Genomic DNA, 72,089 nt, shown 5'->3' on the forward strand with positions numbered 1-72,089 from the left:
AGCGTGTGTGTAGCCCGCACATAGGAGCGTGTGTGTGTGAGGTTCGCTCATAGGAGTGAGCATGTGAATGTGGCTCATAGGAGCGTGGGTGTGTGTGTGAGTTGCTCGTAGAGGCATACCAGGGTTAAGTTTACGTCAAGGAGCTTTGGTCTTATGTTTGAGTGTGGTAGAGTTTGTCTGTTTGAGTTTTGGTTAACATGATTTGTTTAAGAGGGGCTTTGGGGCCCTGGTCACGGCACCTAGCCACAGCCGCGCGCCTAACACAGAGCATGTTTGTCGATTGTCCAAGGTATTAGAGCCTATGTATTTGTCTAAGGTATTAGAGCCTAAATGTATGTCTGTGTTAGAAAGCTGACGTGTTAACCGTGATGGGTTCCCAGAGTCCATGTATGTGTATTCCCAGTATTCCCGTGTGTGTGTTTTGTTTCTAGAACCCTTGTGTGTTACGTTTACTGAGACAGTGTTTTGTTTGTTTAGTTCCACTGTGTTAAGTTGTGTTTTGTAAATAAAAGACTCTTAATTTTGAAAAGACCTCTGCGTTTATGCCCGCCTCTTTAAGCCCATGGCTATACCATCAGCCAGTAGTCCCAGACTCATGACACCTACAGACAGCTTTAGAACAGAACCGATTTTACACGGGTGGGAAACTCATTGCGTGGTTAATACTTCATGGAGGTCCAGGAATTAAAGCCCTTCATTCAGCTTTATATTTGCTGATGTGTGGACAGGAAGGGGAGTTGGACAGGTTTGATTTTCAAGACTTGCCAGATAATGCAGCAGGTATATAATGTACAAATATTTAGCTTGATAAATAACAATACATTTTTATATGAAACAATATTTCCTATTTCCTGCCATGTTTAGATCCATCAGTGCACAAGTGCGAGTGACCTAATTTCACTGAAGGCCAATCTTGGTGATTGGATTGCAGATTGTGGGGTACACTGGATCTACACTGCTGGCCTTTCTGACATGCTTAGAATTTATAGCCTTGTAATTAAACACTTCATTTATCATAGGTAAGCTTGTATGAAAACTTCTCATAAAAACACTTTAATTTATAATGTTGGGAGAACCTCAGCAAATCACTGATAGAACACAGAATAGTAATTATATTTTTTGTTCTATTCTTACCTTCCTGTAATTAGGTATAGTTAGGTTAGGTAGGTTTTGATGTTTTTTTTTTTTTCAATGGTTTGTTTGTTTTCTTTATTTTTCTTTATCATCTTAGGCCTGCCAGCATGATCTCACAGTTCAAAGCAGGAGTCAATTCGTGTGGATTACTTTGGCAGATAGTGGAAAACAACTGGAATGTCTTCAAGCCTCTGTCAAGAAGTGAGTTTAGAGACCTTCTTGTTGTGAACTGGAGTCAAGATGGTAGTAACAGAAGAGATGCTGAAGAAGAGACCATCTTTTCATGGGAATGTTTACTCAACAGCATCCAGGGCAAGTGCTGACATTTTCTTTACATGTACAGCTATTTCTGATTAGCTTTAAGCTTTATGTTTAATGAGCATTATATTTAAAGCATTTTTTTTGTTGTTCTATGTACATAACAACAGAAAGAGCATCTCCTTTGACTTTTGAGGATCTTTTGACATTCCTGTCTGGTGCTGATTGTCTCCCTCCCCTGGGTTTTCATAAGAAAGCAGAGATTGACTTTTATACACAAGACAATACTTGTCGAAGACTTTCTTCTGCATCAACATGTTCAATGGTTTTTTTTCTTACCAAGAGGTGTACAGGATGAAACTGAATTAGAAAATCTACTAACTGAAGCAGTAAAAGGCTCGTTGGGATTTGGAAAAGTTTAAATTTAGTACAATTTTGTTAATATTGCACAATATTGTTATTATCTGATATGTTAATATCTCATGTTCTTGTTCTCGGTTGTATTACCAGAATTTCACAAATGTAGCATTTTCTGATTTTATAAACAAGACTATATATTTCATTAACATAATGACAAATTAACATATTATAAAAATGTAATGTTCAATAATGTTCAAATGACAATTATTGTTATGGAAAGCAAAAAATGCATGTTTTAAAAAGCTACTTTTGGCTTAAAGTACAAAGTGTATTTAAAGTGTAGTTTTTTCAATAATTATTCTTGGTGAATTAAGACACTTAAAACATAAAAGATGCACTGTAAAAACAGATTTATTAACAAGCAGTTCTGTTTTACAAAGTTATTTGTTTGTAAAACTTACAGTTTGTGTATAAAGATAATCTTGAAAATAACAAACGTGTGTCTGGATTCTTTTTATGTGTATTGTGATGACAAATAGTCCAAAACAGCTAAGTAGTGTTGTATACCATTATTCCCATCATCTGATAAGGGATCCAATAATGTTTGAAGGTAATCAGTATCTGCAGTACTTACACTAAAAGTGTTTTCTGGTACAGTGTCATTCTCATTAACAAAGTCAATACTGTAGTCATCTATGTCAGACACATTAAGGACAATATTTGGCTCAATTATCATACCAGAATTCCACAATGGACTCATGCCACCCTCTGTTCTCATATTGTGGTAATTCCATTCTCTGATAAATTCATCACATGACCATTAAATTCTCCTAAGGAAGATGTAGTTGAGGGACCATAAGTGCATCTCATTATCAGGGTGTAGAATGTCCACATATTCCATGTACTGGAAAAGCTGTCTATAAAAGTCTGACAACCCTGTTCACATCCCCCCAGAGACGTTCAATCCTTTGGTTATGCACACTCTTTCCCACAATAAAGCTTCCCTGGTCTGTTCCTCTTCTTTCGATCATGTACTGTGCAACATGTACATTTTCACGGCCCCCGTCTCTCCTTACTCTTAAAGGCAAACCAAATTGGGAGACTCCAATCTGAAAGAAAGACAGTACTGTTGCAGCATGATTGTTTGAGGCACATCTCAAATAAATAACCGTTCTGCTGAATCCATCAATGCAGCCATGAAGAACAAATCTCCATGCAATCAGTTTATGGTAAAGGGCTACTGTATATGCCTAGAGGGGTGAGAAATAGGAGTTTATTAAACAGTGCAAAGGGAAACAATCAAATTAACAGCAACCTCTGACTACTTGATGATAAAATCAAATTTAAAGATGAGTTTATTTTGTATATAAGGATCTGTATTAAGACATTGTTTCTGTAGAGATTAAACTTAGATACTATAAGTGGTTTGATCCTCTGACACTGTACACTCTTCTTCTGATGACACGTCTTTGTCGTATCAGAGTTCCTGCTGGATCAATAATACGCATCCTCTCTCTGACTCTTTGTCTTTGAACTCTGAATCCCCTTCCTCTAATACTACCTTAAAAAGAAACAATGAAAATAAAATAATTAAAAAACATTTCTGCAATGTAATTTATATGTATTTAATAAATGGCTACACATTTTCTTTTTATGTTGCCATTAGGCTAACTTGTCATGACTTCCATAGAGAGGAGACGAACACAGGTTTATTTTTGAAAAAAAAAAACAATGAACACAAAAGCAGAAACTAAAACAGAACCAGGCAAAATGAAATCTAAATGACTCAGCGACCGTGTTCCCAGGCTGGGTCTGCAGGGGGCTGTGTAAAGCGCACTTGAGAATGCGTGTACTCCCTTCTTTTACGGGAGATAAATCTCTACGTGGAATGACTTTCCAAAAACATACGTATAACCTTAATGCAAGTCCTTTCTTTTCAACCGCCACCTCCTGCAGATGCCACTCAATCCTGGAAGAGAGAGAAAAAAAAACACACAAAGTGGTGAGACACAAACATAACGTGCACATCAGTGACCAGACGAGGTGGTATGGGTTCGGCTGGGTTAAATAGAGTGACACAGGAGGTAGACACAGGTGATATTTGTTTAGTGTTTGATTAAATGAATGGGGAAACAGTACCGACACAGATACACTAGGGGGAGACAAAAAGCCACGGCTCAGTAATCCGGTGAGCCCGATCTTACTCCCCAGGGGCCTGATGTATAAACGTTGCGTACGCCCAAAATGGGCATAGAAATATGCGTACGCATTTTTCCACGCACATATTGGGATTTATAAAAAATAAACTTGGCGTAAATAAGTGCGCACCGTAAGGATGCTCTTGACCGTGCGTACGCACTCTTTTAAAAGAGTATGTGTTTTGGCGACACCAACTGGCCCAAATAGCAATAACTATTTAAAATAGTCATCACCCAATTAATCAAATTGCATCAACCTGAATTATCATTATCAGCATTCTTAACCAAGTGCAAATACTTTGAATTTACTTTTTTTTTAATGAATAGGCTATAAAAAGGTATGTGCGTATATAACATATCATCATAATGGATGCTCTAGCGCTGTTAGAAGACCTTGCTAATGACGCTCTATGGAGGGAGCGTGTTTTCAGAGACCGTGAAGATTTCCTTGCTCATGATGATGATTGGCTCATGAGCCGATTTCGATTTCCAAGAACCATTCTCTTGGAATTGTGTTCTGAATTACGGCCAGTATTGCAAAGACCCTCGCGGAGAAACCGCGCTGTGTCTTCAAGTACAAGTGGTGTTGTCTTTTTAAGTTATTTTTTATTTGCATATGAATAAACAGGAAAATCGACTGTTTTAATAAACGTATCTTAAATACAGCTGCATCTATTGCTGTCAAGAGTAGTATTTTAAAATCAATGCGAAATTTCACAGGGAGCCAATGGAGTGAAGATAAGATAGGGGTAATGTGCTCATATCTTCTGGTTCTGGTGAGGACTCTCGCTGCTGCATTCTGGACTAGCTGAAGCTTATTTATGCATCTAGCTGAACAACCAGACAGTAAGGCATTACAATAGTCCAACCTAGAGGTGATAAAAGCATAAACTAGTTTTTCTGCGTCGTTTAGCGACAATAAATTTCTTATTCTGGCAATATTTCTAAGGTGAAAAAAAGCTATCCTGGTAGTATTATCTACATGTGCTTCAAATGAAAGGCTGGAATCAATATTCACACCAAGGTCTTTTACTGTTGCATTTAATGGAACAGAAAGGCCATCTAAAGTTACGGTGTGATCTAAAATTTTACTCCTAGCTGTATGCGGTCCTATGACTAGAACTTCTGTCTTATCCGGATTTAGCAGAAGGAAGTTAATTAGCATCCAATTTCTTATGTCCTGCACACATTGCTCAATTTTAGTAAGCTGTTTTTTCTCGTCAGGTTTTGCTGAGACATATAACTGTGTATCGTCAGCATAACAATGAAAACTAATACCATGCTTACGGATTATGTTGCCCAGAGGAAGCATGTAAAGGGCAAAAAGCAGTGGACCTAAAACTGAACCCTGCGGAACGCCAAACTCCACTAGAGAACATGCAGAATAATCACCATTTAAGTCTACATACTGATAACGATGGGTCAGATAGGATCTGAGCCAGGAGAGGGCTGTACCCTTAATTCCCACTACATTTTCTAATCTGTGAAGAAGAATAGCGTGATCAACGGTGTCAAAAGCTGCACTGAGGTCAAGTAGTACAAGCATAGTTACACAACCCTGATCAGAGGCCAATAGAATGTCATTTACTACTTTAACGAGCGCTGTCTCTGTACTGTGATGAGGCCTAAATCCTGACTGATACAGTTCATGTATGCCATTTCTATGTATATATGAGCATAGCTGCTCCGCTACTATCTTTTCCAGAATCTTAGAGATAAAGGGGAGGTTTGATATTGGTCTGTAACTAGACAGCTGACAGGGGTCGAGGTCAGGTTTCTTAATTATTGGTTTGATAACTGCTAATTTAAAAGATTTTGGAACATATCCAATGCTGAGTGAAGAATTAATTATTCTCAACAGGGGTTCTACTATTGCTGGTACTATCTGTTTAAGAAAATGTGTCGGTACAGGATCTAATATACAGGTTGATGAATTTGAAGAAGAGATGAGTGAAATTAGTTCATTCTCTTCAAGGGGAGTAAAGTATTCTAGGTTCTGATCTGACATGGCTAGATTAACATCTGCATCAATTACATTGTTCGGTTTCAAAACCTCAATTTTATGCCTAATATTTACAATTTTATTATTAAAAAAGTTCATGAAGTCCTCACTATTGCATGATGTTGTTGTGGAGATTTCTGCAGTGGTCTTATTTCTGGTTAATTTGGCTACAGCATTAAATAAGAATCTAGGATTATTTTTGTTATTTTCTATAAGAGTGGAGAGATATGTTGATCTAGCATATGAAGATGATGAAGATGACTGTATTGTAGGTCATTAAAATTTCTGCTTTGAACAGCCCCTTCTGTTGTAAGTAGAAATTCGTGTAATTCCACAAAGTACCGTCAAACACTGCAGTTTCCATCAAGAAAAAAAAACAAATTTAAGAAGCTCAACTTCATAATGTCTGCCAATATTGTTATAACCTAAAGCTTTCACTTTGTGCACTCTAAACTACAGCGGATTGTGGATAAAATGTAATATGATGGTGGGCGGGGCCTATTTCGATCAGAGTCGCGCAGCGCTGCCCAGTGGGTCGCGCAGGTTTGTGATTCGAGCAGCGCTGCTCAAGTTGGTCCGCGCTGCGCGATCCATTGGGCCGCGCAAATAAACCAGATAATCTCTGCGATATTCAGGTTGTCGCGCTGCGCTGTCCACTGGGCCGTGCAGATATTTGGTCCGCCCAGAGCGGCTCAATCGGGTGCCACGGTTTCGTCCCACTTTTGATGTGTTTGGCTTCCCATACCTACGGGTTCCTGAGCTCGTTAAAATAAACCGTGTGATGTTCTGTACAGAACCGTCAGAGCTGACAAAGATGATCTCTCTAAACACACACACACACACACAGGTGGATCTCAATCCATCCGAATATGATAAAAAATGATTGATTTATTTCAGCATTTTATTTAAAAAGTGAAACATATATTATATAGCTTCATTACACACACACACTGATATATTTCGAATGTTCTGGAACATCATCTCAGTTTGAACACTTTTTTAGTGCATTGCAGAACTTGTGTCATCACTGTTAGACCTTAAACTGTATTTAAGTGATATTTATTTTCTTGAAAACATAGATTTTGTCTAATAAAGTGTTTTTGTAACTGTCATATAATTATTTCAAATTCAATGCAACACCTTTTTAATATGATTTAATTAGGATAATTTATATAAAAATGGGCTTCCTCTAAGCCTCTAAGTAATTATAAAAACTCCATCTTCATACTATTTGGTACGTTATAATAAATAATATTCAGCTTGTTTAGTGTGTAGAGTGCAGGATGTTTAGACATTCTTCCTCCATCGTTAGTGGTCATTTTACTTGTGATAGGTTTGTGTTAGTGAGCACTCTGACGGAGAAGATATTAGCGTTAGAGGAGCGCATCCAGACTTAGGGTTAGAGAGTGTGAGAGCTTAGCGTTATTCACGTGGTGGACAGTCTGGGTGCCGCAGGCGGAGATAACCAGCCCCCGACTCCGGCATTAGAGCCCTCACAGCGGGGCGAGTGGGTGACGACTCTGGCTGAACGCATACTCAATCAGCCAAAGCTAACGCTAAGGCTAGCCCACCGGAGCACACCTCTTCTGCGCTTCACGTGTCCAACAGGTTTGCTCTCCTCAGTGATGCACTCGCTGAGAAACCTGAAAGAGCTCTGGTTATAGGAGACTCTATACTGAGACACGTGAAATTAGCCAGGCCTTTAGGGGCGCCAGCGGCAGTGGTTAGGTGTATCCCAGGAGCCAGAGCACCGGACATAGCAGGTAATCTTAGTGCTCTAGGACAGCACAGGTTCTCTAAAATAGATAGATCAAGATGGCGCCGATGAGGTCGGCTGCCGTCACGACTGCTCCGACCACCTTTTCTTTGTTTTTGTTCTTTAAGTTAGTTTACAGCGTTTTAAAACCGGCAAAATTACCACCATGGGGTACATTAGTTATGATAGAGACACTCTTGTTTCTATTGGTATACAATGTACTCACAATTCGACGTTTTTAACTCCGGATCCGAGCTGGCCGAGTGAGATCCTGAGGGACAACAAAGGACGCGACGCGAAGCGGCGGCCCCGAGGGAAACGAGCCGGCGTCAGGAACAGGCTGAGAGCCCGTGCACACTGCACACCTCTGCCTAGCATCCTGCTCGCCAACGTCCAGTCACTGGAAAACAAGCTCGATGACCTTAGGGCCAGGATAAAGTTCCAGAGAGACATTCGGGACTGCAATCTCCTCTGCTTCACCGAGACATGGCTGAACCCAGCGGTGCCGTACCACGCCATCCAGCCGGCCGAGTTCTTCTCAGGTTCACCGCATGGACAGGACGCGGGACTCGGGGAAGTCAAGGGGAGGCGGCGTGTGTTTAATGGTGAACAGCAGCTGGTGCAACAGCGCGAGTGTTGTTCCTCTCACACGCTCCTGCACACCAAATCTGGAACTACTGTCCATCATGTGTCGTCCTTTTTACCTTCCTCTGGTCATAATCAGCGCCGTTTATATTCCACCACAAGCGGACACGGACACTGCCTTATGCGAGCTGCATGAGGCACTCACACAGCACCAGACAGAACACCGGGACGCTGCGCTTATTGTGGCAGGGGACTTTAACAGTGCCAACCTCAAACGCGCAGCGCCGAACTTTTATCAGCACATCACCTGCCCCACCAGGGGCGAAAGGACACTGGACCACTGTTACACTACAGTCAAGGACGGCTACAAGTCACAATCTTGTCCACCGTTTGGTAAATCCGACCACGCCGCCATCTTCCTCATGCCAAAATACAAACAAAGGCTGAAACAGGAAGTTCCAGTTCAGAGGGAGGTCACGCGCTGGACGGACCAATCGGTGGCCGCGTTACAGGACGCACTTGATGACGCAGACTGGGACATGTTCAGAAACAGCTCCGATGGTGACGTCAGCGTGTTTACGGAAGCGGTTGTGGGATTCATCGGGAAACTAGCGGACGATACTGTGGAGAAAAAGACTATTAAAACATTTCCCAACCAGAAGCCGTGGGTGGATAAAACCATCCGCGACGCTCTGAAATCTCGCACCGCTGCCTACAACACGGGACTCGCGTCGGGGGACATGGAACCATACAAGGCTGCGTCATACAGCGTCCAGAAGGCGGTGAAAGAGGCGAAGCAGCGCTACGGGAGGAAACTAGAGTCACAACTCCAACAGAGTGACTCTAGGAGCCTGTGGCAGGGATTAAGGACAATAACGGATTATAAAGCACCAACATCCGGTATGATAAACGCACACGTGTCTCTGGCAGACGAGCTGAACACTTTCTATGCTCGCTTCGAGGCTGCAGCTAAAGACGCTAGCGATGCTAATGCTAGCGGCGCTAACGGCTGCAGACAGGAAGTCACTGCCAGCACCGGAAGCGCGTTCATCATCACCGAGCATGACGTGAGGAGAGCCTTCAAGAGAGTGAACACCAGGAAAGCAGCAGGACCAGACGGCATCTCAGGCTGCATTCTCAGAGCCTGCGCAGACCAGCTAGCACCTGTGTTCACTGAGATATTCAACATATCTTTATCTCAGTCGGTGATCCCCACATGCTTCAAAGAATCCATCATTGTTCCTGTCCCAAAGAAACCTCATCCTGCTTCCCTCAATGACTATCGCCCTGTAGCCCTCACCTCAGTAGTGATGAAGTGCTTTGAACGCCTGGTCAGAGACTTCATCATCTCTTCACTACCAGACACACTCGACCCACTACAGTTCGCTTATCGTCCAAACCGTTCCACGGACGATGCAATCTCTCATCTCCTCCATACATCTCTCACTCACCTGGACTCTCGGAGGGGGAATTATGTGAAAATGCTCTTCATCGACTACAGTTCTGCATTTAATACCATTATTCCCTCCACACTTACCACCAAGCTGGAGCACCTGGGACTCAGCTCATCAATGTGTCAGTGGATCTCCAATTTTCTGACTGGCAGACCACAGGCAGTAAGGATGGGCGGACATGTTTCAGCCTCCCTCACTCCCTCTCAGCCCCCCAGGGTTGTGTTCTGAGCCCCCTGCTGTACTCTCTGTACACCCACGACTGCGTGGCCACTACCAGCTCCACCACCATCATCAAGTTTGCTGACGACACTGTTGTGGTGGGCCTGATCACGAACAACGATGAGACGGCCTACCTGGAGGAGGTTGGAAATCTGGAGAACTGGTGCCAGAGAAACAATCTCCTCCTGAACGCCAGTAAGACAAAGGAGCTGATAGTGGACTTCAGTACAAAGCAGGTGAGGAACTACCAGACCCCCGTCATCAACAGGAGCCCAGTGGAGAGAGTGGACAGCTTCAGATACCTCGGTGTTCACATCACGCAGGACCTGGCATGGTCCTGTCACATCAACACCGTGGTAAAAAAGGCCCGGCAGCGTCTCTACCACCTCAGACGCTTGAGAGACTTTAGACTGCCCTCCAAGGTGCTCAGGAATTTCTACTCCTGCACCATAGAGAGCATCCTGACGGGAAATATCACGACCTGGTTCGGGAACAGCACCATGCAGGACAGACAAGCTCTACAGAGGGTGGTGCGATCAGCTGAGCGCATCATCCGCATCGAGCTCCCTGACCTGCACTCGATCTACAGCAAGCGGTGCTGGACCAAGGCCAGGAAGATCGTGAAGGACCTCAGCCACCCCAATAACGGACTGTTTACTCTGTTGCGGAAGCGATTCCGCTCCTTGAAGGAGAGACTAAGGAGGAGCTTCTTCCCGCAGGCGATAAGGTCTCTCAACCACAACCACGAACTAACACAATCTTTTCATAATTGATCAAATCTATCAATCTTTTTACATCCATGGACACTATGGACAATTACACGCTCACCTTCCTTCATATCTACACTACATTTTGTACATCTACATCCTGGACGATTGTACAAAGACACTTTAATAACTTTGCACACCTACCTTCACAACTACACTACATGTTTACGTTTACATCCTGGACCAGTGCACAAAGACACTTTAATAACCTCTGCACAAAGACACTTTCTTCTATGCATATTTGCACACCAGTACAGTATATTTCAATTGTACAGTATATTTCTATTTTTATGCACATCATATTTCTATGTACAGTATATTTTTATTTTTATGCATATCATATTTCTATTTTTATTTTTAGTTCCATTTTTTTTCTAGCACATTTCTATTTTTATTTTTAGTTCTATTTTTTTCCTAGTTTAATTTAATTTTTTTTATTTAATTTCTATCGTATTCTTTTATTTATATTTATTTCTTATTTGTAAACTTTAATTCTCTTTTAGGGTCAATAGCAGTCGTATAATACATTTCACTACATTTCGTACTGTGTATGTTTGTGTATGTGACAAATAAAATTTGAATTTGAATTTGATTTAGTGGTACATGCTGGAGCTAATGATATACGCCTTCGTCAGTCAGAGGTTAGTAAGAATAACTTTACAGAGGTGTTTAAATTAGCGAAGGCGATGTCCCATGAAGTAATATGCTCTTGACCCACCCCAATGAGATGTGGCGACATAGCTTACAGCAGGTTATGGTCGCTGAACCGCTGGATGTCCAGGTGGTGCTCCAAAAACAACATGGGCTTCATAGATAATTAGAAGACCTTTGAGGGCAAAACTGGCCTGTTAGGGCGGGACGGTGTCCATCCCACTCGGGAAAGTGCTGCTTTCATTTCTTGTAGTATAGCTCATAGTCTTAGAAGAGATAAACTCAGATCACACTAAATGCGCATCCAGCACCTCTGATCTGAAGTAGGACTGTTAAATATTAGATCTCTCGCATCTAAAGCAGTTATAGTTAATGAAATTATCACGGATCAGGAATTTAATATACTCTGTTTAACAGAAACCTGGATTAAACAGGACAAGTATGTAACTCTAAATGAAGCTAGTTCTCCTGGATACAGCTACATACCCCAGCCTCGGGTAACTGGTAGAGGAGGAGGCGTCGCAGTTATTCACAACGATAATTTGACTATTATACAAAAACACGGACACAAATTTAATTAATTTGAAGTTCTCTATAGAAACATTAGTGAATTTGCAGATTTCCTCTCAAACCTAGTCGTTTCTGTAGACAAAGTGTTAATTGCTGGAGATTTTTTATATTCATTTTGAGAATCCAGAAGACCCTGTGCGTAAAGCATTTATGTCCATACTGGACTCAGTAGGAGTAAATCAGTGTGTAGTAGGACCCACTCATAAAGCAGGTCACACTTTAGATTTAATAATATTCTTCGAATTAAGTATAAGAAATTTATTTATTTATTCAGATCACTATCTTCTCAATTCAAGTGTGTCATAGTAATAACGTACGCACAGCCCTGCGCTACCGTAATAAACGTACATTCACATCAACGCATCTACCACACAGAGTTTTATCAGTAATCTCCCAGAGTTACCAACTTTGATTAGATCACTGTCTGACCCAACAGAACTCGATCAGGCGCCTGAATATTTAAAGTCGACGTTCCTTATAGAAAATAACAAAAATAATCCTAGATTTTTATTTAATACCGTAGCCAAATTAACCAGAAATTAGACCACTGCAGAAATCTCCACAACAACATTGTGTAATAGTAAGGACTTCATGAACATTTTTAATAATAAAATTGTAAATATTAGGCATAAAATTGAGGCTTTAAAACCAAACAATGTAAGTTATTCAGATGGTAAACTAGCCATGTCAGATTGGAACCTAGAATACTTTACTCCCCTTAACTAATTTCACTCATCTCTTCTGCAAATTCATTAACCTGTACATTAGATCCTTTACCGACACATTTTCTTAAACAGATAGTACCAGCAATAACAGAACCCCTGTTGAGAATAATTAATTCTTCACTCAGCATTGGGTATGTTCCAAAATCTTTTAAATTAGCAGTTATTAAACCCATTATAAAGAAACCTGTCAGCTGTCCAGTTACAGGCCAATATCAAACCTTCCCTTTATCTCTAAGATTCTGGAAAAGATAGTAGTAGAGCAGCAATGCTCATATCTACATAGAAATGGCATACATGAACTGTATCAGTCAGGATTTAGGCCTCATCACAGCACAGAGACATCACTCGTTAAAGTAGTCAATGACCTCCTATTGGCCTCTGATCAAGGTTTTGTAACCATGCTTGTATTCCTCGACCTCAGTGCAGCTTTTGACACCATTGATCATAGTATTCTTCTTCACAGATTAGAAAATGTAGTAGGAATTAAGGGTACAGCCCTCTCCTGGCTCAGATCCTATCTGATAGATCATTATCAGTATGTAGACTTAAATGGTGATTATTCTGCATATAAGTGGAGTTTGGTGTTCCACAGGGTTTTAGGCCCACTGCTTTTTCCCTTAACATGCTTCCTCTGGGAAACATAATCCGTAAGCATGGTATTAGTTTTTACTGTTATGCTGACAACACACTGTTATATGTCTCAGCAAAACCTGATGAGATAAACCAGCTTACTAAAGTTGAGCAATGTGTGCAGGAATTGGATGCTAATTAACTTCCTTCTGCAAAATCCAGATAAGGACCGCATACAGCTAGAAGTAAGATTCTAGATCACTCTGTAACTTTAGATGGCCTTTCTGTTCCATCAAGTGCAACAGTTAAAGACCTTGGTGTGATTATAGATTCCAGCCTTTCATGTGAAGCTCATGTAGATAATATTACCAGGATAGCATTCTTTCACCTCAGAAATATTGCCAAGATAAGAAATATATTGTCGCTAAATGATGCAGAAAAACTAGTTCATGCTTTTATCACCTCTAGGTTGGACTATTGTAATCCCTTGTATCCCTGGTTGTTCAACTAGGTGCATAAACAAGCTTCAGCTAGTCCAGAATGCAGCAGCGAGAGTCCTCACTAGAACCAGAAGATATGAGCACATCACACCTATCTTATCTTCACTGCATTGGCTCCCTGTGAAATTTCGCATGGATTTTAAAATACTACTTATGACATATAAAGCATTAAATGGTCTCGCGCCGCAGTATCTGAGTGAACTGCTAGTGTCTTACAATCCGCCACGCCTACTTCGATCAAAGGATGCAGGCTGCTTGTCAGTACCGTGTATTATTAAAACTACAGCAGGGGGCAGAGCTTTTTCTTACAAAGCCCCAAAGTTATGGAATAGTCTTCCAAATAGTGTTCAGGACTCAGACACAGTCTCAGTGTTTAAGTCCAAGCTAAAAACCTATTTACCAGTTATGCTGTCATAGTTAGTCCTGCCGGAGTCTCTGCTTGCACTCTACAGTAAATATACATTTCAAATCAAATTCAAATCAAATTCAAATTTTATTTGTCACATACACAGTCATACACAGTACGAAATGTAGTGAAATGCTTACACGACCGCCAGTGACCTTAAAAAGAGAATTAAAACTTATAAGTAATAAATATCAATAGAAGAAATATGATAGAAAATTAAAAAATTTAACTAGAAAAAATAGAACCTGAAAATAGAAATATACTGTACACATAGAACTATAATGGTGTGCAAGTATGCATAGAAAAAGTGACTTTGTGCAATGGTTATTAAAGTGACTTTGTGCAATGGTCCAGAACGTAAACGTGAAGATGTAGTGTAGATGTGATGTGCGTGGAGTTGTCCATAGTGTCCATGGATGTATAAAGATTGATTGATTGATTGTGAGAATTGTGAAAATATTGTGTTAGTTTTGCCTAGTGGTGTGGTTGAGAGACCTTATCGCCTGCGGGAAGAAGCTCCTCCTCAGTCTCTCTGTGTTGGCCCTCAGGGAGCGGAATCGCTTCCCAGACCGCAACAGAGTAAACAGTCCATTGTTGGGATGGCTGATATCTCCGGGCCCTTGGGGCTAGAGAGCTGGGGGAGGGCTCATTGGAAAGGGCCGGGCCAGCCCTAGAAGTCTGTCTAGGGTTGCCGGGCGTATGTTACTCGGTCCGGCCGGTAAGCGGCGCTAAAGTTCCCGAGGTTCAAGCCGGTCTACCTCCGCGGCCCTTGGGGCTAGAGAGCTGGGGGAGGTCTCTTTGGAAAGGTCCCGGCGAGCCCTAGAGGGATGGTGAGTTTGGCGGGGCTGGGTCGCTCGGGGCGCCCGCTAGCGGCCAGCAAGCTCCGGGGCCTTTTCGGGTGTATCTCCCCGGCCCCTAGGGCTAGCGGGATGGGGGAGGGCTCGTTGAAAAGGGCCCGGCGAGCCCTAGAAGGCTGCCGAGTTTAGTGGGGCTGGGACTTAAGGGGAGTCCCATGGGCGTTTAAACCTATTGAGTGTCCAAAATAGTCAAAGTCCCAAAGAGGCTAAGCCCCAGGGGCTGTGGGTAACTAGTGTGGCCGCCCTAGGGGTGCCTGGGGCTGGGGTAAGTCCCAAGCCCCAGGCTGGGGCTGGGGAAGGTCCCAAACCCCAAGCCGACTCAGCTGGGAGCCCTAATATTCTCCAGCCCTAAAATGTTCAAAGTCCCCTGGGGTCGGGTAAAATCCAATTACTCCAGGCGGACTTGGCCTGAGCCTGGGCAAAAAGCCCTAGAGAACTTAATCAATAAAATATTGAAAGTTCCATTTTTCCCCTACCCAAGGGGGTTTTCGGGCATATCTCCGCGGCCCTTGGGGCTAGACAGCTGGGGGGGCTCGTTGGAAAGGTCCCGGCGAGCCCTATAAGACTGGTGAGTTTGGCGGGGCTGGGTCGCTCAGGGCGCCCGCTAGTGGCCGGCAAAGGTCCCCGGGGCCTTTTCGGGTGTATCTCCCCGGCCCTTGGGGCTAGAGAGCTGGGGCCGGTGGCATAGGGTCCGGGCCCTCCCCACGGAGGTCTGTATGAAGTTTGGGGTCGATGGGACCGAGGGCGGCCGAGATACGGGCGAATGAACATCACTGTAAATCCCCCATATTATTCAAAGTGCTGAAAAATTCAAAGTCCCCAAGCCTGACCTCCATGGGTGTTCCCACGGGTGTGGGTGACCCATCTGGCCGGCCTGAGGTGCCTGAGGCCCGGCTGGATCCCCACCCTCCGGGCGGAGTGGGCCTTTACTTGTGCAGACATTACCTGAGTGGAAATTCCCCTATGTCCCAATGGGGCAAAACCCCCTTAGTTTTTTGGGCATATCTCCACGGCTGTTGGGGCTACGAGGCTGGGGGAAGGCTCATCGGATCCGGCTCCAAGCCCCGGTCACTGCTGTCCCGGTCTGGCGGGGCTGGGTCGCTCGGTGCGCCCGCTAGCGGCCGGAAAAGTCCCGGGACTCATTCGGGTATATCTCCCGGGCCCCTAGGGCTAGAGGGCTGGGGCAGGGGTCGTCGGATGCGTCTCAGGCTGCCCTACGTTAGGGTTATGGGCTGCGGGGATGGGGCGCTTTGCCGGGCCGGTAGGTGGCGTAGAATGACTGGGGGTCTGAGCTCCCAGGGTTCTCTGGGCATATCTCCCGGGCTCCTGGGGCTAGAAGGCTGGGGGAGGGCTCGTTGGTTTCCCCCCGGGGAGCACTACGAGGCTGGGCAGGTGGCCGGGAGGGGGAACGCTCTGGCCGGCCGGGAGCGGCGCTATTTCCCGCTTAGGGTTTGAACGACCATATCTCGGCGGGCGTTGGGGCTAGAGAGCTGGAGGAGGAATTGTTGGATGCGGGAGGGCCTGCCCCAGAAGTCTGTGAAGCTTGGCGGGTGTGGGTCGCTCAGGGCCGGCGTGAGCAGCACCCAAAGCCCCGGGGTTGAGCCACTATATCTCCCTGGCCATTAGGGTTAGAGACCTGGGGGAGGGCTCATTGAACTCAGGCCGTGGAGCCCTACTAGGGTGGCTGGCCTGAGGTGTCTGGGGCTGGGGGAAGGTGGTGATCCCCAATCTTGGGCAGGGGGAAAGTCCCAAACCCCAGCCCACTCAAGCTGTGCTTCAGCTGGGAGCCCTAATGAGCTACAACCCTAAAATGTCCAAGCCCCATAGAGGCTAAGCCCCAGGGGCAGTGGGTGACTAGTGTGCCCAACCTGAGTGTGCCTGGGGCTGGGTAGAGTCCCAAGCCCCAGCCCCCGCCTGGGGCAGGTCCCAAACCCTAGGGGCTGGAAGCCCTAATGTGCCAGAACCCTAAAATGTCAAAGTCCCAAAGAGGCTAAGCCCCAGGGGCTGTGGGTGACCTGTGTGCCCGACCTGGGGGTGCCTGGGGCTGGGTAAAGTCCCAAGCCCCAGCCCCAGCCTGGGGCAGGCCCCAAACCCCAAGCTGGGGCTGGGGGTCCGAAACCCTAAGAGCCGGGAGCCCTAATATGCAGCAACCCTAGGATGTCCAAGCCCCATGGAGGCTGAGGCCCAGGGGGGGTGTGGGTGACCAGTGTGGCCGACCTAGGGGTGCCTGGGGCTGGGTAAGGTCCAAAACCCCAGGCTGGGGCTTGGGAAGGTGGAGAACCCCAGGCCGATGAAGACTGTGCATGGGCTGGGGCCCCTGATGTGCTCCATCCCTTGGATGTCCAAAGTCCCATAGGGTTGACCCCCAGCGGGTGTAGGTGGCTGGGGTGGCCCACCAGAGGTGCCTGGGGCTGGGGAGGGTCGAATTCCCCCATCAGGACCTTCCCTGAGATTTTTGAGAAGTTTTTATAGTTAGTGAATTTTACTGAGATGTTGGCCCCCAGAAATGTTGGGCCCTTAGGTCCAGAGCCCCCTTTAACATGGAGGAGTACTGCAATTTTTACAACTTTTGATAGGAAGGTCGTAGAGAGCTGATTTTTTTTTTCTAAATTCATTAAAAAATTCAGGGGATTCGAACCCATGGCCAAGGGATTTTTGTGACCCCTCCAAAGGGGAGTTCAGAGTCGTATCTCAGGAAGGGAAGGAGTTAAAATTCCGGGAACCCCTGCCCCAGGCTCAGGGGAGCCTCAGAAACAACTTTGGTAAAGGCGGAAAACCCTAGGACCAACTTCTCGGTGAAACTTTGCCAGCATCCCCGTATAAACCCCTATACGGCCCTAATTAGGGTTAGGGTTAGGTTAGGGTAAAATAATCCGCTGCCCCGGGAAGAACCCGGAACCAGCGTTGTGCACGGGCCAGCCACTCAGGCCTCATTTTCAGCCTCCTCCACTATGACGGTCGACCGGTGTCGCCTGTTTAAATTTTAAGAGCTAAAGACTTTGCTTTTAGCTAAATTGTTGTAAAGACCCTCCATGAGCCGAGATACCCGCTTAAGGGTTGAAATTTAAATCAGGGCCTGGGGGTTGAGATTCGGGGTCATTTCTAGTTAAAGTTAGGCCATTGTACGACGAAGGCTAACGACCGTGTAATAACCTATGTTAGTGTAAATGCCTGTGACTTTAAGGTCAAACATGGGCACCGAGTAAGGTAAGGGTTATGGAAAATAGGTAGGGTAAAAGACAATAAGGGTAACGGTCCCGGGACAGGGTCCAAGGCAAGGAACTTTGGGGTTAGGATAGGTTTGGGGAGAGGTTGGGAAGACTCAGTTCCCTGCAGACCTAAAACCTAAAGTTAAAGGTCAGAGGTCAAATACATTTAAAGTTAATGTTAAGACTTAAAACATTATATTTAAAGCTAATAGGGTTCTAAGAGTTTAGGGTTAAAACTAACGGTTATGCTAAGAGTTAAGGTTTAGGCCTAGGGTTCGAAACTGACGGTTATATTTAGGGTTAGAGGTTTAGGCTTAGAGTTCTTAATATGCAGCTGAAGACACTGACGGTTATGTTTAGGTTCAGGGAGAGGAAACGCATTAAATCCTACTTAAGGTTAAGGGTATGAGCTAAGATTAAAGTTCCCTTTAACCCAACGATATCCTAAATTGTGAGACACGTCATCAGTAGTAAACCATAGAGTCACAGGGTGTTTCGGCCTTTCATAACTATACACCCTCATCCATGGCGGCCAGCCGTAGGTGGATCAGTCCTCGGCTCGTGTCCCATAGCCAATTGAAAAAATATTTCATGTTTATTTATTTATTGATTTAAATTTTTAATTTTAATAAATAACCTTTTTAAAGTCCTATTTAAAATACTGGTATAATTAAAGACTATAGAACTAAGGTTTAAATATATTGAAATTATGCTAATACAACCTGAACCATCATACAATCACTTTAAAATATTTTTTATTTATTTGAAAATGATTTTAAGAAATGAACTTTAATAAAGTCCTAATTATGGTACCAATGTAATTAAAGATTAGGTTTAAATTCACTGCAATGATCCTAATACAGCCTAAACCATCATACAGTAACACTCCTAAATATACCAAACACAGTGAAGACTGGTAGAAGACCATGACTCACCTCTCTGCCAAAGGCCCTTTTGTTAACACCGCAAGGTTTCCGGAACCATTTGGGCAGAGTGCTGCACCGGGAAGCGAGTGGAGACCGTCTCATCCCAGCGGATGACCCCGAAATCAGATCAATCAAGCTTCTACTGGAATGGCCTCCTGAGGAAAATTCTATCAGAATGATAGTAAAATCCCCAGCCAAGTAAAGCCTTAATGGAAGGCCAATCCAGGTTCTTAATCGGCATATTTTTCACACTGATGGTAGATTAAATATTTTTTTGGTATTAATCAGTTATTTATTGTTTCCATTCAGTGTTTCACAAAGATCACGTTGCAAAAAACGGCACGATTCTATCTTTTGTGGTTTAGGAGTTATTTGTTAAAATATACTCCAGATTTAGGTGGCCCATGATGCTTAGGGGCACAGTCGGTTACGGAACGCCAATAGGGTAAAAAATCTTATAGTTTAAAATATCTAATAAATATCTTTAATTTAATGTTTAGGCCACAGTTGCAGCCTAAATATTTTATATCAGAGTGGATCACAGTTGCAATCACCCTCATTTATGTAATTAGCAAGTTTATACCTATTTAAAAATAATAGAATATGATTTTGTAATTATTTCAATCTAAAGTCTAATAACCTATGATACATTTCACATTTAAAAATCAATATTTCAGATCGCTGCTAAAGTAAGAATTATATATTTTTATATTTTTTAATTAAAATATCTACTAAAAGTCTCTAATTTGTGATTCAGGCCACAGTTGCAGCCCAAATATTTTATATCAGAGTCAATTACAGTTGCAATCACCTCTGTTTCCCTACTCAGCGATGTTTGGCCTATTTAATAAATAAATAACATCAAGTATTAAGATTATACACAGGCCTAATAACCTACGACGCATGTTAAATCACTCATGCCTGAGCTTTAACGCTCTGAGTGGGACAGATTGGACCTGCAGGCGCCTATTTAGGGGTCCCGGAGGGCCGACGGGGATCAATTAAGGATGCCCCAGGACAGCATTAGGCGACAGGCTGAGGCACGCAACCAGAGCCTAAGCTAAGAGATCGCCTATCGGCTCGGGGTGGACTGGACCTCCGAGGATGGCATGAGATCGCGGGTCGTGATCGGCCTACCCGTTCCTTCCGAGGGTGGCACGGACCCCTACACTAGATTCGGGCTAATCCCAAATCATGCTCCGGAGCACGCCAACTGAACCTTGACGCCGTATGCGCTTACGCCCGAGGTCTAACGTCCCGTCCTATCTCCCCTGCCGACGCATTCGAGCCCGTTTGTTCGGCCGCCCTAAACAACGGATCACCCGTGTCTCTCAGTCCAATCATTACAGCATGTGCTTGTGGATAAGCAGCAGAACTGTTGTCCCCAGCTAATAGGGTGCCTAGGTGGGTATCTATATTAAAATGGTATTATCTTTTATATAGTGAGGTTAACAATTAAGATAATGTTTTAACCTCTACCCACTAGGACATGGAGATAGCTTCCAACAAGGTGACCGAGGGCGGCACTGGCTGGGTTAGGTTAGGGTAAAATAATCCGCTGCCCCGGGAAGAACCCGGAACCAGCGTTGTGCACGGGCCAGCCACTCAGGCCTCATTTTCAGCCTCCTCCACTATGACGGTCGACCGGTGTCGCCTGTTTAAATTTTAAGAGCTAAAGACTTTGCTTTTAGCTAAATTGTTGTAAAGACCCTCCATGAGCCGAGATACCCGCTTAAGGGTTAAGATTTAAATCAGGGCCTGGGGGTTGAGATTCGGGGTCATTTCTAGTTAAAGTTAGGCCATTGTACGACGAAGGCTAACGACCGTGTAATAACCTATGTTAGTGTAAATGCCTGTGACTTTCAGGTCAAACATGGGCACCGAGTAAGGTAAGGGTTATGGAAAATAGGTAGGGTTAAAGACAATAAGGGTAACGGTCCCGGGACAGGGTCCAAGGCAAGGAACTTTGGGGTTAGGATAGGTTTGGGGAGAGGTTGGGAAGACTCGGTTCCCTGCAGACCTAAAACCTAAAGTTAAAGGTCAGAGGTCAAATACATTTAAGGTTAATGTTAAGACTTAAAACATTATTTTTAAAGCTAATAGGGTTCTAAGAGTTTAGGGTTAAAACTAACGGTTATGCTAAGAGTTAAGGTTTAGGCCTAGGGTTCGAAACTGACGGTTATATTTAGGGTTAAAGGTTTAGGCTTAGAGTTCTTAATAAGCAGCTGAAGACACTGACGGTTATGTTTAGGTTCAGGGAGAGGTAACGCATTAAATCCTACTTAAGGTTAAGGGTATGAGCTAAGATTAAAGTTCCCTTTAACCCAACGATATTCTAAATTGTGAGACACGTCATCAGTAGTAAACCATAGAGTCACAGGGTGTTTCGGCCTTTCATTACTATACACCCTCATCCATGGCGGCCAGCCGTAGGTGGATCAGTCCTCGGCTCGTGTCCCATAGCCAATTGAAAAAATATTTCATGTTTATTTATTTATTGATTTAAATTTTTAATTTTAATAAATAACCTTTTTAAAGTCCTATTTAAAATACTGGTATAATTAAAGACTATAGAACTAAGGTTTAAATGTATTGAAATTATGCTAATACAACCTGAACCATCATACAATCACTTTAAAATATTTTTTATTTATTTGAAAATGATTTTAAGAAATGAACTTTAATAAAGTCCTAATTATGGTAACAATGTAATTAAAGATTAGGTTTAAATTCACTGCAATGATCCTAATACAGCCTAAACCATCATACAGTAACACTCCTAAATATACCAAATACAGTGAAGACTGGTAGAAGACCATGACTCACCTCTCTGCCAAAGGCCCTTTTGTTAACACCGCAAGGTTTCCGGAACCATTTGGGCAGAGTGCTGCACCGGGAAGCGAGTGGAGACCGTCTCATCCCAGCGGATGACCCCGAAAATCAGATCAACAACCTTCTACTGGAATGGCCTCCTGAGGAAAATTCTATCAGGATGACAGGAAAATCCCCAGCCAAGTAAAGCCTTAATGGAAGGCCAATCCAGGTTCTTAATCGGCATATTTTTCACACTGATGGTAGATTAAATATTTTTGTGGTATTATTCAGTTATTTATTGTTTCCATTCAGTGTGTCACAAAGATCACGTTGCCAAAAACGGCACGATTCTATCTTTTGTGGTTTAGGAGTTATTTGTTAAAATATACTCCAGATTTAGGTGGCCCATGATGCTTAGGGGCACAGTCGGTTACGGAACGCCAATAGGGTAAAAAATCTTATAGTTTAAAATATCTAATAAATATCTTTAATTTAATGTTTAGGCCACAGTTGCAGCCTAAATATTTTATATCAGAGTGGATCACAGTTGCAATCACCCTCATTTATGTAATTAGCAAGTTTATACCTATTTAAAAATATTAGAATATGATTTTGTAATTATTTCAATCTAAAGTCTAATAACCTATGATACATTTCACATTTAAAAAATCAATATTTCAGATCGCTGCTAAAGTAAGAATTATATATTTTTATATTTTTAAATTAAAATATCTACTAAACGTCTCTAATTTGTGATTCAGGCCACAGTTGCAGCCCAAATATTTTATATCAGAGTGAATACAGTTGCAATCACCTCTGTTTCCCTACTCAGCGATGTTTAGCCTATTTAATAAATGAATAACATCAAGTATTAAGATTATACACAGGCCTAATAACCTACGACGCATGTTAAATCACTCATGCCTGAGCTTTAACGCTCTGAGTGGGACAGATTGGACCTGCAGGCGCCTATTTAGGGGTCCCGGAGGGCCGACGGGGATCAATTAAGGATGCCCCAGGACAGCATTGGGCGACAGGCTGAGGCACGCAACCAGAGCCTAAGCTAAGAGATCGCCTATCGGCTCGGGGTGGACTGGACCTCCGAGGATGGCACGAGATCGCGGGTCGTGATCGGCCTACCCGTTCCTTCCGAGGGTGGCACGGACCCCTACACTAGATTCGGGCTAATCCCAAATCATGCTCCGGAGCACGCCAACTGAACCTTGACGCCGTATGCGCTTACGCCCGAGGTCTAACGTCCCGTCCTATCTCCCCTGCCGACGCATTCGAGCCCGTTTGTTCGGCCGCCCTAAACAACGGATCACCCGTGTCTCTCAGTCCAATCATCACAGCATGTGCTTGTGGATAAGCAGCAGAACTGTTGTCCCCAGCTAATAGGGTGCCTAGGTGGGTATCTATATTAAAATGGTATTATCTTTTATATAGTGAGGTTAACAATTAAGATAATGTTTTAACCTCTACCCACCAGGACATGGAGATAGCTTCCAACAAGGTGACCGAGGGCGGCACTGGCTGGGTTAGGTTAGGGTAAAATAATCCGCTGCCCCGGGAAGAACCCGGAACCAGCGTTGTGCACGGGCCAGCCACTCAGGCCTCATTTTCAGCCTCCTCCACTATGACGGTCGACCGGTGTCGCCTGTTTAAATTTTAAGAGCTAAAGACTTTGCTTTTAGCTAAATTGTTGTAAAGACCCTCCATGAGCCGAGATACCCGCTTAAGGGTTAAGATTTAAATCAGGGCCTGGGGGTTGAGATTCGGGGTCATTTCTAGTTAAAGTTAGGCCATTGTACGACGAAGGCTAACGACCGTGTAATAACCTATGTTAGTGTAAATGCCTGTGACTTTCAGGTCAAACATGGGCACCGAGTAAGGTAAGGGTTATGGAAAATAGGTAGGGTTAAAGACAATAAGGGTAACGGTCCCGGGACAGGGTCCAAGGCAAGGAACTTTGGGGTTAGGATAGGTTTGGGTTAGGGTTAGGGTTTAAGTTAGGGTTAGGTTAGGGGAAATAGCCGCAACGCCAGGTCATGCCCGCTCCCACGCCGGAAACAAAAGGAAAGATTTGGGATTGGGGGTAGGGAGAATTAGGGTTGGGTAAATTAGGGTTAAGGTTAGGGTTGGGAAAAGATAGGGTTAGAAAGCTAAAAGTAGGAAAGGTTATGGTTAGGGGAAGGTTAAGATTAGGGATAGGTAAGGGTGGGGGCTAGAAAGCGCAGAGTGGGCAATCTCCAGCGTCCACGTTGTGCACTGGCCTACCTCACAGTCACCAAGCACCGACATCTCCGCCACTGGTTGTCCTGAACATGAGTCTTAAACTACTCTAGATTGTTCATTCAAACCCCATGGATGCATGGAACTTAAATTGTTAATCCATGTTCTTTCTGCCTTTTTTCTATCTTGGTGGGACCACCATCTGTTATATTGTAATCCCATAAACCTTAGGGATTCAATACCGTGTTTTATAAAGTGTTGGACAACCACAGTGTGTGAATCTTTTTTATGTTTAATATTATATCTATGTTGTGTCAACCTCACCGCCAAAGTGTTTCTGGTCTCCCCCACATACTGTTTATTGCACTTTGTGCAATAAATTAAATAGACACAATTGCTTGTGTCATGTTTCAAGGCCGGGGAAATCTCATAGATGGTTTTATTTTGTGGATTCTGGATCCATCGTTTTGGCCTGTATTCTCCCGGTGGGACAGGTTTCCTTTTTTCCTCTCCCGAGGGAGGCAACCTGCTTCGGACCAGAATATCCTTGAGATTTTGATTTTTGCGGTAGGCTGAAATGATTTTGTGGTCGTCCAACACTTTATTTTGCATATGAAATTGATGGAAATTAGATTTCATCAACTTGTTAAGATGGACACTTCCTTTAGAGAAGGTTGTGATTAATGGAATCATTTTTTTATTATCGCTTTTCCTCTTTTCGAGAAATCGACTCTCACAGCTTCTCAGGAAGGAACGGGAATAACCTCGTTTCCGGAGTGCAGAAAAGAGAATGCTTTTCGCCTCCAGGAAATCCTCGGGCTGGGTACATATTCTGTGAAATCTCTGTATCTGAGATTTCACGATACCCCTGAAAGTATGTTTAGGATGAAAGCTTGATTTGTGGAGAAGTGCATGAGTGTCCGTGTCTTTAAAATAGACTCTAACATCTAATTTGCCCGTCTCCACAAACCCTTTGCCCTTGTAGGTTACTGTGTCCAAAAAGTTGACCCCCGCTCTGTCCAGTGTGTATTTAATTTTTATAGAACGGTGAAAATTGTTTAGGTGGTCCGCAAATTGTTTAAATTGAACCTCTGTACCGGTCCAGACACCCCAAATGTCATCGAGGAACCTATAATAACTGAAAGGTTTAAATTCCCAAGCAGCCAGGGCCCTTTCCTCCCATCTTGCCATAAATATGTTGGCATAGGAAGGGGCGAATTTTTTGCCCATGGCTGTGCCTTTGACCTGAAGGTAATGCTTGGAATTAAACTCAAAATCATTTTTTGTAAGGTTAATATCCAGCAATTTCAAAATCGCTTCCTCAGGTCTGTTTTTATCAGGGAATTTAATAAACCACTCTCTGACCGCTTCCATACCAGCTGGTGTTTCAATGTTGGTATATAAACTATCAATATCGATAGTGAACAGGAAACAGTCAGACGGGAGAGAAAGATTTTTTATCTTTTCAATGAAGTCATAGGTATCCTTAATGTAGCTGGGGTGTCTGGTACTTATCGGGTTAAGAAAATATTCGATATACTCTGCTGTGGCCTGTGTTTCACTGCCACAGTCAGAGACAATGGGGCGGCCTGGGGGCATCTCAAAGGGAACACTCCAAGTGTGTGGTTCCTTATGAATTTTAGGGAGGAGGTAGAAATACCTGGGGCGTGGATCATCAGGGCCCATCAGGTAAATTTCTTGTTTTTTGTTTATGAAACCCTCCTCCCTTAATTTAATAAGAATGTCCCGCACGACAGGAACCGTTTTAAGGAAGATAGGTTCTGTGAGTTTTTTATAGTATTCTTCCTGGTTCAACTGCCGTTCCGCCTCCATTATGTATGCATATCTATCCATTATGACCACAGCACTGCCTTTGTCGGCCGGCTTGATCACAATGGATCTGTTATTTTTTAATTGTTGTAAGGCCTGTCTTTCATCCCGACTCAGATTTGGAACTACCCTGTAATTCCAGGGTATATTTCTGATTGCATATTTGTCCGCTCTAATTATTTGTCTGATGGTATTTGGGACTTGGGATAATTTGGGAGTCCAACTGGATTTCCCTACAAACGGAAGGATTTCTCCCTCCTTCTCATATCTATAGAAGGCTGCCAGAAGCAGTCTTCTATGATATTGTTGTATATCAGCAATCAGTAGTTTTTTTGTGTTTATGTTAATTTTGGGTGTGGGGATGAAAGTAAGGCCCTTGCTCAATAATTGAATTTGCCCTTTTGTAGGTGTGAAGTGTTTAGATAAATTTAAAACTTCACTCTTCCTATCTGATAATCCCGGTTTTGGGTTTATAGGGCAGCTAAGTTTAAGTGCTCGACCCATTGTTCGAATATGGCGCGAGCACAATTTAATGTCCAGTGAATTTGATCATCACCTACTTTAAATTGCGCCTTGGGCAATAATGGCAGGTGAGACATGTTTCTCTGGATGTGGCTATTTAGGTTATCCAGGATCACCTGTTCATCTCTCTTTAATGTCCTGGAGAAATTAATAAGCGGGATTATGATATCGGCATTGGGGAATTTCTCCCTTGCTGCCTTTAAAGCCCGCTGCATTTCTTTAATAGCCGTTAACTTAGCTTTTTGACCACGGTGATTTATCCCGAAGGATAAGATCACTTTCTCTACAGCCACGTGCACCTGTGCTTTTTTAATTAGGTTTTCTGCATGTCGGAATGTAGCACCCGGGTAGCTGTCAATTTGGACATCAGCAAAGGAGTGATGAGGAAATCTACTCACATTGGAGTCCCCCAGAATGCAATATTTTTTCCGTACACTAAGACCCCAATCAACCAGTTTCCTAACTGTGCGCAGGTGTCTAATGGGCTTGTACGCTTTTGGTGACTCAGACGGTGTGCTTGTGAACACATTAGACTGATCTAGAGGGGGTTCGGGTAAAAGACATCCCCCCACCCGGAACCCCAGTGTACAAGGGGAATCCATAAGTGGGAGGGTGTCTAACTCTCCCCGATCATCCTCAAAATTGATAAGAGGCTCTAGTTCAGTATCGCTTACATCGGATGAACTACTACTGCACTGAATTGCATGTATCTGAACCACTGGCAAGGAGAACTCCTCACGTGTATCTACGTGTGAGAGAACCTCCTCATGTTGTGTATGAGACACATCATCCTGTGTTCGTGACCTTTCTGTGGGAACTGGCATATCTGTGGATGTTTTTTGAGTTCCCGGGTCACTATGAACTTCCAGTAGTTCTGGATGTTCATCCTGATGTGCGACCGCCGGATTTTTCGGGGAAGACACTTGCACTGTGATCCGCTGCCTAGGCCGCGGGATCCTACGTGGCAGTGCAATGGGAAAAGGGGTAAGGGACGGAGGAGGTGTTCTCTCTCTAGTTGCAGTGGGTACAGGAGAAGGGAGTTCTGGGGCCTGTGACAGGGGTGGGAAATCTTCCTCTGTGATAACAGAGGTGACCCTATCCCTTTCTGTGTCCCTATCCCTTCGTTCTTCAATCCGATCAAAAGACAGCAGGAGTGCCTCTACTTTCTTTATAGGCTCCTGCATATGTCTTTTGGGATATCTCCTTCTGTACCACTTAATTGCAACCTTAAGGGCTGTGTCCCAATCCCCAATCAGTGTTTTCTGCAAGATTTCACTCTCTTTCTCAATGAAATTTATGTAGTGGTCTTGCAGGATTAGGCGTGTGGTGTATGCCCAATTTTTGGCATTACCTTCTAGGAGGGTTTTTGTTTCTGGTGTCAGATTAGCCGGTTTTACTACATCGCCCAGAAAATATGTGAGCTTAGTAAAAGAAGGAGGTTCCTCCTCCGCATGTATAGAGATCTTCTCTAGATGATGGAAGGATCTCAGTAATTCTAATAATTGTTTAACTAAGCTTCTAAATTTTTTATCTTGGGCTTCTGCAGTTTGTTTTTTATTTCTACCCCTCCTAGTTTGTTTGGGCTGTTTTTTCTGTTTTTTGCCCTGTTTTTGTTTCGACTTTTTGTCATTTGTAGTGCCCCGTTGTTTGCCACTAGTGGATCGTGGTCTTTGCTGAGGGCTCTTACGTCTTGGAGCACGTCCCCACTGTCTCCAGTAGGGGTCATAATCGCTCCATTCAGGAATATGTCTAGGGTAGTTCTGAGTGAATCTGGGGTACAGTTTGCTATTTCTGAACTCCCTAGTGTTTTGGGGAACTCTGTATTCCTGGTATCTGACGTTGTGATACCATTCCTCAGGACAGGGATACCTGTCTCTCCATCCCCAATCATCAGGATGGGAGTAGGGTCGCCCCCGTCCTGAATAGAATGGACCACGGTATGACATATTCAAAGTAAAACAAAATAGAATTCTTTAAACAATATGGCAAGTCTGTTGCTGCTCAAAATAAAATAAACCAAATAGATTTAAACAAATGGCAAGTCCGTTGCTGCAACGTTTCGGCTTGCTTAAGCCTTCATCAGGCATAGACTTGCCGAAAATAATTAAATTCAAAAAATGGGAAAAGGGAAAAGGGAAGAGAAAAAGAAAACAATGAATACAGAAGAAAATAAAATAAATTGTAGTGAGTTCAATAAAGAACTGAAACAGGGAGGAAAAGAGTTTGCTAGGAAAAAAGCTATGCTAAGCAAAAGCTAATTAGCCAAACAAACTCAAGAAAATTGAGGAAAAATATATATATATACACACAAAAGAGAGAAAAGTTTTGTCCTCTTGAATAAAGAGTTCAAACTGGCTATAAAGGGAGGAAAGACTAAAGTCTTTTAACAATCCTTCACCAGTTCTGAACAATTTTTTTCAAAGAAATAGGCTCTAAAACTCAACAATAGCTCGTGTTGCTGCTATAGCTCTCTGTCTCCAACTGAGAGGCTGCTTGCCTGTGAGTCACACACAGAGGCTAAGCTCCGCCCCCTTGTAAAAAAGGAAAAAAGAAAATAACAAGAAACTTTTTCAGTGTGGAGCTTATTTTTATTTTCCTCAGTGGTTTTTTCCTCTCCCCGATAATCTCTAATATGGTCTCCTTGTATTCAAAAAAATATAAAAAATATATATAAAAAAATAATAATTATTATTATAATATCTCTTCCTTTATTTTTCCTTTTTTTTTTTTTTTTTTTTCTTTCCTTTCCCAATCTTTTTGAATTGTATTTAATTAGGCCAGGTAAGTAAATCCAGGTAAGTAAAATAGATTATTATTTTTTAAAAAAATCCAAGTATAATTATTAATATTTTCTATTCATTATTTATAATCATTTTATGAAATATTATTCTTTTTGACAGGTTCCATGGATAATGCGGATACATCGGTAGCTCAACTATCGGAGGTGGCACTGGCTGGGTTAGGTTAGGGGAAATAGCCGCAACGCCAGGTCATGCCCGCTCCCACGCCGGAAACAAAAGGAAAGATTTGGGATTGGGGGTAGGGAGAATTAGGGTTGGGTAAATTAGGGTTAAGGTTAGGGTTGGGAAAAGATAGGGTTAGAAAGCTAAAAGTAGGAAAGGTTATGGTTAGGGGAAGGTTAAGATTAGGGATAGGTAAGGGTGGGGGCTAGAAAGCGCAGAGTGGGCAATCTCCAGCGTCCACGTTGTGCACTGGCCTACCTCACAGTCACCAAGCACCGACATCTCCGCCACTGGTTGTCCTGAACATGAGTCTTAAACTACTCTAGATTGTTCATTCAAACCCCATGGATGCATGGAACTTAAATTGTTAATCCATGTTCTTTCTGCCTTTTTTCTATCTTGGTGGGACCACCATCTGTTATATTGTAATCCCATAAACCTTAGGGATTCAATACCGTGTTTTATAAAGTGTTGGACAACCACAGTGTGTGAATCTTTTTTATGTTTAATATTATATCTATGTTGTGTCAACCTCACCGCCAAAGTGTTTCTGGTCTCCCCCACATACTGTTTATTGCACTTTGTGCAATAAATTAAATAGACACAATTGCTTGTGTCATGTTTCAAGGCCGGGGAAATCTCATAGATGGTTTTATTTTGTGGATTCTGGATCCATCGTTTTGGCCTGTATTCTCCCGGTGGGACAGGTTTCCTTTTTTCCTCTCCCGAGGGAGGCAACCTGCTTCGGACCAGAATATCCTTGAGATTTTGATTTTTGCGGTAGGCTGAAATGATTTTGTGGTCGTCCAACACTTTATTTTGCATATGAAATTGATGGAAATTAGATTTCATCAACTTGTTAAGATGGACACTTCCTTTAGAGAAGGTTGTGATTAATGGAATCATTTTTTTATTATCGCTTTTCCTCTTTTCGAGAAATCGACTCTCACAGCTTCTCAGGAAGGAACGGGAATAACCTCGTTTCCGGAGTGCAGAAAAGAGAATGCTTTTCGCCTCCAGGAAATCCTCGGGCTGGGTACATATTCTGTGAAATCTCTGTATCTGAGATTTCACGATACCCCTGAAAGTATGTTTAGGATGAAAGCTTGATTTGTGGAGAAGTGCATGAGTGTCCGTGTCTTTAAAATAGACTCTAACATCTAATTTGCCCGTCTCCACAAACCCTTTGCCCTTGTAGGTTACTGTGTCCAAAAAGTTGACCCCCGCTCTGTCCAGTGTGTATTTAATTTTTATAGAACGGTGAAAATTGTTTAGGTGGTCCGCAAATTGTTTAAATTGAACCTCTGTACCGGTCCAGACACCCCAAATGTCATCGAGGAACCTATAATAACTGAAAGGTTTAAATTCCCAAGCAGCCAGGGCCCTTTCCTCCCATCTTGCCATAAATATGTTGGCATAGGAAGGGGCGAATTTTTTGCCCATGGCTGTGCCTTTGACCTGAAGGTAATGCTTGGAATTAAACTCAAAATCATTTTTTGTAAGGTTAATATCCAGCAATTTCAAAATCGCTTCCTCAGGTCTGTTTTTATCAGGGAATTTAATAAACCACTCTCTGACCGCTTCCATACCAGCTGGTGTTTCAATGTTGGTATATAAACTATCAATATCGATAGTGAACAGGAAACAGTCAGACGGGAGAGAAAGATTTTTTATCTTTTCAATGAAGTCATAGGTATCCTTAATGTAGCTGGGGTGTCTGGTACTTATCGGGTTAAGAAAATATTCGATATACTCTGCTGTGGCCTGTGTTTCACTGCCACAGTCAGAGACAATGGGGCGGCCTGGGGGCATCTCAAAGGGAACACTCCAAGTGTGTGGTTCCTTATGAATTTTAGGGAGGAGGTAGAAATACCTGGGGCGTGGATCATCAGGGCCCATCAGGTAAATTTCTTGTTTTTTGTTTATGAAACCCTCCTCCCTTAATTTAATAAGAATGTCCCGCACGACAGGAACCGTTTTAAGGAAGATAGGTTCTGTGAGTTTTTTATAGTATTCTTCCTGGTTCAACTGCCGTTCCGCCTCCATTATGTATGCATATCTATCCATTATGACCACAGCACTGCCTTTGTCGGCCGGCTTGATCACAATGGATCTGTTATTTTTTAATTGTTGTAAGGCCTGTCTTTCATCCCGACTCAGATTTGGAACTACCCTGTAATTCCAGGGTATATTTCTGATTGCATATTTGTCCGCTCTAATTATTTGTCTGATGGTATTTGGGACTTGGGATAATTTGGGAGTCCAACTGGATTTCCCTACAAACGGAAGGATTTCTCCCTCCTTCTCATATCTATAGAAGGCTGCCAGAAGCAGTCTTCTATGATATTGTTGTATATCAGCAATCAGTAGTTTTTTTGTGTTTATGTTAATTTTGGGTGTGGGGATGAAAGTAAGGCCCTTGCTCAATAATTGAATTTGCCCTTTTGTAGGTGTGAAGTGTTTAGATAAATTTAAAACTTCACTCTTCCTATCTGATAATCCCGGTTTTGGGTTTATAGGGCAGCTAAGTTTAAGTGCTCGACCCATTGTTCGAATATGGCGCGAGCACAATTTAATGTCCAGTGAATTTGATCATCACCTACTTTAAATTGCGCCTTGGGCAATAATGGCAGGTGAGACATGTTTCTCTGGATGTGGCTATTTAGGTTATCCAGGATCACCTGTTCATCTCTCTTTAATGTCCTGGAGAAATTAATAAGCGGGATTATGATATCGGCATTGGGGAATTTCTCCCTTGCTGCCTTTAAAGCCCGCTGCATTTCTTTAATAGCCGTTAACTTAGCTTTTTGACCACGGTGATTTATCCCGAAGGATAAGATCACTTTCTCTACAGCCACGTGCACCTGTGCTTTTTTAATTAGGTTTTCTGCATGTCGGAATGTAGCACCCGGGTAGCTGTCAATTTGGACATCAGCAAAGGAGTGATGAGGAAATCTACTCACATTGGAGTCCCCCAGAATGCAATATTTTTTCCGTACACTAAGACCCCAATCAACCAGTTTCCTAACTGTGCGCAGGTGTCTAATGGGCTTGTACGCTTTTGGTGACTCAGACGGTGTGCTTGTGAACACATTAGACTGATCTAGAGGGGGTTCGGGTAAAAGACATCCCCCCACCCGGAACCCCAGTGTACAAGGGGAATCCATAAGTGGGAGGGTGTCTAACTCTCCCCGATCATCCTCAAAATTGATAAGAGGCTCTAGTTCAGTATCGCTTACATCGGATGAACTACTACTGCACTGAATTGCATGTATCTGAACCACTGGCAAGGAGAACTCCTCACGTGTATCTACGTGTGAGAGAACCTCCTCATGTTGTGTATGAGACACATCATCCTGTGTTCGTGACCTTTCTGTGGGAACTGGCATATCTGTGGATGTTTTTTGAGTTCCCGGGTCACTATGAACTTCCAGTAGTTCTGGATGTTCATCCTGATGTGCGACCGCCGGATTTTTCGGGGAAGACACTTGCACTGTGATCCGCTGCCTAGGCCGCGGGATCCTACGTGGCAGTGCAATGGGAAAAGGGGTAAGGGACGGAGGAGGTGTTCTCTCTCTAGTTGCAGTGGGTACAGGAGAAGGGAGTTCTGGGGCCTGTGACAGGGGTGGGAAATCTTCCTCTGTGATAACAGAGGTGACCCTATCCCTTTCTGTGTCCCTATCCCTTCGTTCTTCAATCCGATCAAAAGACAGCAGGAGTGCCTCTACTTTCTTTATAGGCTCCTGCATATGTCTTTTGGGATATCTCCTTCTGTACCACTTAATTGCAACCTTAAGGGCTGTGTCCCAATCCCCAATCAGTGTTTTCTGCAAGATTTCACTCTCTTTCTCAATGAAATTTATGTAGTGGTCTTGCAGGATTAGGCGTGTGGTGTATGCCCAATTTTTGGCATTACCTTCTAGGAGGGTTTTTGTTTCTGGTGTCAGATTAGCCGGTTTTACTACATCGCCCAGAAAATATGTGAGCTTAGTAAAAGAAGGAGGTTCCTCCTCCGCATGTATAGAGATCTTCTCTAGATGATGGAAGGATCTCAGTAATTCTAATAATTGTTTAACTAAGCTTCTAAATTTTTTATCTTGGGCTTCTGCAGTTTGTTTTTTATTTCTACCCCTCCTAGTTTGTTTGGGCTGTTTTTTCTGTTTTTTGCCCTGTTTTTGTTTCGACTTTTTGTCATTTGTAGTGCCCCGTTGTTTGCCACTAGTGGATCGTGGTCTTTGCTGAGGGCTCTTACGTCTTGGAGCACGTCCCCACTGTCTCCAGTAGGGGTCATAATCGCTCCATTCAGGAATATGTCTAGGGTAGTTCTGAGTGAATCTGGGGTACAGTTTGCTATTTCTGAACTCCCTAGTGTTTTGGGGAACTCTGTATTCCTGGTATCTGACGTTGTGATACCATTCCTCAGGACAGGGATACCTGTCTCTCCATCCCCAATCATCAGGATGGGAGTAGGGTCGCCCCCGTCCTGAATAGAATGGACCACGGTATGACATATTCAAAGTAAAACAAAATAGAATTCTTTAAACAATATGGCAAGTCTGTTGCTGCTCAAAATAAAATAAACCAAATAGATTTAAACAAATGGCAAGTCCGTTGCTGCAACGTTTCGGCTTGCTTAAGCCTTCATCAGGCATAGACTTGCCGAAAATAATTAAATTCAAAAAATGGGAAAAGGGAAAAGGGAAGAGAAAAAGAAAACAATGAATACAGAAGAAAATAAAATAAATTGTAGTGAGTTCAATAAAGAACTGAAACAGGGAGGAAAAGAGTTTGCTAGGAAAAAAGCTATGCTAAGCAAAAGCTAATTAGCCAAACAAACTCAAGAAAATTGAGGAAAAATATATATATATACACACAAAAGAGAGAAAAGTTTTGTCCTCTTGAATAAAGAGTTCAAACTGGCTATAAAGGGAGGAAAGACTAAAGTCTTTTAACAATCCTTCACCAGTTCTGAACAATTTTTTTCAAAGAAATAGGCTCTAAAACTCAACAATAGCTCGTGTTGCTGCTATAGCTCTCTGTCTCCAACTGAGAGGCTGCTTGCCTGTGAGTCACACACAGAGGCTAAGCTCCGCCCCCTTGTAAAAAAGGAAAAAAGAAAATAACAAGAAACTTTTTCAGTGTGGAGCTTATTTTTATTTTCCTCAGTGGTTTTTTCCTCTCCCCGATAATCTCTAATATGGTCTCCTTGTATTCAAAAAAATATAAAAAATATATATAAAAAAATAATAATTATTATTATAATATCTCTTCCTTTATTTTTTTTTTTTTTTTTTTTTTCTTTCCTTTCCCAATCTTTTTGAATTGTATTTAATTAGGCCAGGTAAGTAAATCCAGGTAAGTAAAATAGATTATTATTTTTTAAAAAAATCCAAGTATAATTATTAATATTTTCTATTCATTATTTATAATCATTTTATGAAATATTATTCTTTTTGACAGGTTCCATGGATAATGCGGATACATCGGTAGCTCAACTATCGGAGGTGGCACTGGCTGGGTTAGGTTAGGGGAAATAGCCGCAACGCCAGGTCATGCCCGCTCCCACGCCGGAAACAAAAGGAAAGATTTGGGATTGGGGGTAGGGAGAATTAGGGTTGGGTAAATTAGGGTTAAGGTTAGGGTTGGGAAAAGATAGGGTTAGAAAGCTAAAAGTAGGAAAGGTTATGGTTAGGGGAAGGTTAAGATTAGGGATAGGTAAGGGTGGGGGCTAGAAAGCGCAGAGTGGGCAATCTCCAGCGTCCACGTTGTGCACTGGCCTACCTCACAGTCACCAAGCACCGACATCTCCGCCACTGGTTGTCCTGAACATGAGTCTTAAACTACTCTAGATTGTTCATTCAAACCCCATGGATGCATGGAACTTAAATTGTTAATCCATGTTCTTTCTGCCTTTTTTCTATCTTGGTGGGACCACCATCTGTTATATTGTAATCCCATAAACCTTAGGGATTCAATACCGTGTTTTATAAAGTGTTGGACAACCACAGTGTGTGAATCTTTTTTATGTTTAATATTATATCTATGTTGTGTCAACCTCACCGCCAAAGTGTTTCTGGTCTCCCCCACATACTGTTTATTGCACTTTGTGCAATAAATTAAATAGACACAATTGCTTGTGTCATGTTTCAAGGCCGGGGAAATCTCATAGATGGTTTTATTTTGTGGATTCTGGATCCATCGTTTTGGCCTGTATTCTCCCGGTGGGACAGGTTTCCTTTTTTCCTCTCCCGAGGGAGGCAACCTGCTTCGGACCAGAATATCCTTGAGATTTTGATTTTTGCGGTAGGCTGAAATGATTTTGTGGTCGTCCAACACTTTATTTTGCATATGAAATTGATGGAAATTAGATTTCATCAACTTGTTAAGATGGACACTTCCTTTAGAGAAGGTTGTGATTAATGGAATCATTTTTTTATTATCGCTTTTCCTCTTTTCGAGAAATCGACTCTCACAGCTTCTCAGGAAGGAACGGGAATAACCTCGTTTCCGGAGTGCAGAAAAGAGAATGCTTTTCGCCTCCAGGAAATCCTCGGGCTGGGTACATATTCTGTGAAATCTCTGTATCTGAGATTTCACGATACCCCTGAAAGTATGTTTAGGATGAAAGCTTGATTTGTGGAGAAGTGCATGAGTGTCCGTGTCTTTAAAATAGACTCTAACATCTAATTTGCCCGTCTCCACAAACCCTTTGCCCTTGTAGGTTACTGTGTCCAAAAAGTTGACCCCCGCTCTGTCCAGTGTGTATTTAATTTTTATAGAACGGTGAAAATTGTTTAGGTGGTCCGCAAATTGTTTAAATTGAACCTCTGTACCGGTCCAGACACCCCAAATGTCATCGAGGAACCTATAATAACTGAAAGGTTTAAATTCCCAAGCAGCCAGGGCCCTTTCCTCCCATCTTGCCATAAATATGTTGGCATAGGAAGGGGCGAATTTTTTGCCCATGGCTGTGCCTTTGACCTGAAGGTAATGCTTGGAATTAAACTCAAAATCATTTTTTGTAAGGTTAATATCCAGCAATTTCAAAATCGCTTCCTCAGGTCTGTTTTTATCAGGGAATTTAATAAACCACTCTCTGACCGCTTCCATACCAGCTGGTGTTTCAATGTTGGTATATAAACTATCAATATCGATAGTGAACAGGAAACAGTCAGACGGGAGAGAAAGATTTTTTATCTTTTCAATGAAGTCATAGGTATCCTTAATGTAGCTGGGGTGTCTGGTACTTATCGGGTTAAGAAAATATTCGATATACTCTGCTGTGGCCTGTGTTTCACTGCCACAGTCAGAGACAATGGGGCGGCCTGGGGGCATCTCAAAGGGAACACTCCAAGTGTGTGGTTCCTTATGAATTTTAGGGAGGAGGTAGAAATACCTGGGGCGTGGATCATCAGGGCCCATCAGGTAAATTTCTTGTTTTTTGTTTATGAAACCCTCCTCCCTTAATTTAATAAGAATGTCCCGCACGACAGGAACCGTTTTAAGGAAGATAGGTTCTGTGAGTTTTTTATAGTATTCTTCCTGGTTCAACTGCCGTTCCGCCTCCATTATGTATGCATATCTATCCATTATGACCACAGCACTGCCTTTGTCGGCCGGCTTGATCACAATGGATCTGTTATTTTTTAATTGTTGTAAGGCCTGTCTTTCATCCCGACTCAGATTTGGAACTACCCTGTAATTCCAGGGTATATTTCTGATTGCATATTTGTCCGCTCTAATTATTTGTCTGATGGTATTTGGGACTTGGGATAATTTGGGAGTCCAACTGGATTTCCCTACAAACGGAAGGATTTCTCCCTCCTTCTCATATCTATAGAAGGCTGCCAGAAGCAGTCTTCTATGATATTGTTGTATATCAGCAATCAGTAGTTTTTTTGTGTTTATGTTAATTTTGGGTGTGGGGATGAAAGTAAGGCCCTTGCTCAATAATTGAATTTGCCCTTTTGTAGGTGTGAAGTGTTTAGATAAATTTAAAACTTCACTCTTCCTATCTGATAATCCCGGTTTTGGGTTTATAGGGCAGCTAAGTTTAAGTGCTCGACCCATTGTTCGAATATGGCGCGAGCACAATTTAATGTCCAGTGAATTTGATCATCACCTACTTTAAATTGCGCCTTGGGCAATAATGGCAGGTGAGACATGTTTCTCTGGATGTGGCTATTTAGGTTATCCAGGATCACCTGTTCATCTCTCTTTAATGTCCTGGAGAAATTAATAAGCGGGATTATGATATCGGCATTGGGGAATTTCTCCCTTGCTGCCTTTAAAGCCCGCTGCATTTCTTTAATAGCCGTTAACTTAGCTTTTTGACCACGGTGATTTATCCCGAAGGATAAGATCACTTTCTCTACAGCCACGTGCACCTGTGCTTTTTTAATTAGGTTTTCTGCATGTCGGAATGTAGCACCCGGGTAGCTGTCAATTTGGACATCAGCAAAGGAGTGATGAGGAAATCTACTCACATTGGAGTCCCCCAGAATGCAATATTTTTTCCGTACACTAAGACCCCAATCAACCAGTTTCCTAACTGTGCGCAGGTGTCTAATGGGCTTGTACGCTTTTGGTGACTCAGACGGTGTGCTTGTGAACACATTAGACTGATCTAGAGGGGGTTCGGGTAAAAGACATCCCCCCACCCGGAACCCCAGTGTACAAGGGGAATCCATAAGTGGGAGGGTGTCTAACTCTCCCCGATCATCCTCAAAATTGATAAGAGGCTCTAGTTCAGTATCGCTTACATCGGATGAACTACTACTGCACTGAATTGCATGTATCTGAACCACTGGCAAGGAGAACTCCTCACGTGTATCTACGTGTGAGAGAACCTCCTCATGTTGTGTATGAGACACATCATCCTGTGTTCGTGACCTTTCTGTGGGAACTGGCATATCTGTGGATGTTTTTTGAGTTCCCGGGTCACTATGAACTTCCAGTAGTTCTGGATGTTCATCCTGATGTGCGACCGCCGGATTTTTCGGGGAAGACACTTGCACTGTGATCCGCTGCCTAGGCCGCGGGATCCTACGTGGCAGTGCAATGGGAAAAGGGGTAAGGGACGGAGGAGGTGTTCTCTCTCTAGTTGCAGTGGGTACAGGAGAAGGGAGTTCTGGGGCCTGTGACAGGGGTGGGAAATCTTCCTCTGTGATAACAGAGGTGACCCTATCCCTTTCTGTGTCCCTATCCCTTCGTTCTTCAATCCGATCAAAAGACAGCAGGAGTGCCTCTACTTTCTTTATAGGCTCCTGCATATGTCTTTTGGGATATCTCCTTCTGTACCACTTAATTGCAACCTTAAGGGCTGTGTCCCAATCCCCAATCAGTGTTTTCTGCAAGATTTCACTCTCTTTCTCAATGAAATTTATGTAGTGGTCTTGCAGGATTAGGCGTGTGGTGTATGCCCAATTTTTGGCATTACCTTCTAGGAGGGTTTTTGTTTCTGGTGTCAGATTAGCCGGTTTTACTACATCGCCCAGAAAATATGTGAGCTTAGTAAAAGAAGGAGGTTCCTCCTCCGCATGTATAGAGATCTTCTCTAGATGATGGAAGGATCTCAGTAATTCTAATAATTGTTTAACTAAGCTTCTAAATTTTTTATCTTGGGCTTCTGCAGTTTGTTTTTTATTTCTACCCCTCCTAGTTTGTTTGGGCTGTTTTTTCTGTTTTTTGCCCTGTTTTTGTTTCGACTTTTTGTCATTTGTAGTGCCCCGTTGTTTGCCACTAGTGGATCGTGGTCTTTGCTGAGGGCTCTTACGTCTTGGAGCACGTCCCCACTGTCTCCAGTAGGGGTCATAATCGCTCCATTCAGGAATATGTCTAGGGTAGTTCTGAGTGAATCTGGGGTACAGTTTGCTATTTCTGAACTCCCTAGTGTTTTGGGGAACTCTGTATTCCTGGTATCTGACGTTGTGATACCATTCCTCAGGACAGGGATACCTGTCTCTCCATCCCCAATCATCAGGATGGGAGTAGGGTCGCCCCCGTCCTGAATAGAATGGACCACGGTATGACATATTCAAAGTAAAACAAAATAGAATTCTTTAAACAATATGGCAAGTCTGTTGCTGCTCAAAATAAAATAAACCAAATAGATTTAAACAAATGGCAAGTCCGTTGCTGCAACGTTTCGGCTTGCTTAAGCCTTCATCAGGCATAGACTTGCCGAAAATAATTAAATTCAAAAAATGGGAAAAGGGAAAAGGGAAGAGAAAAAGAAAACAATGAATACAGAAGAAAATAAAATAAATTGTAGTGAGTTCAATAAAGAACTGAAACAGGGAGGAAAAGAGTTTGCTAGGAAAAAAGCTATGCTAAGCAAAAGCTAATTAGCCAAACAAACTCAAGAAAATTGAGGAAAAATATATATATATATACACACAAAAGAGAGAAAAGTTTTGTCCTCTTGAATAAAGAGTTCAAACTGGCTATAAAGGGAGGAAAGACTAAAGTCTTTTAACAATCCTTCACCAGTTCTGAACAATTTTTTTCAAAGAAATAGGCTCTAAAACTCAACAATAGCTCGTGTTGCTGCTATAGCTCTCTGTCTCCAACTGAGAGGCTGCTTGCCTGTGAGTCACACACAGAGGCTAAGCTCCGCCCCCTTGTAAAAAAGGAAAAAAGAAAATAACAAGAAACTTTTTCAGTGTGGAGCTTATTTTTATTTTCCTCAGTGGTTTTTTCCTCTCCCCGATAATCTCTAATATGGTCTCCTTGTATTCAAAAAAATATAAAAAATATATATAAAAAAATAATAATTATTATTATAATATCTCTTCCTTTATTTTTCCTTTTTTTTTTTTTTTTTTTTTTTCCTTTCCCAATCTTTTTGAATTGTATTTAATTAGGCCAGGTAAGTAAATCCAGGTAAGTAAAATAGATTATTATTTTTTAAAAAAATCCAAGTATAATTATTAATATTTTCTATTCATTATTTATAATCATTTTATGAAATATTATTCTTTTTGACAGGTTCCATGGATAATGCGGATACATCGGTAGCTCAACTATCGGAGGTGGCACTGGCTGGGTTAGGTTAGGGGAAATAGCCGCAACGCCAGGTCATGCCCGCTCCCACGCCGGAAACAAAAGGAAAGATTTGGGATTGGGGGTAGGGAGAATTAGGGTTGGGTAAATTAGGGTTAAGGTTAGGGTTGGGAAAAGATAGGGTTAGAAAGCTAAAAGTAGGAAAGGTTATGGTTAGGGGAAGGTTAAGATTAGGGATAGGTAAGGGTGGGGGCTAGAAAGCGCAGAGTGGGCAATCTCCAGCGTCCACGTTGTGCACTGGCCTACCTCACAGTCACCAAGCACCGACATCTCCGCCACTGGTTGTCCTGAACATGAGTCTTAAACTACTCTAGATTGTTCATTCAAACCCCATGGATGCATGGAACTTAAATTGTTAATCCATGTTCTTTCTGCCTTTTTTCTATCTTGGTGGGACCACCATCTGTTATATTGTAATCCCATAAACCTTAGGGATTCAATACCGTGTTTTATAAAGTGTTGGACAACCACAGTGTGTGAATCTTTTTTATGTTTAATATTATATCTATGTTGTGTCAACCTCACCGCCAAAGTGTTTCTGGTCTCCCCCACATACTGTTTATTGCACTTTGTGCAATAAATTAAATAGACACAATTGCTTGTGTCATGTTTCAAGGCCGGGGAAATCTCATAGATGGTTTTATTTTGTGGATTCTGGATCCATCGTTTTGGCCTGTATTCTCCCGGTGGGACAGGTTTCCTTTTTTCCTCTCCCGAGGGAGGCAACCTGCTTCGGACCAGAATATCCTTGAGATTTTGATTTTTGCGGTAGGCTGAAATGATTTTGTGGTCGTCCAACACTTTATTTTGCATATGAAATTGATGGAAATTAGATTTCATCAACTTGTTAAGATGGACACTTCCTTTAGAGAAGGTTGTGATTAATGGAATCATTTTTTTATTATCGCTTTTCCTCTTTTCGAGAAATCGACTCTCACAGCTTCTCAGGAAGGAACGGGAATAACCTCGTTTCCGGAGTGCAGAAAAGAGAATGCTTTTCGCCTCCAGGAAATCCTCGGGCTGGGTACATATTCTGTGAAATCTCTGTATCTGAGATTTCACGATACCCCTGAAAGTATGTTTAGGATGAAAGCTTGATTTGTGGAGAAGTGCATGAGTGTCCGTGTCTTTAAAATAGACTCTAACATCTAATTTGCCCGTCTCCACAAACCCTTTGCCCTTGTAGGTTACTGTGTCCAAAAAGTTGACCCCCGCTCTGTCCAGTGTGTATTTAATTTTTATAGAACGGTGAAAATTGTTTAGGTGGTCCGCAAATTGTTTAAATTGAACCTCTGTACCGGTCCAGACACCCCAAATGTCATCGAGGAACCTATAATAACTGAAAGGTTTAAATTCCCAAGCAGCCAGGGCCCTTTCCTCCCATCTTGCCATAAATATGTTGGCATAGGAAGGGGCGAATTTTTTGCCCATGGCTGTGCCTTTGACCTGAAGGTAATGCTTGGAATTAAACTCAAAATCATTTTTTGTAAGGTTAATATCCAGCAATTTCAAAATCGCTTCCTCAGGTCTGTTTTTATCAGGGAATTTAATAAACCACTCTCTGACCGCTTCCATACCAGCTGGTGTTTCAATGTTGGTATATAAACTATCAATATCGATAGTGAACAGGAAACAGTCAGACGGGAGAGAAAGATTTTTTATCTTTTCAATGAAGTCATAGGTATCCTTAATGTAGCTGGGGTGTCTGGTACTTATCGGGTTAAGAAAATATTCGATATACTCTGCTGTGGCCTGTGTTTCACTGCCACAGTCAGAGACAATGGGGCGGCCTGGGGGCATCTCAAAGGGAACACTCCAAGTGTGTGGTTCCTTATGAATTTTAGGGAGGAGGTAGAAATACCTGGGGCGTGGATCATCAGGGCCCATCAGGTAAATTTCTTGTTTTTTGTTTATGAAACCCTCCTCCCTTAATTTAATAAGAATGTCCCGCACGACAGGAACCGTTTTAAGGAAGATAGGTTCTGTGAGTTTTTTATAGTATTCTTCCTGGTTCAACTGCCGTTCCGCCTCCATTATGTATGCATATCTATCCATTATGACCACAGCACTGCCTTTGTCGGCCGGCTTGATCACAATGGATCTGTTATTTTTTAATTGTTGTAAGGCCTGTCTTTCATCCCGACTCAGATTTGGAACTACCCTGTAATTCCAGGGTATATTTCTGATTGCATATTTGTCCGCTCTAATTATTTGTCTGATGGTATTTGGGACTTGGGATAATTTGGGAGTCCAACTGGATTTCCCTACAAACGGAAGGATTTCTCCCTCCTTCTCATATCTATAGAAGGCTGCCAGAAGCAGTCTTCTATGATATTGTTGTATATCAGCAATCAGTAGTTTTTTTGTGTTTATGTTAATTTTGGGTGTGGGGATGAAAGTAAGGCCCTTGCTCAATAATTGAATTTGCCCTTTTGTAGGTGTGAAGTGTTTAGATAAATTTAAAACTTCACTCTTCCTATCTGATAATCCCGGTTTTGGGTTTATAGGGCAGCTAAGTTTAAGTGCTCGACCCATTGTTCGAATATGGCGCGAGCACAATTTAATGTCCAGTGAATTTGATCATCACCTACTTTAAATTGCGCCTTGGGCAATAATGGCAGGTGAGACATGTTTCTCTGGATGTGGCTATTTAGGTTATCCAGGATCACCTGTTCATCTCTCTTTAATGTCCTGGAGAAATTAATAAGCGGGATTATGATATCGGCATTGGGGAATTTCTCCCTTGCTGCCTTTAAAGCCCGCTGCATTTCTTTAATAGCCGTTAACTTAGCTTTTTGACCACGGTGATTTATCCCGAAGGATAAGATCACTTTCTCTACAGCCACGTGCACCTGTGCTTTTTTAATTAGGTTTTCTGCATGTCGGAATGTAGCACCCGGGTAGCTGTCAATTTGGACATCAGCAAAGGAGTGATGAGGAAATCTACTCACATTGGAGTCCCCCAGAATGCAATATTTTTTCCGTACACTAAGACCCCAATCAACCAGTTTCCTAACTGTGCGCAGGTGTCTAATGGGCTTGTACGCTTTTGGTGACTCAGACGGTGTGCTTGTGAACACATTAGACTGATCTAGAGGGGGTTCGGGTAAAAGACATCCCCCCACCCGGAACCCCAGTGTACAAGGGGAATCCATAAGTGGGAGGGTGTCTAACTCTCCCCGATCATCCTCAAAATTGATAAGAGGCTCTAGTTCAGTATCGCTTACATCGGATGAACTACTACTGCACTGAATTGCATGTATCTGAACCACTGGCAAGGAGAACTCCTCACGTGTATCTACGTGTGAGAGAACCTCCTCATGTTGTGTATGAGACACATCATCCTGTGTTCGTGACCTTTCTGTGGGAACTGGCATATCTGTGGATGTTTTTTGAGTTCCCGGGTCACTATGAACTTCCAGTAGTTCTGGATGTTCATCCTGATGTGCGACCGCCGGATTTTTCGGGGAAGACACTTGCACTGTGATCCGCTGCCTAGGCCGCGGGATCCTACGTGGCAGTGCAATGGGAAAAGGGGTAAGGGACGGAGGAGGTGTTCTCTCTCTAGTTGCAGTGGGTACAGGAGAAGGGAGTTCTGGGGCCTGTGACAGGGGTGGGAAATCTTCCTCTGTGATAACAGAGGTGACCCTATCCCTTTCTGTGTCCCTATCCCTTCGTTCTTCAATCCGATCAAAAGACAGCAGGAGTGCCTCTACTTTCTTTATAGGCTCCTGCATATGTCTTTTGGGATATCTCCTTCTGTACCACTTAATTGCAACCTTAAGGGCTGTGTCCCAATCCCCAATCAGTGTTTTCTGCAAGATTTCACTCTCTTTCTCAATGAAATTTATGTAGTGGTCTTGCAGGATTAGGCGTGTGGTGTATGCCCAATTTTTGGCATTACCTTCTAGGAGGGTTTTTGTTTCTGGTGTCAGATTAGCCGGTTTTACTACATCGCCCAGAAAATATGTGAGCTTAGTAAAAGAAGGAGGTTCCTCCTCCGCATGTATAGAGATCTTCTCTAGATGATGGAAGGATCTCAGTAATTCTAATAATTGTTTAACTAAGCTTCTAAATTTTTTATCTTGGGCTTCTGCAGTTTGTTTTTTATTTCTACCCCTCCTAGTTTGTTTGGGCTGTTTTTTCTGTTTTTTGCCCTGTTTTTGTTTCGACTTTTTGTCATTTGTAGTGCCCCGTTGTTTGCCACTAGTGGATCGTGGTCTTTGCTGAGGGCTCTTACGTCTTGGAGCACGTCCCCACTGTCTCCAGTAGGGGTCATAATCGCTCCATTCAGGAATATGTCTAGGGTAGTTCTGAGTGAATCTGGGGTACAGTTTGCTATTTCTGAACTCCCTAGTGTTTTGGGGAACTCTGTATTCCTGGTATCTGACGTTGTGATACCATTCCTCAGGACAGGGATACCTGTCTCTCCATCCCCAATCATCAGGATGGGAGTAGGGTCGCCCCCGTCCTGAATAGAATGGACCACGGTATGACATATTCAAAGTAAAACAAAATAGAATTCTTTAAACAATATGGCAAGTCTGTTGCTGCTCAAAATAAAATAAACCAAATAGATTTAAACAAATGGCAAGTCCGTTGCTGCAACGTTTCGGCTTGCTTAAGCCTTCATCAGGCATAGACTTGCCGAAAATAATTAAATTCAAAAAATGGGAAAAGGGAAAAGGGAAGAGAAAAAGAAAACAATGAATACAGAAGAAAATAAAATAAATTGTAGTGAGTTCAATAAAGAACTGAAACAGGGAGGAAAAGAGTTTGCTAGGAAAAAAGCTATGCTAAGCAAAAGCTAATTAGCCAAACAAACTCAAGAAAATTGAGGAAAAATATATATATATATACACACAAAAGAGAGAAAAGTTTTGTCCTCTTGAATAAAGAGTTCAAACTGGCTATAAAGGGAGGAAAGACTAAAGTCTTTTAACAATCCTTCACCAGTTCTGAACAATTTTTTTCAAAGAAATAGGCTCTAAAACTCAACAATAGCTCGTGTTGCTGCTATAGCTCTCTGTCTCCAACTGAGAGGCTGCTTGCCTGTGAGTCACACACAGAGGCTAAGCTCCGCCCCCTTGTAAAAAAGGAAAAAAGAAAATAACAAGAAACTTTTTCAGTGTGGAGCTTATTTTTATTTTCCTCAGTGGTTTTTTCCTCTCCCCGATAATCTCTAATATGGTCTCCTTGTATTCAAAAAAATATAAAAAATATATATAAAAAAATAATAATTATTATTATAATATCTCTTCCTTTATTTTTCCTTTTTTTTTTTTTTTTTTTTCCTTTCCCAATCTTTTTGAATTGTATTTAATTAGGCCAGGTAAGTAAATCCAGGTAAGTAAAATAGATTATTATTTTTTAAAAAAATCCAAGTATAATTATTAATATTTTCTATTCATTATTTATAATCATTTTATGAAATATTATTCTTTTTGACAGGTTCCATGGATAATGCGGATACATCGGTAGCTCAACTATCGGAGGTGGCACTGGCTGGGTTAGGTTAGGGGAAATAGCCGCAACGCCAGGTCATGCCCGCTCCCACGCCGGAAACAAAAGGAAAGATTTGGGATTGGGGGTAGGGAGAATTAGGGTTGGGTAAATTAGGGTTAAGGTTAGGGTTGGGAAAAGATAGGGTTAGAAAGCTAAAAGTAGGAAAGGTTATGGTTAGGGGAAGGTTAAGATTAGGGATAGGTAAGGGTGGGGGCTAGAAAGCGCAGAGTGGGCAATCTCCAGCGTCCACGTTGTGCACTGGCCTACCTCACAGTCACCAAGCACCGACATCTCCGCCACTGGTTGTCCTGAACATGAGTCTTAAACTACTCTAGATTGTTCATTCAAACCCCATGGATGCATGGAACTTAAATTGTTAATCCATGTTCTTTCTGCCTTTTTTCTATCTTGGTGGGACCACCATCTGTTATATTGTAATCCCATAAACCTTAGGGATTCAATACCGTGTTTTATAAAGTGTTGGACAACCACAGTGTGTGAATCTTTTTTATGTTTAATATTATATCTATGTTGTGTCAACCTCACCGCCAAAGTGTTTCTGGTCTCCCCCACATACTGTTTATTGCACTTTGTGCAATAAATTAAATAGACACAATTGCTTGTGTCATGTTTCAAGGCCGGGGAAATCTCATAGATGGTTTTATTTTGTGGATTCTGGATCCATCGTTTTGGCCTGTATTCTCCCGGTGGGACAGGTTTCCTTTTTTCCTCTCCCGAGGGAGGCAACCTGCTTCGGACCAGAATATCCTTGAGATTTTGATTTTTGCGGTAGGCTGAAATGATTTTGTGGTCGTCCAACACTTTATTTTGCATATGAAATTGATGGAAATTAGATTTCATCAACTTGTTAAGATGGACACTTCCTTTAGAGAAGGTTGTGATTAATGGAATCATTTTTTTATTATCGCTTTTCCTCTTTTCGAGAAATCGACTCTCACAGCTTCTCAGGAAGGAACGGGAATAACCTCGTTTCCGGAGTGCAGAAAAGAGAATGCTTTTCGCCTCCAGGAAATCCTCGGGCTGGGTACATATTCTGTGAAATCTCTGTATCTGAGATTTCACGATACCCCTGAAAGTATGTTTAGGATGAAAGCTTGATTTGTGGAGAAGTGCATGAGTGTCCGTGTCTTTAAAATAGACTCTAACATCTAATTTGCCCGTCTCCACAAACCCTTTGCCCTTGTAGGTTACTGTGTCCAAAAAGTTGACCCCCGCTCTGTCCAGTGTGTATTTAATTTTTATAGAACGGTGAAAATTGTTTAGGTGGTCCGCAAATTGTTTAAATTGAACCTCTGTACCGGTCCAGACACCCCAAATGTCATCGAGGAACCTATAATAACTGAAAGGTTTAAATTCCCAAGCAGCCAGGGCCCTTTCCTCCCATCTTGCCATAAATATGTTGGCATAGGAAGGGGCGAATTTTTTGCCCATGGCTGTGCCTTTGACCTGAAGGTAATGCTTGGAATTAAACTCAAAATCATTTTTTGTAAGGTTAATATCCAGCAATTTCAAAATCGCTTCCTCAGGTCTGTTTTTATCAGGGAATTTAATAAACCACTCTCTGACCGCTTCCATACCAGCTGGTGTTTCAATGTTGGTATATAAACTATCAATATCGATAGTGAACAGGAAACAGTCAGACGGGAGAGAAAGATTTTTTATCTTTTCAATGAAGTCATAGGTATCCTTAATGTAGCTGGGGTGTCTGGTACTTATCGGGTTAAGAAAATATTCGATATACTCTGCTGTGGCCTGTGTTTCACTGCCACAGTCAGAGACAATGGGGCGGCCTGGGGGCATCTCAAAGGGAACACTCCAAGTGTGTGGTTCCTTATGAATTTTAGGGAGGAGGTAGAAATACCTGGGGCGTGGATCATCAGGGCCCATCAGGTAAATTTCTTGTTTTTTGTTTATGAAACCCTCCTCCCTTAATTTAATAAGAATGTCCCGCACGACAGGAACCGTTTTAAGGAAGATAGGTTCTGTGAGTTTTTTATAGTATTCTTCCTGGTTCAACTGCCGTTCCGCCTCCATTATGTATGCATATCTATCCATTATGACCACAGCACTGCCTTTGTCGGCCGGCTTGATCACAATGGATCTGTTATTTTTTAATTGTTGTAAGGCCTGTCTTTCATCCCGACTCAGATTTGGAACTACCCTGTAATTCCAGGGTATATTTCTGATTGCATATTTGTCCGCTCTAATTATTTGTCTGATGGTATTTGGGACTTGGGATAATTTGGGAGTCCAACTGGATTTCCCTACAAACGGAAGGATTTCTCCCTCCTTCTCATATCTATAGAAGGCTGCCAGAAGCAGTCTTCTATGATATTGTTGTATATCAGCAATCAGTAGTTTTTTTGTGTTTATGTTAATTTTGGGTGTGGGGATGAAAGTAAGGCCCTTGCTCAATAATTGAATTTGCCCTTTTGTAGGTGTGAAGTGTTTAGATAAATTTAAAACTTCACTCTTCCTATCTGATAATCCCGGTTTTGGGTTTATAGGGCAGCTAAGTTTAAGTGCTCGACCCATTGTTCGAATATGGCGCGAGCACAATTTAATGTCCAGTGAATTTGATCATCACCTACTTTAAATTGCGCCTTGGGCAATAATGGCAGGTGAGACATGTTTCTCTGGATGTGGCTATTTAGGTTATCCAGGATCACCTGTTCATCTCTCTTTAATGTCCTGGAGAAATTAATAAGCGGGATTATGATATCGGCATTGGGGAATTTCTCCCTTGCTGCCTTTAAAGCCCGCTGCATTTCTTTAATAGCCGTTAACTTAGCTTTTTGACCACGGTGATTTATCCCGAAGGATAAGATCACTTTCTCTACAGCCACGTGCACCTGTGCTTTTTTAATTAGGTTTTCTGCATGTCGGAATGTAGCACCCGGGTAGCTGTCAATTTGGACATCAGCAAAGGAGTGATGAGGAAATCTACTCACATTGGAGTCCCCCAGAATGCAATATTTTTTCCGTACACTAAGACCCCAATCAACCAGTTTCCTAACTGTGCGCAGGTGTCTAATGGGCTTGTACGCTTTTGGTGACTCAGACGGTGTGCTTGTGAACACATTAGACTGATCTAGAGGGGGTTCGGGTAAAAGACATCCCCCCACCCGGAACCCCAGTGTACAAGGGGAATCCATAAGTGGGAGGGTGTCTAACTCTCCCCGATCATCCTCAAAATTGATAAGAGGCTCTAGTTCAGTATCGCTTACATCGGATGAACTACTACTGCACTGAATTGCATGTATCTGAACCACTGGCAAGGAGAACTCCTCACGTGTATCTACGTGTGAGAGAACCTCCTCATGTTGTGTATGAGACACATCATCCTGTGTTCGTGACCTTTCTGTGGGAACTGGCATATCTGTGGATGTTTTTTGAGTTCCCGGGTCACTATGAACTTCCAGTAGTTCTGGATGTTCATCCTGATGTGCGACCGCCGGATTTTTCGGGGAAGACACTTGCACTGTGATCCGCTGCCTAGGCCGCGGGATCCTACGTGGCAGTGCAATGGGAAAAGGGGTAAGGGACGGAGGAGGTGTTCTCTCTCTAGTTGCAGTGGGTACAGGAGAAGGGAGTTCTGGGGCCTGTGACAGGGGTGGGAAATCTTCCTCTGTGATAACAGAGGTGACCCTATCCCTTTCTGTGTCCCTATCCCTTCGTTCTTCAATCCGATCAAAAGACAGCAGGAGTGCCTCTACTTTCTTTATAGGCTCCTGCATATGTCTTTTGGGATATCTCCTTCTGTACCACTTAATTGCAACCTTAAGGGCTGTGTCCCAATCCCCAATCAGTGTTTTCTGCAAGATTTCACTCTCTTTCTCAATGAAATTTATGTAGTGGTCTTGCAGGATTAGGCGTGTGGTGTATGCCCAATTTTTGGCATTACCTTCTAGGAGGGTTTTTGTTTCTGGTGTCAGATTAGCCGGTTTTACTACATCGCCCAGAAAATATGTGAGCTTAGTAAAAGAAGGAGGTTCCTCCTCCGCATGTATAGAGATCTTCTCTAGATGATGGAAGGATCTCAGTAATTCTAATAATTGTTTAACTAAGCTTCTAAATTTTTTATCTTGGGCTTCTGCAGTTTGTTTTTTATTTCTACCCCTCCTAGTTTGTTTGGGCTGTTTTTTCTGTTTTTTGCCCTGTTTTTGTTTCGACTTTTTGTCATTTGTAGTGCCCCGTTGTTTGCCACTAGTGGATCGTGGTCTTTGCTGAGGGCTCTTACGTCTTGGAGCACGTCCCCACTGTCTCCAGTAGGGGTCATAATCGCTCCATTCAGGAATATGTCTAGGGTAGTTCTGAGTGAATCTGGGGTACAGTTTGCTATTTCTGAACTCCCTAGTGTTTTGGGGAACTCTGTATTCCTGGTATCTGACGTTGTGATACCATTCCTCAGGACAGGGATACCTGTCTCTCCATCCCCAATCATCAGGATGGGAGTAGGGTCGCCCCCGTCCTGAATAGAATGGACCACGGTATGACATATTCAAAGTAAAACAAAATAGAATTCTTTAAACAATATGGCAAGTCTGTTGCTGCTCAAAATAAAATAAACCAAATAGATTTAAACAAATGGCAAGTCCGTTGCTGCAACGTTTCGGCTTGCTTAAGCCTTCATCAGGCATAGACTTGCCGAAAATAATTAAATTCAAAAAATGGGAAAAGGGAAAAGGGAAGAGAAAAAGAAAACAATGAATACAGAAGAAAATAAAATAAATTGTAGTGAGTTCAATAAAGAACTGAAACAGGGAGGAAAAGAGTTTGCTAGGAAAAAAGCTATGCTAAGCAAAAGCTAATTAGCCAAACAAACTCAAGAAAATTGAGGAAAAATATATATATATATACACACAAAAGAGAGAAAAGTTTTGTCCTCTTGAATAAAGAGTTCAAACTGGCTATAAAGGGAGGAAAGACTAAAGTCTTTTAACAATCCTTCACCAGTTCTGAACAATTTTTTTCAAAGAAATAGGCTCTAAAACTCAACAATAGCTCGTGTTGCTGCTATAGCTCTCTGTCTCCAACTGAGAGGCTGCTTGCCTGTGAGTCACACACAGAGGCTAAGCTCCGCCCCCTTGTAAAAAAGGAAAAAAGAAAATAACAAGAAACTTTTTCAGTGTGGAGCTTATTTTTATTTTCCTCAGTGGTTTTTTCCTCTCCCCGATAATCTCTAATATGGTCTCCTTGTATTCAAAAAAATATAAAAAATATATATAAAAAAATAATAATTATTATTATAATATCTCTTCCTTTATTTTTCCTTTTTTTTTTTTTTTTTTTCCTTTCCCAATCTTTTTGAATTGTATTTAATTAGGCCAGGTAAGTAAATCCAGGTAAGTAAAATAGATTATTATTTTTTAAAAAAATCCAAGTATAATTATTAATATTTTCTATTCATTATTTATAATCATTTTATGAAATATTATTCTTTTTGACAGGTTCCATGGATAATGCGGATACATCGGTAGCTCAACTATCGGAGGTGGCACTGGCTGGGTTAGGTTAGGGGAAATAGCCGCAACGCCAGGTCATGCCCGCTCCCACGCCGGAAACAAAAGGAAAGATTTGGGATTGGGGGTAGGGAGAATTAGGGTTGGGTAAATTAGGGTTAAGGTTAGGGTTGGGAAAAGATAGGGTTAGAAAGCTAAAAGTAGGAAAGGTTATGGTTAGGGGAAGGTTAAGATTAGGGATAGGTAAGGGTGGGGGCTAGAAAGCGCAGAGTGGGCAATCTCCAGCGTCCACGTTGTGCACTGGCCTACCTCACAGTCACCAAGCACCGACATCTCCGCCACTGGTTGTCCTGAACATGAGTCTTAAACTACTCTAGATTGTTCATTCAAACCCCATGGATGCATGGAACTTAAATTGTTAATCCATGTTCTTTCTGCCTTTTTTCTATCTTGGTGGGACCACCATCTGTTATATTGTAATCCCATAAACCTTAGGGATTCAATACCGTGTTTTATAAAGTGTTGGACAACCACAGTGTGTGAATCTTTTTTATGTTTAATATTATATCTATGTTGTGTCAACCTCACCGCCAAAGTGTTTCTGGTCTCCCCCACATACTGTTTATTGCACTTTGTGCAATAAATTAAATAGACACAATTGCTTGTGTCATGTTTCAAGGCCGGGGAAATCTCATAGATGGTTTTATTTTGTGGATTCTGGATCCATCGTTTTGGCCTGTATTCTCCCGGTGGGACAGGTTTCCTTTTTTCCTCTCCCGAGGGAGGCAACCTGCTTCGGACCAGAATATCCTTGAGATTTTGATTTTTGCGGTAGGCTGAAATGATTTTGTGGTCGTCCAACACTTTATTTTGCATATGAAATTGATGGAAATTAGATTTCATCAACTTGTTAAGATGGACACTTCCTTTAGAGAAGGTTGTGATTAATGGAATCATTTTTTTATTATCGCTTTTCCTCTTTTCGAGAAATCGACTCTCACAGCTTCTCAGGAAGGAACGGGAATAACCTCGTTTCCGGAGTGCAGAAAAGAGAATGCTTTTCGCCTCCAGGAAATCCTCGGGCTGGGTACATATTCTGTGAAATCTCTGTATCTGAGATTTCACGATACCCCTGAAAGTATGTTTAGGATGAAAGCTTGATTTGTGGAGAAGTGCATGAGTGTCCGTGTCTTTAAAATAGACTCTAACATCTAATTTGCCCGTCTCCACAAACCCTTTGCCCTTGTAGGTTACTGTGTCCAAAAAGTTGACCCCCGCTCTGTCCAGTGTGTATTTAATTTTTATAGAACGGTGAAAATTGTTTAGGTGGTCCGCAAATTGTTTAAATTGAACCTCTGTACCGGTCCAGACACCCCAAATGTCATCGAGGAACCTATAATAACTGAAAGGTTTAAATTCCCAAGCAGCCAGGGCCCTTTCCTCCCATCTTGCCATAAATATGTTGGCATAGGAAGGGGCGAATTTTTTGCCCATGGCTGTGCCTTTGACCTGAAGGTAATGCTTGGAATTAAACTCAAAATCATTTTTTGTAAGGTTAATATCCAGCAATTTCAAAATCGCTTCCTCAGGTCTGTTTTTATCAGGGAATTTAATAAACCACTCTCTGACCGCTTCCATACCAGCTGGTGTTTCAATGTTGGTATATAAACTATCAATATCGATAGTGAACAGGAAACAGTCAGACGGGAGAGAAAGATTTTTTATCTTTTCAATGAAGTCATAGGTATCCTTAATGTAGCTGGGGTGTCTGGTACTTATCGGGTTAAGAAAATATTCGATATACTCTGCTGTGGCCTGTGTTTCACTGCCACAGTCAGAGACAATGGGGCGGCCTGGGGGCATCTCAAAGGGAACACTCCAAGTGTGTGGTTCCTTATGAATTTTAGGGAGGAGGTAGAAATACCTGGGGCGTGGATCATCAGGGCCCATCAGGTAAATTTCTTGTTTTTTGTTTATGAAACCCTCCTCCCTTAATTTAATAAGAATGTCCCGCACGACAGGAACCGTTTTAAGGAAGATAGGTTCTGTGAGTTTTTTATAGTATTCTTCCTGGTTCAACTGCCGTTCCGCCTCCATTATGTATGCATATCTATCCATTATGACCACAGCACTGCCTTTGTCGGCCGGCTTGATCACAATGGATCTGTTATTTTTTAATTGTTGTAAGGCCTGTCTTTCATCCCGACTCAGATTTGGAACTACCCTGTAATTCCAGGGTATATTTCTGATTGCATATTTGTCCGCTCTAATTATTTGTCTGATGGTATTTGGGACTTGGGATAATTTGGGAGTCCAACTGGATTTCCCTACAAACGGAAGGATTTCTCCCTCCTTCTCATATCTATAGAAGGCTGCCAGAAGCAGTCTTCTATGATATTGTTGTATATCAGCAATCAGTAGTTTTTTTGTGTTTATGTTAATTTTGGGTGTGGGGATGAAAGTAAGGCCCTTGCTCAATAATTGAATTTGCCCTTTTGTAGGTGTGAAGTGTTTAGATAAATTTAAAACTTCACTCTTCCTATCTGATAATCCCGGTTTTGGGTTTATAGGGCAGCTAAGTTTAAGTGCTCGACCCATTGTTCGAATATGGCGCGAGCACAATTTAATGTCCAGTGAATTTGATCATCACCTACTTTAAATTGCGCCTTGGGCAATAATGGCAGGTGAGACATGTTTCTCTGGATGTGGCTATTTAGGTTATCCAGGATCACCTGTTCATCTCTCTTTAATGTCCTGGAGAAATTAATAAGCGGGATTATGATATCGGCATTGGGGAATTTCTCCCTTGCTGCCTTTAAAGCCCGCTGCATTTCTTTAATAGCCGTTAACTTAGCTTTTTGACCACGGTGATTTATCCCGAAGGATAAGATCACTTTCTCTACAGCCACGTGCACCTGTGCTTTTTTAATTAGGTTTTCTGCATGTCGGAATGTAGCACCCGGGTAGCTGTCAATTTGGACATCAGCAAAGGAGTGATGAGGAAATCTACTCACATTGGAGTCCCCCAGAATGCAATATTTTTTCCGTACACTAAGACCCCAATCAACCAGTTTCCTAACTGTGCGCAGGTGTCTAATGGGCTTGTACGCTTTTGGTGACTCAGACGGTGTGCTTGTGAACACATTAGACTGATCTAGAGGGGGTTCGGGTAAAAGACATCCCCCCACCCGGAACCCCAGTGTACAAGGGGAATCCATAAGTGGGAGGGTGTCTAACTCTCCCCGATCATCCTCAAAATTGATAAGAGGCTCTAGTTCAGTATCGCTTACATCGGATGAACTACTACTGCACTGAATTGCATGTATCTGAACCACTGGCAAGGAGAACTCCTCACGTGTATCTACGTGTGAGAGAACCTCCTCATGTTGTGTATGAGACACATCATCCTGTGTTCGTGACCTTTCTGTGGGAACTGGCATATCTGTGGATGTTTTTTGAGTTCCCGGGTCACTATGAACTTCCAGTAGTTCTGGATGTTCATCCTGATGTGCGACCGCCGGATTTTTCGGGGAAGACACTTGCACTGTGATCCGCTGCCTAGGCCGCGGGATCCTACGTGGCAGTGCAATGGGAAAAGGGGTAAGGGACGGAGGAGGTGTTCTCTCTCTAGTTGCAGTGGGTACAGGAGAAGGGAGTTCTGGGGCCTGTGACAGGGGTGGGAAATCTTCCTCTGTGATAACAGAGGTGACCCTATCCCTTTCTGTGTCCCTATCCCTTCGTTCTTCAATCCGATCAAAAGACAGCAGGAGTGCCTCTACTTTCTTTATAGGCTCCTGCATATGTCTTTTGGGATATCTCCTTCTGTACCACTTAATTGCAACCTTAAGGGCTGTGTCCCAATCCCCAATCAGTGTTTTCTGCAAGATTTCACTCTCTTTCTCAATGAAATTTATGTAGTGGTCTTGCAGGATTAGGCGTGTGGTGTATGCCCAATTTTTGGCATTACCTTCTAGGAGGGTTTTTGTTTCTGGTGTCAGATTAGCCGGTTTTACTACATCGCCCAGAAAATATGTGAGCTTAGTAAAAGAAGGAGGTTCCTCCTCCGCATGTATAGAGATCTTCTCTAGATGATGGAAGGATCTCAGTAATTCTAATAATTGTTTAACTAAGCTTCTAAATTTTTTATCTTGGGCTTCTGCAGTTTGTTTTTTATTTCTACCCCTCCTAGTTTGTTTGGGCTGTTTTTTCTGTTTTTTGCCCTGTTTTTGTTTCGACTTTTTGTCATTTGTAGTGCCCCGTTGTTTGCCACTAGTGGATCGTGGTCTTTGCTGAGGGCTCTTACGTCTTGGAGCACGTCCCCACTGTCTCCAGTAGGGGTCATAATCGCTCCATTCAGGAATATGTCTAGGGTAGTTCTGAGTGAATCTGGGGTACAGTTTGCTATTTCTGAACTCCCTAGTGTTTTGGGGAACTCTGTATTCCTGGTATCTGACGTTGTGATACCATTCCTCAGGACAGGGATACCTGTCTCTCCATCCCCAATCATCAGGATGGGAGTAGGGTCGCCCCCGTCCTGAATAGAATGGACCACGGTATGACATATTCAAAGTAAAACAAAATAGAATTCTTTAAACAATATGGCAAGTCTGTTGCTGCTCAAAATAAAATAAACCAAATAGATTTAAACAAATGGCAAGTCCGTTGCTGCAACGTTTCGGCTTGCTTAAGCCTTCATCAGGCATAGACTTGCCGAAAATAATTAAATTCAAAAAATGGGAAAAGGGAAAAGGGAAGAGAAAAAGAAAACAATGAATACAGAAGAAAATAAAATAAATTGTAGTGAGTTCAATAAAGAACTGAAACAGGGAGGAAAAGAGTTTGCTAGGAAAAAAGCTATGCTAAGCAAAAGCTAATTAGCCAAACAAACTCAAGAAAATTGAGGAAAAATATATATATATATACACACAAAAGAGAGAAAAGTTTTGTCCTCTTGAATAAAGAGTTCAAACTGGCTATAAAGGGAGGAAAGACTAAAGTCTTTTAACAATCCTTCACCAGTTCTGAACAATTTTTTTCAAAGAAATAGGCTCTAAAACTCAACAATAGCTCGTGTTGCTGCTATAGCTCTCTGTCTCCAACTGAGAGGCTGCTTGCCTGTGAGTCACACACAGAGGCTAAGCTCCGCCCCCTTGTAAAAAAGGAAAAAAGAAAATAACAAGAAACTTTTTCAGTGTGGAGCTTATTTTTATTTTCCTCAGTGGTTTTTTCCTCTCCCCGATAATCTCTAATATGGTCTCCTTGTATTCAAAAAAATATAAAAAATATATATAAAAAAATAATAATTATTATTATAATATCTCTTCCTTTATTTTTCCTTTTTTTTTTTTTTTTTTTTCCTTTCCCAATCTTTTTGAATTGTATTTAATTAGGCCAGGTAAGTAAATCCAGGTAAGTAAAATAGATTATTATTTTTTAAAAAAATCCAAGTATAATTATTAATATTTTCTATTCATTATTTATAATCATTTTATGAAATATTATTCTTTTTGACAGGTTCCATGGATAATGCGGATACATCGGTAGCTCAACTATCGGAGGTGGCACTGGCTGGGTTAGGTTAGGGGAAATAGCCGCAACGCCAGGTCATGCCCGCTCCCACGCCGGAAACAAAAGGAAAGATTTGGGATTGGGGGTAGGGAGAATTAGGGTTGGGTAAATTAGGGTTAAGGTTAGGGTTGGGAAAAGATAGGGTTAGAAAGCTAAAAGTAGGAAAGGTTATGGTTAGGGGAAGGTTAAGATTAGGGATAGGTAAGGGTGGGGGCTAGAAAGCGCAGAGTGGGCAATCTCCAGCGTCCACGTTGTGCACTGGCCTACCTCACAGTCACCAAGCACCGACATCTCCGCCACTGGTTGTCCTGAACATGAGTCTTAAACTACTCTAGATTGTTCATTCAAACCCCATGGATGCATGGAACTTAAATTGTTAATCCATGTTCTTTCTGCCTTTTTTCTATCTTGGTGGGACCACCATCTGTTATATTGTAATCCCATAAACCTTAGGGATTCAATACCGTGTTTTATAAAGTGTTGGACAACCACAGTGTGTGAATCTTTTTTATGTTTAATATTATATCTATGTTGTGTCAACCTCACCGCCAAAGTGTTTCTGGTCTCCCCCACATACTGTTTATTGCACTTTGTGCAATAAATTAAATAGACACAATTGCTTGTGTCATGTTTCAAGGCCGGGGAAATCTCATAGATGGTTTTATTTTGTGGATTCTGGATCCATCGTTTTGGCCTGTATTCTCCCGGTGGGACAGGTTTCCTTTTTTCCTCTCCCGAGGGAGGCAACCTGCTTCGGACCAGAATATCCTTGAGATTTTGATTTTTGCGGTAGGCTGAAATGATTTTGTGGTCGTCCAACACTTTATTTTGCATATGAAATTGATGGAAATTAGATTTCATCAACTTGTTAAGATGGACACTTCCTTTAGAGAAGGTTGTGATTAATGGAATCATTTTTTTATTATCGCTTTTCCTCTTTTCGAGAAATCGACTCTCACAGCTTCTCAGGAAGGAACGGGAATAACCTCGTTTCCGGAGTGCAGAAAAGAGAATGCTTTTCGCCTCCAGGAAATCCTCGGGCTGGGTACATATTCTGTGAAATCTCTGTATCTGAGATTTCACGATACCCCTGAAAGTATGTTTAGGATGAAAGCTTGATTTGTGGAGAAGTGCATGAGTGTCCGTGTCTTTAAAATAGACTCTAACATCTAATTTGCCCGTCTCCACAAACCCTTTGCCCTTGTAGGTTACTGTGTCCAAAAAGTTGACCCCCGCTCTGTCCAGTGTGTATTTAATTTTTATAGAACGGTGAAAATTGTTTAGGTGGTCCGCAAATTGTTTAAATTGAACCTCTGTACCGGTCCAGACACCCCAAATGTCATCGAGGAACCTATAATAACTGAAAGGTTTAAATTCCCAAGCAGCCAGGGCCCTTTCCTCCCATCTTGCCATAAATATGTTGGCATAGGAAGGGGCGAATTTTTTGCCCATGGCTGTGCCTTTGACCTGAAGGTAATGCTTGGAATTAAACTCAAAATCATTTTTTGTAAGGTTAATATCCAGCAATTTCAAAATCGCTTCCTCAGGTCTGTTTTTATCAGGGAATTTAATAAACCACTCTCTGACCGCTTCCATACCAGCTGGTGTTTCAATGTTGGTATATAAACTATCAATATCGATAGTGAACAGGAAACAGTCAGACGGGAGAGAAAGATTTTTTATCTTTTCAATGAAGTCATAGGTATCCTTAATGTAGCTGGGGTGTCTGGTACTTATCGGGTTAAGAAAATATTCGATATACTCTGCTGTGGCCTGTGTTTCACTGCCACAGTCAGAGACAATGGGGCGGCCTGGGGGCATCTCAAAGGGAACACTCCAAGTGTGTGGTTCCTTATGAATTTTAGGGAGGAGGTAGAAATACCTGGGGCGTGGATCATCAGGGCCCATCAGGTAAATTTCTTGTTTTTTGTTTATGAAACCCTCCTCCCTTAATTTAATAAGAATGTCCCGCACGACAGGAACCGTTTTAAGGAAGATAGGTTCTGTGAGTTTTTTATAGTATTCTTCCTGGTTCAACTGCCGTTCCGCCTCCATTATGTATGCATATCTATCCATTATGACCACAGCACTGCCTTTGTCGGCCGGCTTGATCACAATGGATCTGTTATTTTTTAATTGTTGTAAGGCCTGTCTTTCATCCCGACTCAGATTTGGAACTACCCTGTAATTCCAGGGTATATTTCTGATTGCATATTTGTCCGCTCTAATTATTTGTCTGATGGTATTTGGGACTTGGGATAATTTGGGAGTCCAACTGGATTTCCCTACAAACGGAAGGATTTCTCCCTCCTTCTCATATCTATAGAAGGCTGCCAGAAGCAGTCTTCTATGATATTGTTGTATATCAGCAATCAGTAGTTTTTTTGTGTTTATGTTAATTTTGGGTGTGGGGATGAAAGTAAGGCCCTTGCTCAATAATTGAATTTGCCCTTTTGTAGGTGTGAAGTGTTTAGATAAATTTAAAACTTCACTCTTCCTATCTGATAATCCCGGTTTTGGGTTTATAGGGCAGCTAAGTTTAAGTGCTCGACCCATTGTTCGAATATGGCGCGAGCACAATTTAATGTCCAGTGAATTTGATCATCACCTACTTTAAATTGCGCCTTGGGCAATAATGGCAGGTGAGACATGTTTCTCTGGATGTGGCTATTTAGGTTATCCAGGATCACCTGTTCATCTCTCTTTAATGTCCTGGAGAAATTAATAAGCGGGATTATGATATCGGCATTGGGGAATTTCTCCCTTGCTGCCTTTAAAGCCCGCTGCATTTCTTTAATAGCCGTTAACTTAGCTTTTTGACCACGGTGATTTATCCCGAAGGATAAGATCACTTTCTCTACAGCCACGTGCACCTGTGCTTTTTTAATTAGGTTTTCTGCATGTCGGAATGTAGCACCCGGGTAGCTGTCAATTTGGACATCAGCAAAGGAGTGATGAGGAAATCTACTCACATTGGAGTCCCCCAGAATGCAATATTTTTTCCGTACACTAAGACCCCAATCAACCAGTTTCCTAACTGTGCGCAGGTGTCTAATGGGCTTGTACGCTTTTGGTGACTCAGACGGTGTGCTTGTGAACACATTAGACTGATCTAGAGGGGGTTCGGGTAAAAGACATCCCCCCACCCGGAACCCCAGTGTACAAGGGGAATCCATAAGTGGGAGGGTGTCTAACTCTCCCCGATCATCCTCAAAATTGATAAGAGGCTCTAGTTCAGTATCGCTTACATCGGATGAACTACTACTGCACTGAATTGCATGTATCTGAACCACTGGCAAGGAGAACTCCTCACGTGTATCTACGTGTGAGAGAACCTCCTCATGTTGTGTATGAGACACATCATCCTGTGTTCGTGACCTTTCTGTGGGAACTGGCATATCTGTGGATGTTTTTTGAGTTCCCGGGTCACTATGAACTTCCAGTAGTTCTGGATGTTCATCCTGATGTGCGACCGCCGGATTTTTCGGGGAAGACACTTGCACTGTGATCCGCTGCCTAGGCCGCGGGATCCTACGTGGCAGTGCAATGGGAAAAGGGGTAAGGGACGGAGGAGGTGTTCTCTCTCTAGTTGCAGTGGGTACAGGAGAAGGGAGTTCTGGGGCCTGTGACAGGGGTGGGAAATCTTCCTCTGTGATAACAGAGGTGACCCTATCCCTTTCTGTGTCCCTATCCCTTCGTTCTTCAATCCGATCAAAAGACAGCAGGAGTGCCTCTACTTTCTTTATAGGCTCCTGCATATGTCTTTTGGGATATCTCCTTCTGTACCACTTAATTGCAACCTTAAGGGCTGTGTCCCAATCCCCAATCAGTGTTTTCTGCAAGATTTCACTCTCTTTCTCAATGAAATTTATGTAGTGGTCTTGCAGGATTAGGCGTGTGGTGTATGCCCAATTTTTGGCATTACCTTCTAGGAGGGTTTTTGTTTCTGGTGTCAGATTAGCCGGTTTTACTACATCGCCCAGAAAATATGTGAGCTTAGTAAAAGAAGGAGGTTCCTCCTCCGCATGTATAGAGATCTTCTCTAGATGATGGAAGGATCTCAGTAATTCTAATAATTGTTTAACTAAGCTTCTAAATTTTTTATCTTGGGCTTCTGCAGTTTGTTTTTTATTTCTACCCCTCCTAGTTTGTTTGGGCTGTTTTTTCTGTTTTTTGCCCTGTTTTTGTTTCGACTTTTTGTCATTTGTAGTGCCCCGTTGTTTGCCACTAGTGGATCGTGGTCTTTGCTGAGGGCTCTTACGTCTTGGAGCACGTCCCCACTGTCTCCAGTAGGGGTCATAATCGCTCCATTCAGGAATATGTCTAGGGTAGTTCTGAGTGAATCTGGGGTACAGTTTGCTATTTCTGAACTCCCTAGTGTTTTGGGGAACTCTGTATTCCTGGTATCTGACGTTGTGATACCATTCCTCAGGACAGGGATACCTGTCTCTCCATCCCCAATCATCAGGATGGGAGTAGGGTCGCCCCCGTCCTGAATAGAATGGACCACGGTATGACATATTCAAAGTAAAACAAAATAGAATTCTTTAAACAATATGGCAAGTCTGTTGCTGCTCAAAATAAAATAAACCAAATAGATTTAAACAAATGGCAAGTCCGTTGCTGCAACGTTTCGGCTTGCTTAAGCCTTCATCAGGCATAGACTTGCCGAAAATAATTAAATTCAAAAAATGGGAAAAGGGAAAAGGGAAGAGAAAAAGAAAACAATGAATACAGAAGAAAATAAAATAAATTGTAGTGAGTTCAATAAAGAACTGAAACAGGGAGGAAAAGAGTTTGCTAGGAAAAAAGCTATGCTAAGCAAAAGCTAATTAGCCAAACAAACTCAAGAAAATTGAGGAAAAATATATATATATATACACACAAAAGAGAGAAAAGTTTTGTCCTCTTGAATAAAGAGTTCAAACTGGCTATAAAGGGAGGAAAGACTAAAGTCTTTTAACAATCCTTCACCAGTTCTGAACAATTTTTTTCAAAGAAATAGGCTCTAAAACTCAACAATAGCTCGTGTTGCTGCTATAGCTCTCTGTCTCCAACTGAGAGGCTGCTTGCCTGTGAGTCACACACAGAGGCTAAGCTCCGCCCCCTTGTAAAAAAGGAAAAAAGAAAATAACAAGAAACTTTTTCAGTGTGGAGCTTATTTTTATTTTCCTCAGTGGTTTTTTCCTCTCCCCGATAATCTCTAATATGGTCTCCTTGTATTCAAAAAAATATAAAAAATATATATAAAAAAATAATAATTATTATTATAATATCTCTTCCTTTATTTTTCCTTTTTTTTTTTTTTTTTTTTTTTCCTTTCCCAATCTTTTTGAATTGTATTTAATTAGGCCAGGTAAGTAAATCCAGGTAAGTAAAATAGATTATTATTTTTTAAAAAAATCCAAGTATAATTATTAATATTTTCTATTCATTATTTATAATCATTTTATGAAATATTATTCTTTTTGACAGGTTCCATGGATAATGCGGATACATCGGTAGCTCAACTATCGGAGGTGGCACTGGCTGGGTTAGGTTAGGGGAAATAGCCGCAACGCCAGGTCATGCCCGCTCCCACGCCGGAAACAAAAGGAAAGATTTGGGATTGGGGGTAGGGAGAATTAGGGTTGGGTAAATTAGGGTTAAGGTTAGGGTTGGGAAAAGATAGGGTTAGAAAGCTAAAAGTAGGAAAGGTTATGGTTAGGGGAAGGTTAAGATTAGGGATAGGTAAGGGTGGGGGCTAGAAAGCGCAGAGTGGGCAATCTCCAGCGTCCACGTTGTGCACTGGCCTACCTCACAGTCACCAAGCACCGACATCTCCGCCACTGGTTGTCCTGAACATGAGTCTTAAACTACTCTAGATTGTTCATTCAAACCCCATGGATGCATGGAACTTAAATTGTTAATCCATGTTCTTTCTGCCTTTTTTCTATCTTGGTGGGACCACCATCTGTTATATTGTAATCCCATAAACCTTAGGGATTCAATACCGTGTTTTATAAAGTGTTGGACAACCACAGTGTGTGAATCTTTTTTATGTTTAATATTATATCTATGTTGTGTCAACCTCACCGCCAAAGTGTTTCTGGTCTCCCCCACATACTGTTTATTGCACTTTGTGCAATAAATTAAATAGACACAATTGCTTGTGTCATGTTTCAAGGCCGGGGAAATCTCATAGATGGTTTTATTTTGTGGATTCTGGATCCATCGTTTTGGCCTGTATTCTCCCGGTGGGACAGGTTTCCTTTTTTCCTCTCCCGAGGGAGGCAACCTGCTTCGGACCAGAATATCCTTGAGATTTTGATTTTTGCGGTAGGCTGAAATGATTTTGTGGTCGTCCAACACTTTATTTTGCATATGAAATTGATGGAAATTAGATTTCATCAACTTGTTAAGATGGACACTTCCTTTAGAGAAGGTTGTGATTAATGGAATCATTTTTTTATTATCGCTTTTCCTCTTTTCGAGAAATCGACTCTCACAGCTTCTCAGGAAGGAACGGGAATAACCTCGTTTCCGGAGTGCAGAAAAGAGAATGCTTTTCGCCTCCAGGAAATCCTCGGGCTGGGTACATATTCTGTGAAATCTCTGTATCTGAGATTTCACGATACCCCTGAAAGTATGTTTAGGATGAAAGCTTGATTTGTGGAGAAGTGCATGAGTGTCCGTGTCTTTAAAATAGACTCTAACATCTAATTTGCCCGTCTCCACAAACCCTTTGCCCTTGTAGGTTACTGTGTCCAAAAAGTTGACCCCCGCTCTGTCCAGTGTGTATTTAATTTTTATAGAACGGTGAAAATTGTTTAGGTGGTCCGCAAATTGTTTAAATTGAACCTCTGTACCGGTCCAGACACCCCAAATGTCATCGAGGAACCTATAATAACTGAAAGGTTTAAATTCCCAAGCAGCCAGGGCCCTTTCCTCCCATCTTGCCATAAATATGTTGGCATAGGAAGGGGCGAATTTTTTGCCCATGGCTGTGCCTTTGACCTGAAGGTAATGCTTGGAATTAAACTCAAAATCATTTTTTGTAAGGTTAATATCCAGCAATTTCAAAATCGCTTCCTCAGGTCTGTTTTTATCAGGGAATTTAATAAACCACTCTCTGACCGCTTCCATACCAGCTGGTGTTTCAATGTTGGTATATAAACTATCAATATCGATAGTGAACAGGAAACAGTCAGACGGGAGAGAAAGATTTTTTATCTTTTCAATGAAGTCATAGGTATCCTTAATGTAGCTGGGGTGTCTGGTACTTATCGGGTTAAGAAAATATTCGATATACTCTGCTGTGGCCTGTGTTTCACTGCCACAGTCAGAGACAATGGGGCGGCCTGGGGGCATCTCAAAGGGAACACTCCAAGTGTGTGGTTCCTTATGAATTTTAGGGAGGAGGTAGAAATACCTGGGGCGTGGATCATCAGGGCCCATCAGGTAAATTTCTTGTTTTTTGTTTATGAAACCCTCCTCCCTTAATTTAATAAGAATGTCCCGCACGACAGGAACCGTTTTAAGGAAGATAGGTTCTGTGAGTTTTTTATAGTATTCTTCCTGGTTCAACTGCCGTTCCGCCTCCATTATGTATGCATATCTATCCATTATGACCACAGCACTGCCTTTGTCGGCCGGCTTGATCACAATGGATCTGTTATTTTTTAATTGTTGTAAGGCCTGTCTTTCATCCCGACTCAGATTTGGAACTACCCTGTAATTCCAGGGTATATTTCTGATTGCATATTTGTCCGCTCTAATTATTTGTCTGATGGTATTTGGGACTTGGGATAATTTGGGAGTCCAACTGGATTTCCCTACAAACGGAAGGATTTCTCCCTCCTTCTCATATCTATAGAAGGCTGCCAGAAGCAGTCTTCTATGATATTGTTGTATATCAGCAATCAGTAGTTTTTTTGTGTTTATGTTAATTTTGGGTGTGGGGATGAAAGTAAGGCCCTTGCTCAATAATTGAATTTGCCCTTTTGTAGGTGTGAAGTGTTTAGATAAATTTAAAACTTCACTCTTCCTATCTGATAATCCCGGTTTTGGGTTTATAGGGCAGCTAAGTTTAAGTGCTCGACCCATTGTTCGAATATGGCGCGAGCACAATTTAATGTCCAGTGAATTTGATCATCACCTACTTTAAATTGCGCCTTGGGCAATAATGGCAGGTGAGACATGTTTCTCTGGATGTGGCTATTTAGGTTATCCAGGATCACCTGTTCATCTCTCTTTAATGTCCTGGAGAAATTAATAAGCGGGATTATGATATCGGCATTGGGGAATTTCTCCCTTGCTGCCTTTAAAGCCCGCTGCATTTCTTTAATAGCCGTTAACTTAGCTTTTTGACCACGGTGATTTATCCCGAAGGATAAGATCACTTTCTCTACAGCCACGTGCACCTGTGCTTTTTTAATTAGGTTTTCTGCATGTCGGAATGTAGCACCCGGGTAGCTGTCAATTTGGACATCAGCAAAGGAGTGATGAGGAAATCTACTCACATTGGAGTCCCCCAGAATGCAATATTTTTTCCGTACACTAAGACCCCAATCAACCAGTTTCCTAACTGTGCGCAGGTGTCTAATGGGCTTGTACGCTTTTGGTGACTCAGACGGTGTGCTTGTGAACACATTAGACTGATCTAGAGGGGGTTCGGGTAAAAGACATCCCCCCACCCGGAACCCCAGTGTACAAGGGGAATCCATAAGTGGGAGGGTGTCTAACTCTCCCCGATCATCCTCAAAATTGATAAGAGGCTCTAGTTCAGTATCGCTTACATCGGATGAACTACTACTGCACTGAATTGCATGTATCTGAACCACTGGCAAGGAGAACTCCTCACGTGTATCTACGTGTGAGAGAACCTCCTCATGTTGTGTATGAGACACATCATCCTGTGTTCGTGACCTTTCTGTGGGAACTGGCATATCTGTGGATGTTTTTTGAGTTCCCGGGTCACTATGAACTTCCAGTAGTTCTGGATGTTCATCCTGATGTGCGACCGCCGGATTTTTCGGGGAAGACACTTGCACTGTGATCCGCTGCCTAGGCCGCGGGATCCTACGTGGCAGTGCAATGGGAAAAGGGGTAAGGGACGGAGGAGGTGTTCTCTCTCTAGTTGCAGTGGGTACAGGAGAAGGGAGTTCTGGGGCCTGTGACAGGGGTGGGAAATCTTCCTCTGTGATAACAGAGGTGACCCTATCCCTTTCTGTGTCCCTATCCCTTCGTTCTTCAATCCGATCAAAAGACAGCAGGAGTGCCTCTACTTTCTTTATAGGCTCCTGCATATGTCTTTTGGGATATCTCCTTCTGTACCACTTAATTGCAACCTTAAGGGCTGTGTCCCAATCCCCAATCAGTGTTTTCTGCAAGATTTCACTCTCTTTCTCAATGAAATTTATGTAGTGGTCTTGCAGGATTAGGCGTGTGGTGTATGCCCAATTTTTGGCATTACCTTCTAGGAGGGTTTTTGTTTCTGGTGTCAGATTAGCCGGTTTTACTACATCGCCCAGAAAATATGTGAGCTTAGTAAAAGAAGGAGGTTCCTCCTCCGCATGTATAGAGATCTTCTCTAGATGATGGAAGGATCTCAGTAATTCTAATAATTGTTTAACTAAGCTTCTAAATTTTTTATCTTGGGCTTCTGCAGTTTGTTTTTTATTTCTACCCCTCCTAGTTTGTTTGGGCTGTTTTTTCTGTTTTTTGCCCTGTTTTTGTTTCGACTTTTTGTCATTTGTAGTGCCCCGTTGTTTGCCACTAGTGGATCGTGGTCTTTGCTGAGGGCTCTTACGTCTTGGAGCACGTCCCCACTGTCTCCAGTAGGGGTCATAATCGCTCCATTCAGGAATATGTCTAGGGTAGTTCTGAGTGAATCTGGGGTACAGTTTGCTATTTCTGAACTCCCTAGTGTTTTGGGGAACTCTGTATTCCTGGTATCTGACGTTGTGATACCATTCCTCAGGACAGGGATACCTGTCTCTCCATCCCCAATCATCAGGATGGGAGTAGGGTCGCCCCCGTCCTGAATAGAATGGACCACGGTATGACATATTCAAAGTAAAACAAAATAGAATTCTTTAAACAATATGGCAAGTCTGTTGCTGCTCAAAATAAAATAAACCAAATAGATTTAAACAAATGGCAAGTCCGTTGCTGCAACGTTTCGGCTTGCTTAAGCCTTCATCAGGCATAGACTTGCCGAAAATAATTAAATTCAAAAAATGGGAAAAGGGAAAAGGGAAGAGAAAAAGAAAACAATGAATACAGAAGAAAATAAAATAAATTGTAGTGAGTTCAATAAAGAACTGAAACAGGGAGGAAAAGAGTTTGCTAGGAAAAAAGCTATGCTAAGCAAAAGCTAATTAGCCAAACAAACTCAAGAAAATTGAGGAAAAATATATATATATATACACACAAAAGAGAGAAAAGTTTTGTCCTCTTGAATAAAGAGTTCAAACTGGCTATAAAGGGAGGAAAGACTAAAGTCTTTTAACAATCCTTCACCAGTTCTGAACAATTTTTTTCAAAGAAATAGGCTCTAAAACTCAACAATAGCTCGTGTTGCTGCTATAGCTCTCTGTCTCCAACTGAGAGGCTGCTTGCCTGTGAGTCACACACAGAGGCTAAGCTCCGCCCCCTTGTAAAAAAGGAAAAAAGAAAATAACAAGAAACTTTTTCAGTGTGGAGCTTATTTTTATTTTCCTCAGTGGTTTTTTCCTCTCCCCGATAATCTCTAATATGGTCTCCTTGTATTCAAAAAAATATAAAAAATATATATAAAAAAATAATAATTATTATTATAATATCTCTTCCTTTATTTTTCCTTTTTTTTTTTTTTTTTTTTCCTTTCCCAATCTTTTTGAATTGTATTTAATTAGGCCAGGTAAGTAAATCCAGGTAAGTAAAATAGATTATTATTTTTTAAAAAAATCCAAGTATAATTATTAATATTTTCTATTCATTATTTATAATCATTTTATGAAATATTATTCTTTTTGACAGGTTCCATGGATAATGCGGATACATCGGTAGCTCAACTATCGGAGGTGGCACTGGCTGGGTTAGGTTAGGGGAAATAGCCGCAACGCCAGGTCATGCCCGCTCCCACGCCGGAAACAAAAGGAAAGATTTGGGATTGGGGGTAGGGAGAATTAGGGTTGGGTAAATTAGGGTTAAGGTTAGGGTTGGGAAAAGATAGGGTTAGAAAGCTAAAAGTAGGAAAGGTTATGGTTAGGGGAAGGTTAAGATTAGGGATAGGTAAGGGTGGGGGCTAGAAAGCGCAGAGTGGGCAATCTCCAGCGTCCACGTTGTGCACTGGCCTACCTCACAGTCACCAAGCACCGACATCTCCGCCACTGGTTGTCCTGAACATGAGTCTTAAACTACTCTAGATTGTTCATTCAAACCCCATGGATGCATGGAACTTAAATTGTTAATCCATGTTCTTTCTGCCTTTTTTCTATCTTGGTGGGACCACCATCTGTTATATTGTAATCCCATAAACCTTAGGGATTCAATACCGTGTTTTATAAAGTGTTGGACAACCACAGTGTGTGAATCTTTTTTATGTTTAATATTATATCTATGTTGTGTCAACCTCACCGCCAAAGTGTTTCTGGTCTCCCCCACATACTGTTTATTGCACTTTGTGCAATAAATTAAATAGACACAATTGCTTGTGTCATGTTTCAAGGCCGGGGAAATCTCATAGATGGTTTTATTTTGTGGATTCTGGATCCATCGTTTTGGCCTGTATTCTCCCGGTGGGACAGGTTTCCTTTTTTCCTCTCCCGAGGGAGGCAACCTGCTTCGGACCAGAATATCCTTGAGATTTTGATTTTTGCGGTAGGCTGAAATGATTTTGTGGTCGTCCAACACTTTATTTTGCATATGAAATTGATGGAAATTAGATTTCATCAACTTGTTAAGATGGACACTTCCTTTAGAGAAGGTTGTGATTAATGGAATCATTTTTTTATTATCGCTTTTCCTCTTTTCGAGAAATCGACTCTCACAGCTTCTCAGGAAGGAACGGGAATAACCTCGTTTCCGGAGTGCAGAAAAGAGAATGCTTTTCGCCTCCAGGAAATCCTCGGGCTGGGTACATATTCTGTGAAATCTCTGTATCTGAGATTTCACGATACCCCTGAAAGTATGTTTAGGATGAAAGCTTGATTTGTGGAGAAGTGCATGAGTGTCCGTGTCTTTAAAATAGACTCTAACATCTAATTTGCCCGTCTCCACAAACCCTTTGCCCTTGTAGGTTACTGTGTCCAAAAAGTTGACCCCCGCTCTGTCCAGTGTGTATTTAATTTTTATAGAACGGTGAAAATTGTTTAGGTGGTCCGCAAATTGTTTAAATTGAACCTCTGTACCGGTCCAGACACCCCAAATGTCATCGAGGAACCTATAATAACTGAAAGGTTTAAATTCCCAAGCAGCCAGGGCCCTTTCCTCCCATCTTGCCATAAATATGTTGGCATAGGAAGGGGCGAATTTTTTGCCCATGGCTGTGCCTTTGACCTGAAGGTAATGCTTGGAATTAAACTCAAAATCATTTTTTGTAAGGTTAATATCCAGCAATTTCAAAATCGCTTCCTCAGGTCTGTTTTTATCAGGGAATTTAATAAACCACTCTCTGACCGCTTCCATACCAGCTGGTGTTTCAATGTTGGTATATAAACTATCAATATCGATAGTGAACAGGAAACAGTCAGACGGGAGAGAAAGATTTTTTATCTTTTCAATGAAGTCATAGGTATCCTTAATGTAGCTGGGGTGTCTGGTACTTATCGGGTTAAGAAAATATTCGATATACTCTGCTGTGGCCTGTGTTTCACTGCCACAGTCAGAGACAATGGGGCGGCCTGGGGGCATCTCAAAGGGAACACTCCAAGTGTGTGGTTCCTTATGAATTTTAGGGAGGAGGTAGAAATACCTGGGGCGTGGATCATCAGGGCCCATCAGGTAAATTTCTTGTTTTTTGTTTATGAAACCCTCCTCCCTTAATTTAATAAGAATGTCCCGCACGACAGGAACCGTTTTAAGGAAGATAGGTTCTGTGAGTTTTTTATAGTATTCTTCCTGGTTCAACTGCCGTTCCGCCTCCATTATGTATGCATATCTATCCATTATGACCACAGCACTGCCTTTGTCGGCCGGCTTGATCACAATGGATCTGTTATTTTTTAATTGTTGTAAGGCCTGTCTTTCATCCCGACTCAGATTTGGAACTACCCTGTAATTCCAGGGTATATTTCTGATTGCATATTTGTCCGCTCTAATTATTTGTCTGATGGTATTTGGGACTTGGGATAATTTGGGAGTCCAACTGGATTTCCCTACAAACGGAAGGATTTCTCCCTCCTTCTCATATCTATAGAAGGCTGCCAGAAGCAGTCTTCTATGATATTGTTGTATATCAGCAATCAGTAGTTTTTTTGTGTTTATGTTAATTTTGGGTGTGGGGATGAAAGGGTTAGGGTTAGGGTTAGGGTTAGGGTTAGGGTTAGGTATAAGGATAAATGCGAAAGTGCACCCCGGGGTGCACTTTGTTTGTGTAGGTCCTAGGAGGCTGAAATTGGGTATATAGACTAATTGGGGGACGCCGAGTCTAATGCACTTGGTTTGGTGTCTCTAGCACCACCAGGTCCTGAGATATAGGCGTGCACCATTTAAGGTTAAGTTTTGACTTAGGTTAGGGTTAGGGTTACAGCAGGTATAAGGATAAATGCGAAAGTGCACCCCGGGGTGCACTTTGTTTGTGTAGGTCCTAGGAGTCTGAAATTGGGTATATAGCCTAATTGGGGGACGCCGAGTCTAATGCACTTGGTTTGGTGTCTCTAGCACCACCAGGTCCTGAGATATAGGCGTGCACCATTTAAGGTTAAGTTTTGACTTAGGTTAGGGTTAGGGTTACAGCAGGTATAAGGATAAATGCGAAAGGGTTAGGGTTAGGGTTAGGGTTAGGGTAAAAAGACGTAGCTCTGGCGTAAACCCAGAGACCCACGTGGTGCACGGGCCTGCAACTCAGGCCTCATCTCCAGCGCTCTCCATACAAACGATCGACGGATATGGCGCCTGATAGATTGAAGTAGGCTAACGATCGTGTTTTGGGCTAGGCTGGGGAGAAATTAATTACCGAGCACTCCTACCCCAGATAGGGTAAAATAAGTCTTAAGGGATAGTGCCCGTAGAACGGTTTGAGGTCAGATACACCTAGGGTTATAAGAACATAGGGTTGTGCTGATCTAGGGTTCTAGAACTTAAATTTAAAACTAATGGTTATGTTTAGGTTTAAAAATTTAGGTTTAGAGGTTAAAACTAATGGTTATGTTTAGGTTTAAAATTTTAGGTTAAGAGGTTAAAACTAATGGTTATGTTTAGGTTTAAAATTTTAGGTTAAGAGGTTAAAACTAACGGTTATATTTTGAGTTCAGGGATAAGAGACGGAATAAATCCTATTTAAGGTTAAGGGTGTGAGCTAAGATTAAAATTCCCTTTAACCCAACGATATCCTAAATTGTGAGACACGTCATCAGTAGTAAACCATAGAATCACAGGATGTTTCGGCCTTCAATTACTATACACCCTCCTCCATGGCGGCCCGCCGTGGGTGGATCAGTCCCCGGCTCGTGTCCCATAGCCAATTAAATAAGTAATTTATGTTTATTCATTTATTAGTTTAAAATGTTGATTTAAACAAATGACCCTTTTAAAATCCTATTTATAATAGTGGTTGTAATTAAAGTTTATAGAGCTAAGGTTTAAATTTATTGAAAAAAACCTAGTAAATCTAAGATACACACACTCTAAAGTATTACTTATTTATTGATTTAACATTTAAATTAATTAAATAAACCTTTTTTAAAAGTCCTATTTATAATACTGGTGTTATTAAAGTCTAAAGAACTAAGGTTTGAATTTATTGAAATTATATTAATACCACCTGAACCATCCTAC

The sequence above is a fragment of the Clarias gariepinus genome, chromosome 1 (genome assembly GCF_024256425.1).
Source record: "Clarias gariepinus isolate MV-2021 ecotype Netherlands chromosome 1, CGAR_prim_01v2, whole genome shotgun sequence".
Lineage (NCBI taxonomy): Eukaryota > Metazoa > Chordata > Actinopteri > Siluriformes > Clariidae > Clarias > Clarias gariepinus.